This window comes from Tachysurus vachellii, chromosome 10 (assembly GCF_030014155.1).
Source record: "Tachysurus vachellii isolate PV-2020 chromosome 10, HZAU_Pvac_v1, whole genome shotgun sequence".
Lineage (NCBI taxonomy): Eukaryota > Metazoa > Chordata > Actinopteri > Siluriformes > Bagridae > Tachysurus > Tachysurus vachellii.
Window position 1 is genome coordinate 6,946,615 of NC_083469.1, and position 64,113 is coordinate 7,010,727.

General features: G+C 36.7%; 6 protein-coding genes across 8 annotated transcripts; all 6 read left to right on the forward strand.

The window, feature by feature from the left end:
- The first annotated feature begins 561 nt into the window (after positions 1 to 561).
- vgll2b (vestigial-like family member 2b) lies at positions 562 to 6,462 on the forward strand. Its single transcript, XM_060879285.1, has 4 exons — positions 562 to 851; positions 1,115 to 1,409; positions 3,315 to 3,731; positions 5,136 to 6,462. Exons 1-4 carry the CDS (start codon positions 765 to 767, stop codon positions 5,177 to 5,179), a joined length of 843 nt encoding a protein of 280 aa, XP_060735268.1. The 5' UTR covers positions 562 to 764; the 3' UTR covers positions 5,180 to 6,462.
- Positions 6,463 to 15,437: 8,975 nt separating this feature from the next.
- LOC132852398 (uncharacterized) lies at positions 15,438 to 19,645 on the forward strand. The gene is made up of 9 exons (XM_060879596.1): positions 15,438 to 15,541; positions 15,950 to 16,009; positions 16,233 to 16,390; positions 16,696 to 16,832; positions 16,966 to 17,053; positions 17,371 to 17,702; positions 17,943 to 18,117; positions 18,417 to 18,538; positions 19,360 to 19,645. The coding sequence occupies exons 1-6, from the start codon at positions 15,457 to 15,459 to the stop codon at positions 17,602 to 17,604; spliced, it is 762 nt and encodes a 253-aa protein (XP_060735579.1). The 5' UTR covers positions 15,438 to 15,456; the 3' UTR covers positions 17,605 to 17,702; positions 17,943 to 18,117; positions 18,417 to 18,538; positions 19,360 to 19,645.
- Positions 19,646 to 23,934: 4,289 nt separating this feature from the next.
- On the forward strand, positions 23,935 to 29,759 carry LOC132852057 (procathepsin L-like). Of its 3 annotated transcripts, none has more exons than XM_060879082.1 (7): positions 23,935 to 24,118; positions 24,940 to 25,082; positions 26,799 to 26,975; positions 27,182 to 27,375; positions 27,791 to 27,942; positions 28,067 to 28,172; positions 28,314 to 29,759. In XM_060879082.1, exons 1-7 carry the CDS (start codon positions 24,025 to 24,027, stop codon positions 28,492 to 28,494), a joined length of 1,047 nt encoding a protein of 348 aa, XP_060735065.1. In that variant the 5' UTR covers positions 23,935 to 24,024; the 3' UTR covers positions 28,495 to 29,759. The 3 variants fall into 3 exon arrangements, with proteins under 3 accessions (XP_060735065.1, XP_060735064.1, XP_060735066.1); XM_060879081.1 differs by having other exon boundaries at positions 23,936 to 24,118; positions 27,182 to 27,367; positions 27,777 to 27,942; XM_060879083.1 differs by lacking the exon at positions 26,799 to 26,975 and having other exon boundaries at positions 23,936 to 24,118; positions 27,182 to 27,367; positions 27,777 to 27,942.
- An 805-nt stretch (positions 29,760 to 30,564) lies between these two features.
- Positions 30,565 to 33,064, forward strand: LOC132852097 (procathepsin L-like). Its single transcript, XM_060879135.1, has 7 exons — positions 30,565 to 30,750; positions 31,247 to 31,389; positions 31,523 to 31,720; positions 32,013 to 32,204; positions 32,362 to 32,527; positions 32,742 to 32,847; positions 32,934 to 33,064. The coding sequence occupies exons 1-7, from the start codon at positions 30,651 to 30,653 to the stop codon at positions 33,031 to 33,033; spliced, it is 1,005 nt and encodes a 334-aa protein (XP_060735118.1). The 5' UTR covers positions 30,565 to 30,650; the 3' UTR covers positions 33,034 to 33,064.
- Positions 33,065 to 35,598: 2,534 nt separating this feature from the next.
- LOC132852062 (procathepsin L-like) lies at positions 35,599 to 38,990 on the forward strand. The gene is made up of 9 exons (XM_060879089.1): positions 35,599 to 35,639; positions 35,836 to 35,962; positions 36,165 to 36,307; positions 36,421 to 36,618; positions 36,766 to 36,957; positions 37,150 to 37,315; positions 37,467 to 37,572; positions 38,224 to 38,325; positions 38,472 to 38,990. Exons 2-8 carry the CDS (start codon positions 35,863 to 35,865, stop codon positions 38,321 to 38,323), a joined length of 1,005 nt encoding a protein of 334 aa, XP_060735072.1. The 5' UTR covers positions 35,599 to 35,639; positions 35,836 to 35,862; the 3' UTR covers positions 38,324 to 38,325; positions 38,472 to 38,990.
- Positions 38,991 to 43,381: 4,391 nt separating this feature from the next.
- Positions 43,382 to 49,013, forward strand: LOC132852059 (heat shock factor protein 5-like). Its single transcript, XM_060879085.1, has 7 exons — positions 43,382 to 44,067; positions 44,901 to 45,374; positions 46,068 to 46,412; positions 47,390 to 47,481; positions 47,640 to 47,762; positions 47,859 to 47,979; positions 48,830 to 49,013. The coding sequence occupies exons 1-6, from the start codon at positions 43,569 to 43,571 to the stop codon at positions 47,970 to 47,972; spliced, it is 1,647 nt and encodes a 548-aa protein (XP_060735068.1). The 5' UTR covers positions 43,382 to 43,568; the 3' UTR covers positions 47,973 to 47,979; positions 48,830 to 49,013.
- The last annotated feature ends 15,100 nt before the right edge of the window (positions 49,014 to 64,113 follow it).

Here is a 64,113-nt window from a genome sequence, read left to right on the forward strand (position 1 = left end):
CTAAATCCAAATAATTAACTAAAGTACAACTTTGTAACAGATGAGTTAATGCTGTTTATGCATGCTTTCTTTAGTAAATTCATGATCCGATAAAGGTTTAACTTGAACAAGAGAGGTAACACACGTGAATGAAAATTATGAGTGAATGTATGAGTAATTGAACATTATGTGTTTTTGGACAGTTTTACTCCGGATTTTGAGGGTGGGGGGTGATGGTTAGGGTCGTCCAGTTTTATTTTTGGAGCTGGGCAATGACCTAGTGACCCTTTAACATTCCAAATACCACAGTCCATGTGTAGACAACTGACTTTAAAATGAGAGGTTGGTAGCTATAGCCTCTCATCCGTGTTAATCAGCCGAATGACCCACCTTTCACTTCACCAGCAGCCTGAATAATCTTTCAAATAATTTTTGTTCCAGACGCACATGAAACCCCGTTTGAATCCCCACCTCTTTTTCGTGCACACCCCTATATGGCTGTGATTGGCCAGAAGTAAATTACCGACGAGCCTCAAGAAGGGAGATTGTTTCAGAATCTGTATCTCCACGCCGAACTGTAACACCTGGAAGCCTGGGCAAAAAAAAAAAAAAGCCCGGCACACAGAGAGCTAAAAAGGGGTCTACAGGAAGGCTGCATCTACCGATCTACCCGGGTTCCTCTGTTGGTTCTGCTTTCCTTTTTTTTAACCGGAGATAACGCGAGGACAGGAGAGCAGCGCGCGCTTTGGTTGCGGACGCTGGAGCGGCGCGCGGCGGCGTTTATCATGAGTTGCCCGGACGTGATGCGCCCGCTTTACGGCCATTTCGCCCCTCACGCGCCTGGAAGCGCTGCGTTCGTCGGCAGTTTTCCGGTGAGTTATTGACTCGAATCTAATCAGAAATTCAGTATACAGTTTTTTTCTTAATTTCCTTAATTGTTTTTTCTTGGCCAAATGCGCACCATAGAAACCTCTCCAAAAAGGCGCATGGATGTGAATTCTCTGTGTAAAGTTTTAGATGTTAAGAACAATCATGCACTCTGCTTAGTTGTCAGTAATGCACACATGCACATGGATAGGTATGGCAATTACGACACTGTTTGGCAAACGCTCTCTCCGATTCAACCCTGTCCCAGACTTGTGTCAGCAGTCCATCGTCTCGGCACAGGAACCTAATGGACGCCTCTGGATCAGAGGAGGTCCCAGTTTTAGGAGGGAACCCAGTGTCAGGAAGCCTGTCTTCATCCACGTACTCTTCAGGTGGACAGAAAGAGAAGCAGGTGGGGGAAGCTGAGTACCTGAGCTCTCGATGCGTACTTTTTACCTACTACCAAGGGGACATCAGCAGTGTGGTGGACGAGCACTTCTCCAGAGCACTTAGCTCCTGCACAGGGATGAATGGCAAGAGAAGAGCCAGTCAGGCCAACACAGGTGAGCCCTGAGAAGACACAAATATAGTGCATTCTATTAGGGAAGTCTCCTTTACATACACATCTCTCATATTTAGTTCCAAATAACATAGCGGTGTTTATTAGACCCTGGAATTTACCCTCAATCATTTTAGATGTGGATGAAGCAGGTTAAAATAATATTAGCAGATATTAGAAAATGTTTAAAAGTGTTTTTTTTTTTTTAATTCTAAAATTAATAACATTGATAACATGACAGGCTGGTGCCAGTCATGTTGTTTAAGTTTATTTGTCAACTGCAACCTGCCCTAGCAACTGAGAGGATCTCAAAAATTTACAAATGTCCTCAACCATTTGTGTGCTCATAGGCGGAGGACAATCACTGATCGTTTTGTCCCCTAAGAGCCTGCGTATTGGCCTCAGTAACAATACAGTTGCCCTTGTTCCCCTCTCTAATTATTTCACTCTCTTTGCCATCTATATTCTACTCCTCCAATGTGGCTTCCTGCCTCACAACAGATACTATGTTTAAATATGGTGGTAAGCTCTGAGGCTCGAGGCTGTATCGCCTTCAAACAGCTCAGGCAGCCTAGCTATCCCCACACCAAGATTTATGTCTGCTGCCCCCTCCTCTGATTCAGACTACATCACCGGTGTCTTTTTTCAGAAGAATTCTAAATATAAATGTAATGGCTAAAAACATAAAATGCCCCCTGACATTCTACAAGGGCTGACGAGGCTAGTGAAAACAACTGGTGGGGTGAGAAGGCGGTAGACAGGAATAGGGGAGGGTAGCAGAAGAAGATCAGGAGAGGTGCTATGTGGTAATAGGGGGTTAGGAGGGGTTTGTTGGGTTGTACTCTTTCAGAGTGAGAGATGTCATCACAGGAGGTGATTTAAAGTGGCAAAGTCCTTGTGCTGTGTTGCAAGCAGCATGAAATTGCTACCTTATATAGTTTAAGCTTATGCTCTATGGAAAGAAGGGACAAGCTTTTCTCTGGCCTTTACTCCATGGACTACCTTAAGTCCTCTTCCCTCTCGTTACGGTTTCTTATTTAACAAGTCATTCATATTCTGTCTGACAGTGTCATGTTCCATCTCTCACTGTCATCTCTCCCTGTCATGAGGCTCTGTTTATTTATGTGATCTATTATAAGATCATTTGAGGTACATGAAACACCATATGATCCAATCTGAAAGAAATGAGGTACAATCATGTGACATGCATGACTTCACTTAGAAGCAGGGGTCCTAATGTGGACACAATTTGCTACTGACAGTCAGCTGCCTTTGGACCAAGCCTGTTGTTTCCCTTATGAAATCCTATATTAGCATGCCATACCATACTGATAAAGTGATTTATTTAGTTACTAGTTGAGCAAGTAACTGACTTTTTTTCTACAGATGTCTGTGCAATCACAAAATGAGGCTATAAGAAAATGGGACATTTTACAATTTATTTATACCAATTTATACTGTTGCCACGTGACACCAGATTAGTGTATGTACGTGAATTTTTTAAATCACAGAATATAAATTGAGAGCAAACTAGTAAAATGATCAATATGTAGCCATTATACAAAGGTGCATTAAATGACAACCTTAAAGTGGGACATAAATTTGAATTGAATTGAATATCTTAAAACATTTGGACAGTTGTTAAATGTAATGCTTACACTGAACAAAATGGAGATTCTATGGAAACATTATATGCTTTTCTTCACCTATTTGCAAAAAACAATGGAATTTTACTCAGCAAATTACACTTGTGCCAGAATACATTTTTTTTTAATATAAAATCCTTTTTTAATCCTGCTTGTGGTCTGACTTTCTCTCTCTCTCTCTCTCTCTCTCTCTCTCTCTCTCTCTCTCTCTCTCTCTCTCTCTCTCTCTCTCTCTCTCTTTTTCTCTCTCTACCTTTCTCTAGAACCAACATCTCCAAACAGTCGTAGAAATTTCCCTCCATCCTTCTGGGACAGTAATTACCCGTCACCCCCCAGTCGACCTCATTGTGACCCAACAGGGACCCCCGCATACTCTGTGGACCCTTATGCTCAAGCTTTTCATGCAGGTTTATCTCATGCCCATCCTCATGCACATCCTTCTGACTCCTGGGGATACACCCAAAGTCAGGTGTATGGACCCCCACGGTCCCTCCATGAACTCTACTCTGCACCTGGACTGGAGGCACACTATAGTCCCCTGCTCATGCCTGCTGTCAGGCCACCCCACCTGCCCCCCACCCTGCCTGGCCATTATGATGTAGCAAAACTGGAACCTACACCCACATGGCCAGGACTGCTCCCACCAGGAGACATGGCGCTCGCACTAAACATGGACTCAGGTAGGAGGAGTTCAATTTGAGCTTCTAATTCCCAGATCAGGGAACACCAAGTGAAAAAACACCAAGTTCTTGAATGTCTTAAAGTTTAAAAGATTATCACTGAAGTTCATAATAGTAGACATAATAGTGGTCTCAAAATAGTAGCCAAATTTGCAACCAAATGCAACCCTGACCAGGCAGCTACTAAGGATGTTCTAATTGCACAGTGTGTCTTTCTTTATGTAAGCTTAATATCTCTAAGAGAGAGTACTGTACCTCCATGGAGTCCAGTCTTGTCATGTCTCTAGTCTTACACCTTATACCTCTAGTCTGAAATTGTAAAATTTTCAAATACAGATCTAACAGTGCATTGAACCATGCAAAAACTTAAGAATTTGAGATTTTGAGAACAATTTGCTATGCAACTATAATGTATAGTGTGCTAGCTTGCATATAGACATTAGATTTTTCTGGATAATATACTAAAATGACAAAAACGACTAAAGATATACTTCTCTTAGTAAAACTACTATTAGCGTTTGCTTCAAACTGAACTTTATTGGGCTCCTCCAGACAACAATAAGCTAGAATTAATAAATTGGATGTTATAAGAATCTTTACCTCTTGAAGCTGTGAATAACAAAAGAGAAATGATCAAGAACCAGGTATTAATTTTGTCTGAGTTTAATTTTGTCTGAGTTATTTTTTCTTAAAATTCTCAAATCTGATTGGTCAGATAATGTTCAGTAGTGTTCTATAACATCAGGTTTACTGAATATTAATTTGCTTGTTTCTGTACGATATTTCTGTAGTATTAAATTACAGGCACTGGTATGTCAGAATCTAAGCTTTAAGAAAATGAATTGCTTTCCGGTTTCTTTACAATATGACAAGCCAGTTATAAAATTAACAAGTCAGACAACTAAGACAGGAAGTAACTAGCTTCATGGATGGTTCACAACATTAAGCTCAACTCATAAACAGACAAAAGTATGATGTGTCGTTGATGAATAAACTAAAAACTGTTATTGTTGGCAAATTGTCATGGTTTATGTTGAGTAAAACACTAAACCATGCTTTTATAGGAAAGTACTTACCTTTGTGGTGTAACAGTAACAGTCATGTTGTTTTGTATCACACCACCAACAGACATGAGTCTTAGAGCAAAAATACTTAACTTTACCTGATGTTTGGTGTAATGGTACACATCACTAACTCCTATTTGCTCCAATCAGCCTGACTCAAACTTTTACTCTGCTGTAAAATCTCTGATAAAGATGACATACAGAGAGTATATAACAAAGAACAGGTACAAACCAGTACAAGAAACTGTTGGTGCTCATTGTCGTCAAGCATCCATGGAGACCTGTCTTCCTGCATCCTTATTGACTTGTCTTTTGTGCCCATGTCTGCTTTGCACTCTAGGGCTGCAGCCGCATAAGAAAGGAAAGGAGCTCTACTGGTTTTAACGACCATTTTGATTATCAACTCGTCCAATTAAAGCTCTGGAGAGCTGGAGACCGACCCATTGTAACCGAGCTCCTCTCTATCAGACCCCTTCGGCCTTGCCAGGTTTATCTGTGCACCATGGAGATAAAAAGAGGATGGAGAGAGAACAGCAGAAAAATTAGACGGGCCCAGCTTTGTGCATCTGCCTTTCTCTGTAATCCTTCCACTCTCTGTCTTTTTTAATCTCTCCTGTGTATTTTATTGTGTGGTGTAACAAAAAGCCTATCCAGGCTTCCAGGCCAGTCAGTTGACTTGAGAGACTTGAGTGAACAATGGAGATGCTGGATGGGAAATAAAGAAATGACAAATAATAATTAACAAGCATGAAATAAATAAAGGTTATAGTGAATATTTCATGATATATATTACAGCTCTGAGATGGGATTTTCATATTTATCACACTTTGTATTTATATTTGTGGGATATGGAGAAAATATAAGTTGCCAAAAGGATATTTATGGTTGTTTTTTTTTAATTATTAATGAAGTGCGTTATTCGTTTCATTTTAAATATGAAAGCATATCGAATGAATTTGACTACATTTGAAGGCCAGTGATTTGTGGAAGTGTACTACTGAGAAACCTTTCACACTAAAGTAGCTTCAGTTAGGAAATTATGTATATAAAATCTTTATGTATTCATGTATGTCTTCATGTATGCCATGTATCTGTAATTTTTCATGTATAATTAGTACAAAACCCTGCCAATGAAATCACATATTTTATTTCATTTGTTTGACTTGTTTTCAGTTATAGAAAGCATTTGTAATATTTGACATCAACACAGTTTTCATTTGTCTAGAATATTTTTTTAATAACATAAGTCAATGGAGGAAAAAATAAAAGCAAAGGCATATTGATAGTTAATGAATGTCTATTGATGTTAGTTTTATTCTACATTATTCCTGAATACTACACTCACTGTTGTTTGTTCAGGGGCCTGCATGCTTATTATCATTTTTCAAACCATTAAATTAATTCTATAATTAGTTTAGGTCAAAAAAATAATGTGAATTCATTACGCACTATTTTACCGTCATGTGACATCAGGAAAAATTGTGTTAACTTCAAGGAAAAATGAACAGCAAAACAATTAACTTGTCATGAAAAACAACACAAAAGATGTGAAATATGGGAATCAGTCAAAGTTATGTTTCAGATATGATCTTTGTTCTTTGAATTTTGCTAAAGCCGTTGAATATAAGATAAATATTTGTGTTGTATTTTGCTTCTATTTATTTAAATTCACATAAATAAATTCTTTGTCAGTCTGCTTTAATTGAATAAATGATCATTTTTCTCAGATAAACTGGGATTAACTTTAACAAGTGTTTTGACATACTCTAAATCAAACATGACTGAATGTGTTGGGTTGCCAAGTTATAGAGTGTCTGAATGCCGGTGAAGGATTGGCATGTAGTGAGAAGCTGTCAGTGGTGTTGAACAAGGTGTGTGTGTGCATGTGCGCGTGTTTATTGGCTCCACAGGGACAATCCATGTGCCTGAATTCAGACTACTCTAATCTGAATGTATATTGTGTGGTTTATTTATATTATTATTTATATATTTAGTTAATAGCATACATTTTTAGAAGAAAATTGTTTTTAATCCCACTATCCGGTGTCACCCAAATGAGGATGGATTCCCTATGGAGTCTGGTTCTTCATTCATTCATCTTCTACCGCCTATCCGAACTACCTCGGGTCACGGGGAGCCTGTGCCTATCTCAGGCGTCATCGGGCATCAAGGCAGGATACACCCTGGACAGAGTGCCAACCCATCGCAGGGCACACACACACTCTTATTCACTCACGCACTCACACACTAGGAACAATTTTTCCAGAGATGCCAATCAACCTACCATGCATGTCTTTGGACCGGGGGAGGAAACCGGAGTACCCGGAGGAAACCCCCGAGACACGGGGAGAACATGCAAACTCCACACACACAAGGTGGAGGCGGGAATCGAACCCCGACCCTGAAGGTGTGAGGCGAACGTGCTAACCACTAAGCCACCGTGCCCCCGAGTCTGGTTCTTCTCAAGCTTTATTCCTCTTATCACTTTATGGAGATTTTCCTTGCTACCAGCTTGCTCATTGGGGATAAATTTAAATGTTTATAAATATTTCAAAATGTAAATTTAAATAGAGACTTTCTCTAAAACTGCTTGGGAACAATGTCTATTGTTAAAAACGTTATATAAATAAAACTGATCTTTGAAATATGTTTATGAAGACACAGCTCCTACATCCTGATTTAATAAGTGAAAATAATATTTCTTTATTATTATTGAAAGTTGCCAGTGCCACAAGAAATCATACATCAGCTCACTCACACACACACACACACACACACACACACACACACACACACGTACGTTAAAATGGTAGAGCCATGCAAAAGGGACATTTCATATTAAAAGCTTTAATCACTATTTTTTTTCTGGACAGAATTAAGGTATAACTACTGCAGATGTTTAAGCGGCACAGGAAAGAATTTAAGAGAAGACACTGCCCTCTGTTGGTAATGATGTCTATTGCTTCCTCATTGCAGATCTACAACAGCTCCAAAAGGGATGGATTTTTTTTTTTTAAACTTTGTTGATTTATAGTTTTTCTTCTCAACTGTAATAATAACTTTATTAGGTAGTGTAGGTTAGTCACTGCTGTTGATTTGTGATTTTTATAAGAAGGTGTACATCATATGCAAAAACTATTTTTTTTAAAGCTAGGCATGTGTTACCACTGTGACCTGTTGGTGTCTCTCATGTTCTATAATGAACAGAAGAAGAAGAAGAAGAAAAAGGTAGCACTTTGTACTTTGTCAACTCACTTCCCATAAACCATTAGTTAAAATTAGTAACACATGCTTGTTTTTTTTTATGTTAGTTGAAAATTTTTCTACAGTTTCAGTTTTAGTTTTTTAGTTTAGTAGTTGTGATACAGCACTCTGTCTATTAAAGCACAACTAACACTTTTAACATACTTAAAATCTTTGCTCATTGCTCAAGGTATAAGCTCAAATAATAATTATATAGAAACAAATTCTGATAAAGTTATGAAGATAAATAAATGAACGAGGAAACTAAAACCAGATTCCATACTAAACACATGTGCTTTAGTATTAACATGTAACATGTAACTAACACAAGACGTATTCATTCTGCTACATTATTCTGCTTCTTACTACAAAAAAACATAGCATTTTTACTAATATAGCAAAACCTGTTCAGTTCTGTTTAGTTGTTTTAATTATTGTTGACTACAACAATCCCAACACACACACACACACACACACACACACACACACACACACACACACACACACACACACACTGTAACACAATCATAATACCTGAAATAACAGTCACATGATTAAACCTTACCAAAGATCACAGGTTGAGCATAATTGTAAAGATATAATATAACATCAGAATTGTAATGATTCACAGCTCAGTACTGTATTTCCTCATAATTCAGCTTATTTCACAAGAAATACTCCTGCACACAGTTCAGAGTGATGACCCAGCGTTTCCCACACATTACCACAAGCGTGTGTGAGACTATGAAAAAACAGTAAGATGACAGCAAGAGTGTTTATTTGTGAATTTCTCTAGGATTTGATTGGCCAGATAAAAGCACTTGCTCTCTATGAGCTGATAAAGCAGAACACCACACTATGACTATAAAAAAGCTGAAGTTCTAAATAGTATAAATAAATAAAAAAAATAAATAGTAAAACAACAATAACAAAAACAACAACAACAACACAGTGTGTATTAGTATTTCTACAGTTATGTGAAAGAGTGGTTTCCCTGTGAGATGTTGTGGTGGTCTCAAACCCACTCTCTGGGTCTGTCAGTCTGAGAGTAGTTTCAGTCACATGCACTGAGACTTGTGTTATTGTACATGTGTCTGTCTCAAAAACAGAAATTCTGATGGAGTTTCAGAAGAGCTAGTCTCATGCTAAATAACTTTAGGAACAACGTTGTTGTTTATTCGTTTTAACTTATTTCTAATCTCTCTAATAGCTAGTATTATCATTCAGCTGTATTAGGTTGTATCATAGGAGTTTTTATTAGGTTAGCTAACATTTATGAGACAATTGTTGTTGCCAGTTAGCCTTGGCTAATTCCTAATTTGTTTGTATTATCAAAGATTTTATCATTCTAGCTGTTACTTAACCTTTGTTACCTTAACCGTTTTCACATTGTTCATTGCTAATTCCACGAAAGAGACACTAATTTGCTATCAGTATTTAAAACCAGTGTGGTTTTTGTGGCTGATGTTTTTGAGTTTGTATTGTTTTGTTAATCTTTCTTATAATTTCAATTTACTTAAATAAATGTAGGAGGCTTTTCCGACTTGGGGAAATAGATTAATATCAGTTTGGATACTTTTAACACTTCAGGACACTAATGTGTAAAACAAATAATCTGTTCATTTGACTCTCAGAGAGAATCAGAAACAAACAGGATGTCTGATGTAGTTAAAACCTATTCCAAGAAACAGAGAGAGAAGACGTAGGCGTCTTACCAGTATTGCTTGTCACAGAAAACTGAAACCATTGGTACAAACAATATGACAGTGTTTTATTATGTAGATCTTCTTTCTCCATTAATAAATGTGTTAGTAGGTTTTAGGAGCTGATATTTAACAAATCATGAATGAGCGTGAGACAGGAATCCCTGCATTATAATGATGATGCATCAGCATAATACATAATTACCTTCAGCCACAGCATGCTAAAACAAACCTTTAGAGAACACATTAAATTCACAAAACAAACACTAACACTTATCACTTAAGTAAATCACTATATACTAACTACTTTGGTCACAACTGTAATGTCATTAAAAATAACTCATATCTATACATTACTGATCAATTTCTTGTACTGATGTGCAAATTTAAGATTTAAAAAATATAAATTTATTTATAATTTCCCACATAACATCACCATATGTCTTAGACATATAGTGCCCATACTGTCAGCACATTTTCACTGAAACAAAAAAGTCCCATGTTTCATAATTGTTGACTTTACCAGACATACTTGAACTTGATCCTTGAATGTAGGGTTGGGAGTCTAACACATTTATTTTGTGTCTTAGATATTTTACAGGTATGTAATTTTTCTTACACCAAAGCAGAACATATGGCCTAGGGCTCATGTGAATGTATAATGCCCTTTGGTCCTGTTATTTTATGAGAGGCGCTGAAACCACTGCTATGCTGAATTGCATAAACATATAATGATGTACACAATTTTTTTTTCTGTGAGATACTGTGGTGGTGTGCTCTCTCTCTCTCTCTCTCTCTCTCTCTCTCTCTCTCTCTCTAACTCTCTCTCTCATGGTTGTGCTTTGAAGCATACTTCACGTGATTATATAGGGGAAAGCTGGCACAGCTGTAGCATTTCTCAATAGTCACATGCTTGTTTTCTCTAAACGCATGTACACAACTTTGTCTTTTTCCATTATTGAAAAAGTTCATCACGTTTCTATAATTTTGAAACATAACCAACAACAGTGAAATTCCACTCTTGAAAGATATTTGTTAAAAAATATCTAAATAGAATAAAAGAATAAAATAAATAACATTTTGTGACAGATTATGTTCAGATTGTTAGCAAGATTATGAGAATAATGGGCAAAAATTTGGCAAATTGTAACAAACCAGCATCTTTCTTCAGAGGAGCTTCAGTCTGTTGAGATGTAGTGTAAGGTGGCAGCACTGAGACAGGAAAGAATTCCCTTACTGATATATGAATAAGAATTAATGGTAACTGATGCTCATGAATCATAGAAATATATATTTTAAATAATAGAATTGTGGTAGAATCATAGTAACAGTAATGGATGTCCATTGGACATTTTTAATGACTTAATATTTTCCAGTCTACAATCAAAGATATTTCAAAGAGTAATGAATGCATGACAGCTTCATATTTTTCATGAAGTACATCTAAGTTTTGTGAGTTCTGATTATGCAGGTTTGCAGATAAAATTATAAAATTGGCTATCTTGGTTCCATTGAAAATCTCCAGCCCTCACAGACCATATGAGTAAATGAGGAAAATTGTGGATTCATGAAGCAATATAAAAATAATGTTCGAATTGTGCAGGCTTTCATATATAACAGTTTCCTCTCATACTCTCGCGATCAAGGCTATGTATCACATGGAAATGCTCATGACTTATTCAATTCTCCAGTCTTTCTAGAGTATGATGAGTCACCTGTTGTGTCCAGGAATGATGCAAGACAGGCATTTTGTCATTGTCACACTCATCAAATGGCCACATGACTCCACACCAACAGAAATGAAAACAAATAACTTCCTTGTACAGATTGTTGGAAAACAAACATTTGTGTCCGTCATAATCTAACTTTTCATAGCCCTTTGATTCTACACATGATATGAAAATCTGCTAAACTGTCATTTAGCCTGTGAGAAAAAGACTGCTAAATCATTCCCAGGTTGTATCATGGCACCATAAAAGCCTCTTGACTTGACTTCACTTGACCATGTTCAGTGCCAAGTTTATTACGGACTGGATAGGTATAGTTAATAAAAAGGCATCTACTTGAACCCTGCATCATAAGACACATAACTGTGTCAATACACTGTCATGTGTCATGTGACATTACTTTCTGAACATTTCCAGTTCCGAAGGTAAACTTTATTATAGCTGCCATAAACATGTCACGCTGAATAAGCTCTAGCTCAGACGTTCTTATATATTTTGCAGGTAAGAACCCATTTACAAACAAATCACACACAGCCCAGAGCCACATATCTTTAATAAACCTGTTCATTATAATCAATTAATTATTATAATTTAAATCTATGTAACTATTAGTCTTATTACATATTGTTTTGCCCTGTGCACTCGGATAATATCTTCTGACACTGCAGAAGCAATCATGATAACAATATTTGGATAACCACTTTGTAGATTGCAAGAGGAAGAAAAACAGGAAGTACGAATATGTTCAAAACTCTTTCTAAGAAAGTGAAACACAGGCTGTTTGAAAGTAAAGCTCCATCATCTACAACGTCAGAAAGTCTCTTAGAAAGAAACTTTATCTTACAGCAGGCTACAGTACAACAATTCAAAATCCACCCATCTGAGAAATTTGACTGAACACATGCCATAGTTGGCTTTGAAATGAATGTATTAATTAAAACAAATTTTGAATAAAGCTACATTTATATACAATATTTGACATGGGTGCTACATGTAATCTCTCTCTTTTTAAAAAAATAAATAAATCAAAATGTACTAAATAGTCTGTCCTGGTCTTGGATTCTCCTGCTTAAAGTGTTTGTCCTGCTAAAAAGTTTTTTCTTGAACATTTTTAAACACCTTCAACTCACACACTTACTTGGAAAATCTTTACAGCCTAGTGCACTTGTGTTCTGCCATCTGTAATGACTCCATAGTCCCTCCTTTTCTACCCTGTCACAGTGGTTAATTTTAGGTACACATATACTTAAAATCTTCACCTAGATATAAACTGTTGTGATTTGTTCACCTGGATGTGCTCATGGCTGCAGGAATCCTAAAGGTTTTTCTACTTTTAGATTTCAAAGACCTTAATATGACCTATTTGTTTATCTGTTAATGCAATTATACAGTAGTTACATTTAATCACTGTGTTTTGCAGAAGGCTAAGGAAAGACTTACATTAGGTTATGTAGGTTAGACAATGTCACTTCAGAAGAAAGGTTAATTACACACACATGGTTTTATGAAATTTCATATTACTCCAGTGTTTAAAGCTAAATGTTTGGATATAATCTGATTAATCTTGTTGTGATGGACATTGTGCAGTCTAGGCAAGATGTTTGGTTCCAGTTACCAACCACAAATAAACTCATCATATGATGAAAGACTGATTTTCAGACAAAATTATACAATATCTATTAAACAGGAAGGTTAATTACCTGCCAGTGGTTTTATGAAAACTCATAATCCTCCAGTGTTGAAAATAATTTACTGATATAAATTGAGGTAAAAATGTCATGATTTGTAGTCCTGTGTCACAAAGACTCAAAAAGTGTTATAATTCCCCCCAAAAGTTTTTGGTGTCCTAAGTCTGTAACCTAGTGAACCAGTGTTGATGTATTCAGTGATGGAGATTTCACAGTACTTTTGTATGTCGCTCTGGATTAAGGCATCTGCCAAATGACAAACCTAAATGTAACCTACATGTACACAGCAAAATCTGTAGTGTTCATTTGAGTTAAATTCCCAGTGTAAATTATTCCGAGTGAATGGGTGTTGATTTGTGTGTTATTTTAACACTTGCAGTGCTGAAAAAGCTCTGTGGGGGACGTCATTTCAAGGAGTAAGGAGCATACACTAAGTTTGAGTTACTTTTTTTCGTGCTCAATGACGAGCGGGAAATTGTCTTCACGACACCTACCGAGGCAGTGAACTTAACGCCCAGAAGAAAACTGTGTGGTATTGGGATATTCGGTTTAAAAGGTAAGAAACACTTTTATCAATTTTATAAAGGTTGTTAGTCATTATTAAACCAAGTTTTAACGTTAAATGGGGTGTGATGCAATCGTCGCTTTTTATTTTTTAAATTTTTATTTTTTAAACTTAGACTGTTAAAGACTAACATTCTTTATAAATTGGTAAATGTGGTTGGTTCTCAACCTTTAAACCAAATATTCCTGACAGAAATGTTCTCTCTCACACACCTTAACCGTCTGGGAGAGAACATTTCTGTCAGGAATATTTGGTTTAAAGGTTGAGAACCACATTTACCAATTTATAAAGAATGTTAGTCTTTAACAGTCTAAGTTAGTGCAGCAACTGTAAAACGGTAAAATGACGTTAGCGTGTTTTAATATAACATGTGTTTAACGGTGTTAGTACATTTAAGAAAATCACTGTCTAGTCATTGTTTTACACTAACGTTTAATGAAAGCCATTTTATGTGGTGTCGTCGTCAGTTTCAAAATGCTTGGTGCACGTCCGCGAACAGTGACGCAGGGAAAATACTAATTTTTCGTCGGTGATGATGGCCTAAACAAGGCTTTTGGCGTCTTCACACTGGCCATTTTCGCTTCGCGCCGTTCGCGGCCTTCATGTTTAATCCCGCTAACTTTACTCGCGTTTAACGTTACCCGATGGCATGGGCGTAAATCGCGGACATGTCCCCCCCATCCGAGGATTGTCTCTCCAAGCGCCCCCTCCCCCCCCTGGAATTATTATTTTTTTAAATATCGCATCCTCTATTGTGAAAAAATATATGTATGTATACCTAAATAATTGTGTAAGTAGAAAAAAAACGCAAAAATGCATTTATAAACAGTTGAGTTCCCCCTCCCCTTTCTCACAGTGGTTTGACCCACTGCCTGCTTTCCCAGTTCATGACCTACACTGCACACACGAGTCAGGTGTGTGGCTGCGGCTCAATTAATGTTCAACTCTATTAAGTAGGGGATTTTATTCACTTTAAATAAAGCGATTCTCTTTAATGTAGTTGATACAGACTCATTCATAAATTAGTTGCGGCAAAAATGCTGATTACCGATGTAATTTTCCATTAATCTGCTATATTAGCGATTAAAATGTCTTATCTAGTTAACGTTAGCTTGACCCAGGTTGGGCAATCAAATGTCTGAATTATTAACATTATCTGGTGGAACGAACCAGCCTTCTCGTCTGCTGCGTCCAGCGCCAACGTTACTTGAGGTTCAGATTTAACTGTTTTTTAATAACAATAAACTGGTTAAAACTAAGAAGGAATACAAACATCGTGATGAAGATTTGAAAAACGTACATACTACAGTATATCAGTTCCCTCCGCAAGACAAGCAAACAACTTTTAAACTTTTATTCGTTCTCTAAATAGTTTGGTCTATGGTGGATGCATACAAGTGGTATGAACCCAAAATAAACTAATTCTGCTGTGATTTACTTGCTTAAATGGTTAAAAAGTATGCCGGAACAGCAACATCATGATACAGATTAAAAAGATAAAAAGTATGAAAAATGACAAGTTTTCAACTTTTAATAATGCTTTTTTTCTCAATGAAGTTTAAAAAAATTGCTTGAGCATCATGTTGCAAAACAGAATTTTTAAAAAAAATTTTCCTGCATATGATAAGCAATCTTCACTGTTTGTTTGCCACTTAAACAAGCTAACATCTCCTTGCAGTTAAGATTGAACCACTTATTGCTTTTTCTTCACTAGGTGCAGTATTAGGATGTTACCATGTTGCTGAAGGTGAAATACCGTAGTATCAAGAAGTACATCAAATTGCACTCAGGCTTCACCTATTCAGAATTCATCAGGGAAGGTAAATAGCCTTCCTTTAAAGGCCAAACAAAATATGTAGCCACTTTAGCGACAAATCACAGCACAAGATTGTGTGTATTTAAATACTTTTGGCTGTATTTAACAGTTTATTCAAATGTTGTCATAATATTTTATTTTAATTGCAGAGCTTTACTTTTAATGACAGTTAGTGGAATCATCAACATTAGTTAGTACATGGCAGTATACTTTTGCTGCAGATTCCTTTAGTTTAACATTTACAAGACAACGAAATAGAGTTAAGCGGAATGATTTAAAACTTGCTCCAGGTGACTTTATCTGGTTACATTACCTCTTTTGATAGTCAAAAACAAGTTTGGGCTTCCTGATGCAACTCAACTTGACATTTTTGATGAAACTGACACAGCAGTAGAGGAAGACATTCTTCTAGAGCTGTTGGAGGCCAATCCAGACATGTGCCTGACAGTATGTGACAGCATTTCAGATGAAGGTAGGTGTCATTAGAAAACCTATGCTCTTTGATGCAGCTGACATTGACCTTTCTTTATGGAACGAACATGGCAGTGGGCAAGGTTGGGTCAAGTTTGTTACTGATTACTAAGAATATATTCTGAATACTTTAGGGTTACTTAAAATGTTTATACTAAAATGGATAAAGCCACAAAAGGTTAAGTTAATCAAATTCTCTCTTTTTAAAGAGCTTTCTCCTTTAGATCATTCAACACCATCTTCCCTCACGGATACCATATCACTTTCTTCAAGTGACAGTGAGCTTAGAGAACTGGGTATTCCCACAGGCAGAAATAGATCCAGCAAAGAAGACACGAGCAGTTCTGCAACAAAGGCTTCCATGTCAGAGGCAGCAAAGGAGGTAATTGAGAGCTGAAAGCAACTTATTATTTTGATTTACCATCAATTATAAGGTGTCACACTAAATTGAGATTATCACCAATCGAATCATCTGGTTCCAAACTCACTTTTTTATCAAAGAAAATGTAATTAATTTGCCCCTTCATAGAATTTTACCTTTGACAACACTGCTGTTTTTTGAGATTCATCTGAACTTTCAGCCTTAGTTTATACAGACATGTTGTGGTATGTTTTTTCTAAAGATTTTATCTAATAGAAAGAATTGAACGCTAAAACTTATTTTTCCTTTTTCTGTTATGAGAATAGATGGTAGAAAAGGCCTTGCTTAAGAAGCCTGGAGGAGAGTATATTCTTGAAGAGTACAAGTCAGAAAATTCACTAATGCACCGCACTCGGAGACAGCTTGTCAACATATTGGCGAGTGATATTACTGAGAAACATGGGTAAGATTTAAAAAGGTTTTTATTACAAGGGAATGTAAAAAAAAAAGCTGTAATCTTGTAATGATATTACTAATGTTTCTTGTACTATATAAAGAAAAATTATTAAAGATTGACTTTCTTCACTCTATAGTAGGATTCCTTCCCGTCAGCAGAAGAAGTATGCCCTGGGAATTATTACTCTCTTTCCCTCCCTGAAGGATCCTTTTTCTCCAAAGGGCTATGTAAGTTTTACAACCTTATTAAGAAAACAGCACCAGATTTACAGAAAAGGGCTTTGGCATTGTAGTTTTCATTATAAAATAATTACAGTTGCTTATAAAAGTGAAACGATTTCAAAATTCAACAATAATCAACAATAATATTGATGAGAGTGCCCTTATTTTTAAAATTACTTGGGTTATAGGGATATTGCACATTAATTTGAAAAAAGAAAATCTATTAAATAATTAATTGTTCTTTTGTTTCACAATGCTGCATCTGCACTTTCTGTTTCTGATAATTTTGTGAGTATTTGTGTTTATTCATTTAAATGGAACAGGAGCATTTCTATGATGGGGAAAAGGGCACTGGATATTTAGCGTGGCGCCTCAAAACCATTTCCAGGACTTCAGGAAAACGGCCAGTCAGGAAGCCTCAGTGCATCAAGCACAAGGACCAAAGCGCCGAAGATCAGCAAACACACTGCCTCAGCAGCTTGATGGAGATGCCTGCAGGGAGGCCATTTCATTTCTTGTTCACTCTCCTGATGAAGCAAGTGTATTTCAGAAGATGAAGATGACGTTTCAACACCGTCAGGACCTAGTGCATGACCCACAAAGAAGCACAGATGTCTTCAAAACATTTCCACGTTTTTTAGATGTCAAAGGACTGGTGAGTTGTATATTTCTTTTATTAAAATGAAGTCTTTAATATCCAGTGTTTTGCTGGATGTTAGCCATGAATACACCTAATCATTTATATTCCTGTCTAATTGACTGTATTCTTTTTTCCAAAATCTTTATTCTGATTTACACTGGTTTAATATACCACACGCTGATAAAAATCATTAAGCGCACCATTAACAATGCACTTATATATATATATATATATATGCTTGTGTATAATCAACAGGTGAATCAAGACTTCCTGCTTCTGTTTGGTGCTGAAACAGCCTCCAAGATGCTTGAGAAGTGGGACACCTCATTCAAGCCCAAGGTCATCAAAGAGGCCAAAAAACTGACTCAGACAACTGAGCTGTGCCGACTTCTAAAATCTGCTGAGAAACTCGCAGAGAACTATGAAACGGGTAAGCTACACAGCATGCATGGTTCACAGTGTTGTGAAAGGAATATGATTTAGAAAGCACAATAAACTCCAGCAAGAATGTTTTTTATGCTTTTAGTGGGGCTTAAACATACAGTAACACAATAGAATGCACAATATCGGACCTCACTTTGAAGCTGCAGCTGTGGCGTTATGATTTTTGGTGTGGCGGACCACCACGGCAGAATGAATGTAGCGGAAACACTGGTTCATAATACAAATTAGTTAGCTAGTTTTATCTTTTCCTATTAGACATTAATGCCTTGTTTTTCCTCCTGATAGACTGGGACAGTGACATCGCTTCTTTGCTGCTTCTTCTCTATCTCTTGCCACCCACAGCTGGACGGAAGAGGACCAAAATAAGTCCAAGTGATGCAGTGGACAAAATGGTGCACTTTCATAAGGTACACTATTATGCCTCATTTGTAAATTCCACGAGACAATTTTTTAGTTATATGCACTTGCTAGATTTACTAGAAAGTAAAATGAGCATGGCCGCATGGGCATTCATAACAGTGCCCATATAAGAATGAAGAGCCTGATCTCATGAAAGTGCGTATCAATAGCACGATTTTCTGTTTCTATGTGGCGTTCTATTGATCTTCAGAAATTACTTTTCTTGCACTTCTGAATGCACTTTTGCATATGCACTTGTGGCGTACATATAATACGTCCCTACCCCACACCCCTACCCATTGCGTATCATATGCTTGAATGTTGGGTTAATTATTTTTCTTAAAGTATAAAGACAAACTCGCTTAAATATGCGCTTTAATGTTTTGCTTTGAAACCAAATCTTCCACCATCGTCTTGTCAGACTGTGAGGTGAAATCTGACTCCTGCTGTTGATCTGTGCTGTAACTCTCGTTCATCTTACACTGTATGGAGCAGACACGTACAGTTTTTTTAATTGTAGTGTAAGTTCTAACTGAACTAAATGATTTTTATTACTATACAAAATAAAAACGGGGGCCGCGGTGGTCAAGTGCACGTAACCGGTGTTGCGGCTGAACACCGGTAACACAGACTAAGTCTAGTTCCTTTCAAATGAATGGGTAATACTGACCAGTATGTCCCAATTATTTGGGAGGAATGTTTTATCCAGTGAAGCAAATCTCAAATCACAGGGTCAGTTTACAAAGTCTATTACATTAACATGGACCAGCAAGTACCAGATTCACTTGAAGGTGTACACATTTATAAATTTTTTTTTTTCTTCTTTTAGTCATGCTGCAGCATCACTGAATATGTGCAGGAAAGAGAGGGTAAACAACCATACATCCTTGCAGTTGGCCGAACCCAGAAGACGATTGATACCTTCTACATCGCCGTTGACAGCTCATCCTCTGCCAAGCCACCAGCTCATTGGGTGCTTTTGATGAACTGTTTAAATCCCACTACGTGTTCAACATGTCTTATGATGAGTCCCTGGTCCATTTCTACACTTTTCTGCAGACAACTGTCTACAACATTGATGTTACCACAACAGATGAGTCTCCAAGAGTTCGTGAGTTGCGGGCAAAACTTTTGAATGACACATGAATATGTCCACAGTTTCTATCCAGGCACCAAGTTTAAGTTAGTTTGTGCACAAGATCATTGTAGGCGTCAGTTTTCAACATTTTCAGGTTTAAAAAACCATTTAGTTAGTTTGCATGATAAGGGTTATTGTCAAAGTGGTGATGCAGAAACCTCAGAGTCATTTCAGGCTGATTTTCACAGTTTACGAAATAGTACAGAAGTTGCAGGAACAAGTGTTGTGCAGAGCCCTGATGCTGGGTATTTTGACAACAATGGATCTGGTCAAAGTATCACAGAAAACACCAAAAGATATCTGTGCTACAATTATTGCCAAACTCCATGGTAGTGGTATGGCAAATAGTGTAGTTACATCAATTGTTAGTGATTTGGAAGAACTTGCTGGTGGACTGCACTCCCAAGTAAAGCAAGAAATACTGTGCCAAAAGATAACCCTGTAAGATCTACATTGGAAAAGGGTTTTGAGAATTTTGAAAACCCATTTGTGAGTTTTAATACTGAAACTAAAAGAATTAAGTATTTCAACAAGAAATGGGGGATTGTGGAGCCAGTGGAAAAAAATTTAGGAGTTCGATTTGATACAAGGAAAAATAAAAATACAGGTACTTATGATCAGGTCCCAGTGAAAGACACTTTTGTTTACATTCCAATTTTGGAAACCATTAAATTTATCTGCCGCAATTCTTATATTTGTGAACTACTTGCCAAACCATGTGTATCAAAAGACAGATATGAAGACTTTTGTGATGGAAGTTATTTTAAGTCACATCCATTGTTCTCAAAAACACAGACTTCTTTACAAATTCAGCTTTACTATGATGACTTTGAGACTGCTAACCCACTGGGTTCAAAACGTGGTGTTCACAAAGTTGGTGCTCTCTATTTTGTCCTCCGAAATCTGCCTCCAAAGTTAAACTCTGTATTGATGAACATTCATTTGGTTGCATTGTTTCACACAGAAGATGTGAAAAAATATGGCTTTGATCCTATTTTACAGCCTCTGATTGATGACATCAAAATATTGGAGAGTCATGGCATTGATTTGCCTTTTTCATCTGAAAAGGTCTATGGCACTATATGTCAGATAACTGGGGACAACTTGGGGATGCATGGAATAATGGGTTTTGCAGAGTCTTTCAGTGGACGTCACTTCTGTCGTTTGTGTTTGATTGAAAAAGATGATTCTCAGAATGTTTACAAAGAGGATGACCCAAAGATAATTTTGCGTGGAAAAGAGCTTTTTGAAATGCACTGCAGTGAGTTGCAATTAAATCCACAAAAGCTATGTGTGTTTGGTCTAAAGAAGAATTCAACTCTTAACAGCCTACAGTACTTTCATGTTTGCTACAACTTTTCTTTGGACATAATGCATGACATACTTGAAGGGGTGGCTCAGTATGAGATAGTTACTGTTAGAATATCTCTCTGAAAATGTTTTGTCAAAACCTGGTCTTTTGTCACGAATCTATGCTTTTGACTATGGCTACTTGGAGCGCAAAAATCGTCCGACAAGGGTCAACTTGGACAGTATAGGCAATAATATAGGACTCAACTCTATTCAGACTCTTTGTCTGGTAAGAAACATACCTTTGATTTTTGGTGACATTGTGCCAGAAGGAAACCAGAACTGGACTTTGCTGTTGCTCTTACTGCAGATAATTAACATCATATTCTCTCCATCTGTTACACTAGGCATGACTGTGCATTTGAAGCATTTAATAATGGAACATCATGACTTGTTCAAACACTTGTATCCAGGTAGAAACCTGATTCCTAAACATCATTTTATGTTACATTACCCGTCTTGTATTCGAAAAATTGGACCGTTAATACATATGTGGAGTATGCGATTTGAGGCAAAACACAGGGTTTTCAAAAGCACACTTAAAAACTTCAAGAACATCACAGTATCACTTGCCAAAAAACATCAAATGTCCATAGCATCCAATTGGGAAACATCTCCTTTGAACCATGTTGAGTATGGACCTTTGAAAACATTTAATGTGGACAATGAGGAAAATGGTGAAATGTTTGCCCAAGCCCTGCCCGATGTCGCAAAAGACATCTTCTCTACTAACTGGGTAAAGATCAGTGGGGTAGAGTACAGAGCCGGGTTAGTGATTTGCAGTGGCACAGAACAGGAAATGCCTGTGTTTTGCAGAATAAAAAAAATGCTTTTAGTCAACAGTGTGATCTACTTCATAGTGAACAAGCTTATGGTTGACCATTTCAGTGAGCATTTTCATGCCTACAACGTGTTTGAAAGTGATGAAAAAGATGTGATAAAAGCAGATTGTCTTCAAATTTACAAGCCTTTTGACTTACAAAGTGCTTATGGTGGAGATGACAGCCTTTATATTGTACCATTATTTTCTCTGTAAATGTGCAAGTTGTATGGTGCTTGGATATTTTTGTCTTTATTAAAAAAGTTGAATTCTTCGTATGTTTCTTTTTTCTTGTAGTGAAAAAGTATTTTCAGAACATTGAATGTAACACAACTGTCATGAATACACTGTAAAGTGTTAATAACACTGAATGATCTAAATTAACACTTTAAGAGTAAGGGAGTAACACGATATAGAGTTTAAAATACACTTTAAAGTGTCATAAAATAACACTGTGAATGTTAGGAATTAACACCCCCAGTGAACAGGAATAACACATGTTTAGTGTAAAAAATACTCTTAAATGTGTTAAGAAACAACACTCTGAGTGTTACATTTTTAACACTATTATGGAGTTAAAATATTGACACTATCCAAAGTGTTAATTTAACTCTGAACTGGTGTCGATTATATAAACTCTGGGAAAGTGTTAAATTTAACACTATGGGAGTTGAAATAACACTGACGTTTTTGCTGTGTAAAATGTAAACCTAAAATGTAATACAATGTTATGTGGTATATAAAGACCTAAAGAACACAGATATTTACATATTTACCACAGACTGACATACATATATATTATGTGGATGCCTTTTGGTACAGAGAAATCAGATTTTTACAATGATTAGTAGCATGTTCATTTCACTTTTACCTCCAGATTAAGAACACCTGTAATAAAGGAATAAAGGAGAAAGATGGCAGTAATAGTAAAGAAGCCAGGCAGTAGTACTTAGCAAAAGGAATGAAGAAAATATTTTTTGTACCACACACATAAGAACCATTCTTTTTTCCAAGACTCTCAGCTGGGAGCACTGGAAAATCGAATATTCAGGAAAACTGAAAAACTGGTGTCACTCAGTGAGCAGCTGGGGGACTGCTTTGAAAATTTAGGACCACAAGCTACCAGGAGGCTGGATAGACCTAGTCTTTGAATATGTTAAAGAATAAGAAGGACTGGAGAGAGGACTCATACCCTTATGAAGCCATAGAGAGTGAAGAATTGATACACATAACAGCAGTCATGTGGGCCCATAATGATCTAATGCTTTAACAAGTCTGTAGCCCTTCATTTAAATTTTCAGTCTTAGCAGACATCATGTGTATATCAAGTTTAACATTTTATCTTGGTGCAGAGGAAGATGATCAAAGTTCTTTTTTCCCCCCTCCCACTCAGTGAGTCTACTCATCCACAGACTTCTACTGTACATGTGGTACAAAAACCTGCTTATCAAGGACATGTTGATCAAAGCTGTGAAAAGACACTAGTGAATCATTCTGTAGTTGTCCCATTGCACTAAGAAATTAACTGTATATAATAAACATAAACTTTACAAGAACCCTGCATCAAAAACATTTCATCATGTGACATAACAGATAATATATATACATTTAGAAGATATATGCAGATTTTTCCTATTGGAAATAGGACTGGTCCCACCATCTCTCAGGGTAAGAGGGAGGTATAAAACTCTATTCTGTCAAGACTCTTTTCTGTTCTGGCACCAAGGTGGTGGAAAGAAATTTCCCTGGATATCTGAACAGCTGAGACTTGAAACTTGAAGTGAAGATGCACCTCTTCCTGAAACAATTAAACTAGCACTTTTCCCCCTGTTTGAATTATGTGTATATTTAAACAAAAAAAAAAAATAAAAAAAAAATTAACTTGAACAGCGTTTTAGGTTGGTTGTATCCTAAGACTGTAACCTAGACTGTCATTTTGGATTTGTCTGCCAGTACCTTTCAAATAAAAAGCTAAAATGCATTTGCACCCACTTCAACCTATCTGACATAACACAGACAATTGGTTGCAGTTTTCGATTTCATACTTGTGGCTTTCTGAAAAAGAAAAAGATATAAACAGGATGTGTGGATTGGTAACACCTAAGAGAACAGCAAAAGCAATCTGTAATCGGTTCACACTGTCTTTTCGACACAAAGAATGACAGATTAACATTTAATCTTTCAGAATGAAGGTTTTGTTTGTTGTCACTTTTCTCATTGCTCTGTGCAATGCAGATAATGTGTCTGAAGAAGAGTTTAAGAAATGGAAAATGAAGTTTGGTGAGAAATCATCTTGCATTCACTTTTTAAATCATTTATTTTATTAGTTTGATAAATCCATAGTAATAAATACAGAGTGCACCTTTAAAAATAGTTATAGACATTGCTATAGAAATGACAGAAACAGTAGCAATAAAAACTTATATTATACTTATATATAAAATGTGAGTGACAAAAAAGACATAGCTTTTTGCTTGCTTAGTTCAGACTTTCTATGCATTGCTATGACTCACTTTGGTGTTTGTTGATGCTGCAAACTTGCGTGTGTGTCTTTAATAAAAATGTAATTAATAAATGATTGCCATTCTTATTTATTATGCTTCAAAACATTGCAAGTTAAATGAACTCTATTTTATTTCTTTAAACAATGTTACTATAATTATTTGGAGCACATACATTGGAGCACATTGTAGTGTAAATGTATCATTGTGCTGTAGGCAGAACTACACAACATTACAAGGTCAATTTCAAATAATATATTGCTAATGTGTGATCATCTTCATCATCTTCTTCCAGCACCCTTGTACCAGACATATAGGGTTACAGGATGCTTTATTTAGTACTTTGAAAAATGAATATATACAGTATATATATATATATATATATATATATATATATATATATATATATATATATATATATATTATTATTATATATATATATATTATTATATATATATATATATAATTTTTAAAACTCATTTTATAATGGAAGAATTTTCCTTTTTACATGCAAAACATGCAGAATGTTTAACTCCTGTCGATCAGACACCTTTCTAATTCTTGTGTTTTTTATATGTCTTGTTTTTTGTTTTCTCTTAGATAAGAGCTATACGTCTGTAGAGGAGGAGAATAAGCATAAGGAAAACTGGTTTGACAATCTCAAACTCGTCCGAGATCACAACAGGCTGGCGGACCAGGGCATTAAGAGCTACAGACTTGACATGAACTACTTTGCAGATATGGTAATAAAAGAAAACCTTAAAAAGTTTAAAAAAATACTCTAAAAATATCTGGTTTATAAGCAAGCATTGTGTTGAGATGATTTTCAGTTGGGGGCACGGTGGCTTAGTGGTTAGCACGTTCGTCTCACACCTAAAGGGTTGGGGGTTCGATTCCATATATATGTATGTATATATATGTAAACCACTGGCCACAAAAGTGAATACACCCCTAAGTGAAAAAGCCCAAATTGGGCCAAAAGTGTCAATATTTTGTGTGGCCACCATTATTTTCCAGTACTGAATTAACTCTCTTGAGCATGGAGTTCACCAGAGTGTCTCAGAGTTGTCACTGGATTCCCCTTCCACTCCTCCATGATGACATCATGGAGCTGGTGGATGTTAGAGAGCTTGTGCTCCTCCACCTTCCGTTTGAGGATGCCCCACAGATGCTCAATAGGGTTTAGGTCTGGAGACATGCATGGCCATTCCATCACCTTTACCCTCAGCTTCTTTAGCAAGGCAGTGGTCATCTTTGAGGTGTGCTTGGGGTCGTTATCATGTTAGAATACTGCCCTTTAGACCAATCTCCAAAGGGAGGGGATCATGCTCTATTTCAGTATGTCACAGTACATGTTGGCATTCAAGGTTCCCTAAATGAACTGTAGCTCCTTTGTGCCGGCAGCACTCATGCAGCCCCAGACCATGACAATCCCACCACCATGCTTGACTGTGTGCAAGACACACTTGTCTTTGCACTCCTCACCTGGTTGCTGCAACACACGCTTGACACCATCTGAACCAAATGTTTATCTTGGTCTCATCAGACCACACTACATGGTTCCAGTAATCCATGTCCATAGTCTGCTTGTCTTTAACAAACTGTTTGTGGGCTTTCCTGCGCATCATCTTTAGAAGAGGCTTCCTTCTGGGACAACAGCCATGCAGACCAATTTGATGCAGTGTGCAGCATATGGCCTGAGCACTGACAGGCTGACCACCCACTCCTTCAACCTCTGCAGCAATGCTGGCAGCATTCATACGTCTACATATTTCCCAAACACAACATCTGGATATCAAGCTGACCACATGCACTCAACTTCTTTGGTCGACCATTGCGAGTATTGGAACCTGTCCTGTAAAACCACAATCTTTGTATAGCCCACACCAGCTTTATGTAGAGCAAAAATGATTTTTTTCAGATCCTCAGAGAGTTCTTTGCCATGAGGTGCCATGTTGAACTTCCAGTGACCAGTATGAGAGAGTGAGAGCGATAAAACCAAATTTAACACACCTGCACCGCATTCACACCTGAGACCTTGTACCACTAATGAGTCACATGACACCGGGGAGAGAAAATGGCTAATTGGGCCCAATTTGGACATTTTTCATTAGGGGTGTACTTACTTTTGTGACCAGCGGTTTAGACATTAATGGCTGCGTGTTGAGTTATTTTTAGAGGACAGCAAATCTACACTGTTATATGAGCAGTACACTCACTACTCTAAACTGTAGCAAAGTCTCATTTCTTCGGTGACAACACTGAAGAAATGACACTTTGCACTTTGTGTGTGTGTACATATATTTAATTTAATAATATCACTTTTGTAAGGAAAGAATTTATTTAGATTGTGCTACATTTGAGAGGGCTGAAGGTAAACATGCACACTTCACTCCAACTGTAAAATCAGTTCTCACAGGTTCTTCATCCATACCGTCAACCATCTTTCTGTCACACAGGGTAAGCAGGATTATGCAGAGACTGCATATAAGGGCTGCCTTATCTCTAACAGCACCAAGAAACACAATGGTGCAACATTCTCTGGACACCCAGAAACAGTGGACTGGAGGAAGAAGGGCTATGTGACTCCTGTTGAAGACCAGAAGGAGTGCTTTGCTTGCTGGGCCTTTAGTGCGGTAATGAGAAACAGGACGATTATGTTGCAAGCAATTTTATTTCCATGACCCTCTATTCAGCCTTTTAATCCTGAGAGCCAATCAGATTATGCTCCTTGACCCCATTTATATCGCTCCAGCTTTCACCATTCCCTAAATTTCTGCTGCTTTTAACAAGACATTAATTTGTTCTCATCTCTATACTGCTTTAATATATAATCTTTCAGACTGGAGCACTGGAAGGTCAAACATACAAGAAAACTGGGAAACTGGTGCCACTTAGCAAGCAGCAGCTGGTAGACTGCTCTACAAAAAACAGTGGCTGCAACGGTGGCTTGATGAACTTGGCCTTTGAATATGTGAAAGAAAATAAAGGAATAAACACAGAGGAATCCTACCCCTATGAAGCCAAGGTTACTAGGTTAATTGCTTATTATATTAACACTTGATGGAATCCTACAAACTATAGTTGTCATGTTTGTTAATGTATATTTTGTCAAAAAAATACAACACTGGGGGAATGTTTTTAAAGGAAAACAATGTATGATAGGGTGGTGTGATGTGATGTGGTGGCTGTCACCTCACCACCACAGAAAAACTATGAATTGCAGTCATGGGTCTAAAAACTGGAATAGAAATTGTAGTTATTGAATAAATCTGAGTGCATTTTTCTCTCACTTTCTCACTGCAGAAAGTATCTTGAGGATATAATTCATCCATTGAAAAGAAAAAAAAAAAGAAATGTCAGAAATGTTGATTTCTGTTACCCTTGTTGTATATCTTTAATAAAAGGTGAATTCTCACTTCCCTTTCTAACTGCAGAATGGATCTTGCAGATATAATCCAAACACTGTTGGAGCCACCTGCGATGGCTATATGGACATAAACAGTGGAGATGAGTATGCTTTGAAGGAAGCTGTGGCCACCATCGGACCCATTTCTGTCGCCATAGATGCAAGCAACAAATCCTTCAAACTCTATGCATCAGGTGAGTCTCACATAATCGCTGATTAACCACATATAAATATAAGTATGAATGCAGAGTTTAGGATTCAATAATTACAGAAAATATTAATGTTATTTTAAATAAAGTGTCGCTTCGATGGATTTAGGCATATATGATGAACCTTATTGTAGCAGCTCTAAACTGAATCATGGTGTCCTGGTTGTTGGTTATGGCACTGATGATGGAAAGGATTACTGGCTGGTTAAGAACAGGTAAAGAAATAAATTAAATATTCATATTCATTTCTAGAGTATTACCTTGCTACTGGGAAGTAGCCATGAACAATTATATTTCTTCAGTAAACCATGTAAATAAAATGTAATTTAAGATTGACTTTTTATTTTATTTCACAGCTGGGGTCTCAATTGGGGAGATAAAGGCTACATCAAGATGTACAGGAACAAGGACAACCAGTGTGGTATTGCTTCACAAGCCAGCTATCCACTGGTTTACAATAAAACTCAGCGTGTTCATTGTGAAGCTTGCTCTGTCATCTTTATCCTGGGATGTTTATTGTTGGGTTTCTTTTACTGATTGATTGGAAAGCATTGTGGAAATATAATAATTGACACAAATTGTCTTGGCTGTTAATTAATTTTTGATCCCGCTAGGCTAAAATATTGAGCATTACATTTACATTTCTTGCATTTAGCTGACACGAGGTTGGACAAAGGCGAGTGAGGATCCAAGTGCAGATTTTAGACTTTTACTAAACCAAGACACACAAACAGGCAGGCAAAACAGAGCAGAATACAGAGCACACAGGAGACAGGAACATTAACACCAACATACAATATCTAACAAGCACAATGAAATAACGACCAACAAAAGGGAAGTGAACACACAGAGTATAAATAACAGACAAGAACCAATCACAGAGCAGAACTAATTAGAGACAAAGACAAGACACCTGAAGGAGAGAAGGAGTACAATTAATGTCCATGGAAACCAAAGAGTGGGCGGAGCAAACAATTAACCACAGGAAAAGACAGCAGACAGAAACAGGACAGAAACACAGACAGACTCATTACATTAGCAGAAAAAAACATTTTAATGGTCTATTTAAAGCTGCTTGTAATGAAACATGAAGTTCCTTGGCATACTAACAAAGAAACATATGTGATAAGTTAATTCAGCTTTTATAAGGATTTTGATCATTATCTATTTTTACAGTTTGCTAGTGTTGTGGGACATGAGAATACAAAGCAGTAGTCTCGGTCCTGTGAAAAACTCAAGTAAAATTTTAATCAGCCTCTTCAATGTCAATGTCAAAATATTCTTTTTTTCAACAAAGCCCATAATATCTTTTTTAGTGTGTCTCATAAAGAGTGTCTCTCATGAAATTTCATGTCCATTTGTAAGTACTTTGTAATGTTACTGTTATACTGTATTACAAAATATAAATGTTCAAAATAATACAACACAAGTATTTTCACAACTGTATTTGGTTTCAGAAATTTGTATGAGAAAAAAAATTCTAGTTTTTAGTAATTACATTTTTATTTACCTGCTCTGTGCTTAAATCTAAGGAAATGTGTTTTGCAAATCTTTAATGTACTGTTCCATGTCTTTGGAAAAAAAAAAGTTTATCATGTCCTGCATATATACTGTGCTTGAATTATATATCTTTTTGGCAACAATTTGGGGAAGAACTCATGTGTGTGTCATGGTCAAGTGTCTACATACTTTTAACCATATAGTGCATTTTGAATGTTCCAGAAATCACATGTTTAAAAGGAAGTGAATACATGACATGATGTTATGACTTGTTATGAATTAATAAAATAGTATAGAACATACTTTCTGTGTTTTAAGTATTTAAAAAAAATTGTAAAATTTAGTTAAACATTACTGTATTACTGTATTCTAATACAACCTACGTTATTTATAAAAAAAAAATAAATGATTGACTTTAAAGTTAAAACAACATATTTCTTTAAATTATCCATTTTTGTTATTTCAAGAACTTATATTTTCTAATATACCACACTTTTTTTTATTGTAGTCATGTGTATTCTATAAGTTATTTATAATACATTTATAAATAATTGACTTAAAGTTAAAACTAAACATATTTGGCTTCGTTTACAGTAAATGTCCATTTTTTTATTGCAAGAATTCATATTTTCTAACACACAGTTCCCAGCTTTTGGTAGCTATGATCTCAGCTATTCTTAAGGTTGTATTATTGTTATTGTAGTTCCTGTGAAAAAGTCATCTGTAAAGGCCTTTTTTGTGGAATTTCCTTTAAACAAATATGATATATAACTTTCCAGTAAAAATGAGTTGTGGTTGTGTGTGACAAGCACCTGATCAGGCCAGTAACACAGCATTATATAAACTCAGGAACAATGTGGCAGCTCTCTATTCAGTGAAGAACTCCATTCAGGTATTTATAACACACACACACACACACACACACACACACACACACATTTGTATATTATTGTATATTATCTTAATTATATTATAATTAATCAAGATTGATAGACTCTAATGTAGGCAGCTGGTTACACTTTTGTATTTCCTGTTTGCAACTATCTTAAACAAAGTGAAACCAGTGAACGAGTGGAACAGTTGTGAGTAATAGAGAAGAGGTGTGATATTTAGGAGAATGGAAAAAGCTAATCTTATTTAGTTCACATTGTCTTTTCACTACAGACACAGTCTAATTATATTGTCTCGGCAGAATGAAGGTTTTGCTTGTTGTCAGCGCTCTTGTGGCTCTGGCCACTGCGGCCAGAATCTCTTTGGAGGACCTGGAGTTTCATGCCTGGAAACTGGAATTTGGTGAGAAATTTTCCTAAACTGTCAATGGAGCATTTCATAAAAGCATTTCTAGTAATATACACAGTGTACGTCTTAAAAATGGTAATAATAATAATAATAATAATAATAATAATAATAATAATAATAATAATAATAATAAAGATAAATTAATTTCAAATACATTTAACAGATTTTTTTATTTTAATGTAAAAATGAACTAATTATATAATAGATTTAAGAAATAAATTAAAGACATACTGGAGCATTTCATTCCTAGATTCTGGTAAGGATAAATGTATACTTTTACTGATATGTCATGATGTCTTAGTTCTTTCAGTGTGGCTTTTCCAGAGTAAATGCATGTTCCATTTGATCTATAAACTACTAGTTCTAGTATATAAACTACTAGTGTATTAGTATAGTACAATATAGATGTTTGTTTTCATGGTTACTTTGTTTAGGCATGTTAGGCTTTGGCAATTATGCACATTTTCAAATACTGTGTTGTTTCTCCTAGGTAAGATCTATAAGTCTGCAGAGGAGGAGTCTCAACGTAAGAATACATGGCTAGAAAATCGCAAGCTGGTTTTGGTACACAACATGCTGGCTGACCAGGGCATTATGAGCTACAGACTTGGCATGACCTACTTTGCAGACATGGTAATTAAAAAAATAATAAATTCTTTTGTATAACTTATGTGTAAGCCTTGTTTGGTCTGAGGCATAACCTTTGTCTATGGTGAGCCTTACAAGTAAAGTGCTGTAATTTTTTCCCACCATTTCTGTATAACAGAACAACCAGGAATACAGACAGTCTGCTTTTAAGGGCTGCCTGGGAGCCTTCAACAAGACCAAGAAACACAGTGCAGTAACATTCCTCCGACAGGCAGGAGGAGCTGTTCTGCCAGATACTGTTGACTGGAGGAACTATGGCTATGTGACTGAGGTTAAAAACCAGTTGCAGTGTGGTTCTTGCTGGGCCTTCAGTGCGGTAAGGAGAAATAGGAGACTTTTAACTGATTATTATATATCAAAGGATTTAAATTCAGTATATATTCAGAATTCATTATATTTTATATTTATATATTTAATTCAGAATATACTTACATACTTGCCCTAGCCTTGCCCACTGCCATTTAGACTTTAATTCCCTTGAATACAAAATTTCATGATGCTCCACATTAGTGGCCTACCTTTGTCCGCATTTGTCATCTTTTAATGTATGGTGTCTAGCACAAGACAATATTCTTTTCTCTATTCTGCTTCCATTAATCCTCTCTCAGACGGGGGCACTGGAGGGTCAGACAGTCAGGAAAACTGCAAAACTGGTGTCACTCAGCGAGCAGCAGCTAGTAGACTGCTCTTGGAAATTTGGTAACATGGGCTGTAATGGAGGCTGGATGGACTGGGCCTTTGAATATGTAACTGAAAATGGTGGATTGGACACAGAAGACTCCTACACCTATGAAGCTCATGTGAGTGGAAAACTGAAACAAACTTTATTAAAAGTTTGTTTAAAATAAAATGTCATAAAATAAAAATGTCAAATAAATGTCGGAAATGTTGGTTTATTTTGCCTTTGTTGTATATCTTTAATAAAAGGTGAATTCTCACCTCTCTTTCTAACTGCAGGATGGATCTTGCAGATATAATCCAGACACTGTTGGAGCCACCTGTACTGGCTTTGTGGACATAAACAGTGGAGATGAGAATGCTTTGCAGGAAGCCGTGGCCACCATCGGACCCATTTCTGTTGCCATAGATGCAGGCCACATGTCCTTCCAGCTCTATGAATCAGGTGAGTCCCACACATTTACCGATTAAGCAATGTACTATGAAAGCATGCTATCATCATATTTATTTATATAACTTGAGAAAGTTCTATGAATATTCTGAGACATTAGAGTTTCCTTTACTCATTTAATTAACTATATACAAAATAACTGCGTGATCTTAGAATAAAAATAATTACGATTTTATCTAAAAATAAATGATTGCTTCAATGGATTTAGGTGTCTATGATGAACCTGACTGTAGCAGCACCGAGCTGGATCATGGCGTCCTGGCTGTTGGTTATGGGACTGATAATGGACAAGATTACTGGCTGGTCAAGAACAGGTAAAGAAAAACAAAACACAACCAATCACATATTACAATTATGGGTCTAACTTTATATACACTAACTTTAAAATTGTATTTCACAGCTGGGGCCTTCAGTGGGGACATAACGGCTATATCAAGATGTCAAGGAACAAGAATAACCAATGTGGCATTGCCACAAAATCCAGCTATCCTCTGGTTTAAAGGTGTGAACAATAAAGGTTACTAACTATGAGACATGTATCAGAAATTTTGATTTCCCCTGTCATTACCTCATTGTTAAAGATGTCTTTTATATCAAAGGACATCTTTAATAAGAAAATTATCAGAAATGATGATAAAGTTCTTATCGTGTTTAATATGACTGAGTGTGATTTAATGTGATTTGAAATGATCAACGTTCCCGCAACCATTTTACCTGAATATATTCATTACTATGAAATATTTGATATTTCAAATATTTGAAATATACTACACTGCTTAGCTGACAGACAAACACAATCTACTTAAATTAAACATCGGAAGTAAATTATTAATTAAACAAATGCATTACGATAAATCATTACAATGTCTTTAATGTGTTTATGGCATTATCATGGATGCTAGTTCTGTGTATATACCACATTTTGTATTTGCTCATTATTTTCCAAAAAAATGTATACACTCAATCCTCCTTGTTACTTAAGAGCAAAATGTATTCGTAATCTGCAATAAAGATTGTATAAATTTGATGTTAAATGCATTAACATGCACATAAATGATTGATTAAAGTACATTAAGACAGTTTTGGGGTGGGCACGGTGGCTTAGTGGTTAGCACGTTCGCCTCACACCTCCAGTGTGGTTCGATTCCCGCCTCAGCCTTGTGTGTGTGGAGTTTGCATTTTCTCCTCGTGCCTCGGGGGTTTCCTCTGGGTACTCCGGTTTCCTCCCCCGGTCCAAAGACATGCATGGAAGGTTGATTGGCATCTCTGGAAAATTGTCCCTAGTGTGTGATTGCGTGAGTGAATGAGAGTGTGTGTGTGCCCTGCGATGGGTTGGCACTCCGTCCAGGGTGTATCTTGCCTTGATGCCCGATGACGCCTGAGATAGGCACAGGCTCCCCGTGACCCGAGGTAGTTCGGATAAGCGGTAGAAGATGAATGAATGAATGAAGACAGTTTTGGTTAAATATTTTTTTATCTCATGAAAAGGCAAAATTAAAGGATTAAAATGGCTAAATATAACCTCAATCGTGACTCAATTCTGCGGGTCAAACTAAAACTAAAAACTAAAGTTTCCATTAATGACTGTGGTTACAGTACATGAGAGTTACTGTGGCCAGCCTAAGACACACCTGTGCAATAATCATGCTGTCTAATCAGCATCTTGATATGCCACACTTATGAGGTGGATGGATTATCTCGGCAAAGGGCAAGTGCTCACTAACACAGATTTAGGCAGATTTGTGAACAATATTTGAGAGAAATAGGTCTTTGTGTACACAGAAAAAGTCTTAGATCTTTGGGTTCAGCTCATGAAAAATGGTGGATAAACAAATGGTGGATAAACAAAAAATAATATAACATACAGTATATACAAAAACCAAAAATGTATAAAAAGAGTAGTGGTTACACTGAAGACATATTGCACATAGGTAATATTGCACATTTTAAAAAATTTATGTTATTGCACATGATTAAAATACTTTGTTATTGTTTAGTATTGCAGTGAAACAGTAATAACAGTGTGTGTTATTGTGACTGGTTCACTGGGAGCAGCTCTGATTTTGATCAGTATTTAAGTCCATTGCCTTAGTTTCATGTAACCAGACCTTCAGACTAATGGCAGAAGGTCTGTACTAAACAGCAGCTTTTTATTGGACAAGAACCTCCTGAGGGGGTATCTGACTGACATGTAGAGTTTCCTGGCAGTTGGTTAGTGCACTGATTTTGGGCAGGATTACTGTCTGGAAAGAAAAAAAAAAACACAACAAAGTACATACAAAGAAGCAGTTTCTATTTGCTAGATTTTTAGGGAAATAGAATTTCTAGATGTTGATTAGACATCAATGATTAGATTTATTAGATAAAGTATATAAAAGCTGTAAAGGTTAATAGATTTAATTCGTTTTTTCCACTTACAATTGACCCTAGATCTGCGCATGGCCTTATCTGACCAGCAAAGCCATGGTTTCTTCTGTGACCTTATTGTGGTACTATTGTAGGGAATGCACAGATGAATTGCTCATTACTGTCACAGATGACAGCGACAGCAAGTATGGCATCCCAGGATGGACTATCTGAGCCTGTGGATTTGATTCCATGACAAGTTGATGTCTGCAATGTTGCGGTCCAAGAAACAAACTTTGTTCACAGGCTTAGTACACTGTCAGATAGAAGTGGTGTGCACCCGGCTTAGTAGACTTTATGAGCTGCTAAGTACCTACAGTGTTAGCCTTTTAAAGAACTACTGGATACCTGTCATGTCAGGAATACAGCAGTCAGCTCAAACATTTTCTAAGGCATTATAACTAGAACAGTTTCAAACTACTAACTCTGTCTTGCATGTTTTTTTCTTTTGTTTCCTTTTCTTCACCTGCTTCAACTATACCCAAGGAGGAAATAGTTAATTTAATGGTCATGTCCACCTGACTTTGCGATCATCTCATGTAAAGTTATGTAATTACTGCAATAAATGTGTATATGTTTAACTACTAGGTGTGTTGCCTTGTCTGTGTGACAAGCACCTGATTTGAGCCATGACATAGTGGCATATAAAGTCAGGAAACCCATTACTACTCTGCATCTGTAGAGAGCACAACAGAATCAGGTACGTACCACATACACCTAGATACACATTTTGTGAACTGGCTTTGCGCAGATTAATTATGTTTTTATTTTAAAGAACCAGCCACTCTGGTGAAACAGACAATCGAATTTCATGCAATTCAGAGACAAAGGATGCAAGTGTGATTGAATGAAAACAGAATGTGAATCTTTTATTCTGCTCTCTTCCTTCTACTTAGCACAGAGAACATCTCAATATTTGCAAAATGAGGGTTTTGATAGCTATCACTGCTCTCATGGCTCTGGCCAGTGCAGCCAGCATCTCTCTGGAAGACCTAGAGTTTCATTCCTGGAAATTAAAATTTGGTGAGAAATATTCTCATGCATAATCAAACTTTTTGTAAACATTAAAAAAGAATAGTAAGAACAAGAGTTAATAATCATTATACAGCAACAAAAATAGTTCAAATCAAAGTGCTTCACAAATATGAAACCAATTAAAAAGATTAAGGTATGCACTAATTTAATGTTTTTCATGTTGAGATGTCTTTTGCTTTTTTTCTCATAGGTAAGAGCTATAAATCTGTGGAGGAGGAGGCTCGGCGTAAGATGACTTGGCTAGAAAATCGCAAGCTGGTTCTGGTACACAACATGCTGGCTGACCAGGGCATTATGAGCTACAGACTTGGCATGACCTACTTTGCAGACATGGTGAGAAAAGAAAATATGTATATGGTCTGGGACTACTATTGAAAATGATGTCTGTCTGTTTGTCTGACTGTTTGTCTGTCTGTCTAATTTCACTGTATCTTTTTCTCTAACAGGATAACCAGGAGTACAGACAGTCTGTGTTTAAGGGCTGCCTGGGATCCTTCAACAAGACCAAGAAACACAATGCAGCTACATTTCTCCGACAGGCAGGAGGAGCTGTTTTGCCAGATTCTGTGGACTGGAGGGACAAGGGCTATGTGACTGAGGTTAAAGACCAGAAGCAGTGTGGTTCTTGCTGGGCCTTCAGTGCGGTAAGGGCAGGCTTGACATTTGGTTATGGTTAATCTGTGCTAGATCTAACAATTTACTGCTTTTCCAGGTCCTGCTGTGAATAACCTGTCTGTTTTCTTTGTTTGCCCTGTTCTCCATCTCTTTCTTTATCATCTGTCCTCTCTTAGACAGGGTCACTGGAAGGTCAGACATTTAGGAAGACAGGGAAGCTGGTGTCACTGAGTGAGCAACAATTGGTGGACTGCTCCTGGAAATATGGGAACATGGGATGCGGTGGTGGCTTGATGGACCAGGCTTTTGACTATATTAAGGACAACAAGGGAATTGACACAGAAGACTCCTACCCTTATGAAGCCACTGTGAGTGGAACATAAAAACACTCAGATGAACCCAATTTGATGGGCATTTTATACGTTTTTATAATTGTTTAAAACCCGTACTTGCTTTTGGTAGGATGAAATATTTTTACCAAAGCAATTATTTATTTTAGCCATCAAGCCTACTTTTTTTGTCCAATATTCATAAAGCACCCTATATCTCACTCTCCACAGGATGGGGACTGCAGGTTTAATCCAGACACTGTGGGAGCCACCTGCACAGGCTACGTGGATATAACCAGTGAAGATGAGAATGCTCTACAGGAAGCTGTGGCAACCATTGGACCCGTTTCCGTCGCTATAGATGCAGGCCACATATCCTTCCAGCTCTATGTATCTGGTGAGTCTTACACATACATTATAAACCAATCCTGTGTATAAACCAATCCTGTGCTTCCAGAATAATATGAATGCTATGATTTAGTGGTTTACATTTATTTAGCATAAATTAAAATGAATAATTGATTGTATAATGTTGGAATGGATGAAAGGAATCTACAATGAGCCTGAATGTAGCAGCATGGACTTGGATCATGGTGTCTTGGCTGTTGGTTATGGCAAGGATAATGGAAAAGACTACTGGCTGGTCAAGAACAGGTAAAAAATCTCATGAATACATTTAAGAAGAGTTTTTATGTGCTACTACAAACAATTACAGTGCCGTGAAAAAATATTTGCCTCCACCCTCAAGCACACTTTGATTAAGCAGTAGGCCGATGATCCCAAACACACCAGCATTTATTATTATTATTGAAAAACTTTGTGTAATATTAAACTTTGCTCTATAATCTGAATCATTAAGTGTGACAAATATGAACAATATTATACAAAGAAAAATAACTAATACTTTTTCACAGCACTGTATGATTTAGCTCACTTCACATTTTGCTAAATGTCTTCTGGACAGTTACATAAAATGAGTATAACATCCCTGATCTACACTAATAAAACATTTCCTGATATATGTTATACATTATACTTTGAAATTAAAGTTCACCTCCTGCATTAAAAATGTCAGTACTCAACTTGAGGATAGTCTTTGGACAATTGGAGTTAACAAGAAGAAAATGGTTACATAACTCACTCACGTTTTACAGTGTAAAGGCACAGAGGGAATATTTGATTTTTTTTTTTTTTTCAGTATTCCTATTCCTATTTTAAACAACTTTCTTAGTTAAGAAACTATCGAGCAAATTGAAGCCACTGGTCCACATTAACCACTAAATTTCTCATTGCTTTTTTTAACAGCTGGGGTCTCGATTGGGGTGATAACGGCTATATCAAGATGTCCAAGAATAAGAAAAACCAGTGTGGCATTGCCACAGCAGCCAGCTATCCTCTGGTTTAAAGGTCTGTACAAGAAAAATAAATTTATTTTAAATAATAGTAACTGACATTAATAGCTTTCAATTTATCAGTGTGTGTCAATATCTACTACGTTAATAAATCTTTCACATTAACTGTGTAAATTCTTACTCGATGATACTTTTCTGTAGGTGACTGAAAAACGTCCATTGCAGCATCTACATGATCTGATTATGTAACACTACGTAATGGAATCTGTGTAAAAATGAAGTAATTCTTTTTTTTTTTTTGGTGTAATATTGCTCTGTAAAACTGAATATTATAGCTGAACCTTATTTTCTACTCTTTCATTAAGTGGGCAGAAAGCATGGTTTGAAGACATACATGAGTATGAATGGAATAAATGGAATACAAAATAATAGAAATGTATGAAAAATATTAAAACACCGGACATTTTTAATACAATACTTTCTTAATACAGGGAAAATATTAAAAAATGAAAGAAGTAGAAGATGTGTCATGTGTGTGATGTGTCAGCATATTCTGACATTATTGGTACTGGTGCTTTTAAATTCAGCTTTACATGTGTGATCCTTTTGCTCTTTGTTCTATCTTTTACAATGACTAACTACCATGATATATATAAAATATCAGAAAACACAATTACTTTCTAGCTTTCTAAATTAAATTAAATAATATTGTGGCAACTATACTGACTAGAGATGCCTGCTGTGTTTTTGGTTCTGATACACTTTGGGGTGATACACTTTGGGGGTGTCTTTTTACAAAAAGTGGACCTCTTTTGCAGTTTTTCTCCTTTTGTATTTAATTATGAGGTTCAAATACTTCATTTTGGTGACCTTTTATGCACTAATCTGTGCTGGATTAGCTTGTCTGCTGGTATATCTTAACGAGCACGCTTTTTGATGCACCTAAATTATTTACTGCATTGTTGTCAAATTACTTCCTCATGTACCACCTTTGTCAGTCCATACACAGTTCATAAGTTTAAAGACCACACTAACAACAGAATAGATTTAATGAACTTTACTGAAGTATTAATAATAATTATTTTCATCATCATTTCTTGACTCTCTGTCAATGCCTCTTTGCTTGTTGCTGTATTTGTCTTGACACATGGATTTAGTACACTGGTCAGTTCCAATATTCTTGGGTGCAATTTGGAGAATGACCGGTCCTGTCAGATGCCGTTCTGCTGTGCACGCGCGGTCGCGCGCTCTGATCGAGTTCAGCTGAACGGCAACTCGCATGGTGTGTTTAATCTATTTTGACTTATTTAAGGGAAACTTTGAGACTGAAAAGTTTTAACAAGCTAACCTAAATAGAAAAGGAAATGAATGTTTATATAATTGTAATAGTAATGAAATTACCTCGCTGGGACGTAACAGTTACGTTGCCAGTAAGTTATGAAAATACCAAAATAGTACGTAACTGGATCGTACTTGGTTATCTCGCGAAGTTAGGAGACCGTAGTGGCGACGTAGTGATTTGGTACTGTAATGGTAATGAAATTAGGACGTAACAGTTACGTTGCCATCTGGTAAGTCATGAAATTACCAAAAATGACCAATAAATTACGTAACTAGTACGTCGTGTGTTAGCTGGGTAGGCATCGTAAATCAATTAATATACTAATCATTCCAGATAATTTACCCCACGCGGTCCGCTTTGAAGTTCTCAGAGGAACAAAGACGCGCACCGAAGGAGAGAAGCATTTCCATTGGCTCCAGTCTGCCGGTATTGGCCAATCACAAAAGTCGATATTGCACAGCCAATATCACTGAATATCCCACTATGTTTTATTGTTATAATTACGCTACGTTTATATGGATATTATATTGTAGACTATTGAGTGGATAAAATAAAGAAATCCTTTTAATTATATATATATAATTTATATATTAATATATTATTTATATAGTTATATATTATAACCCCTCCCCCATCATTCAGAGGCGATGCTTCACCGTGTATTGGAGAACTCTCTCTGAACTGCACGCGCGGCACACACACACACACACACACACACGTCCAGCTACAATAATGTATCATATTAATTTGAAACAGCAATTGATTAAAACAATGATGACAATAATCACATGAAAAAAACGACTTAAATTCTGGACCCCCTGCCTACGGGCTTGATAACTATTGTTGTTTGAACAGGAAAATTTTTGCATATTTCATCACATTCTATCTTGCCATCAGTAGTGTCAAATCTGCAATAAAATGCATTCAAATAATAAATAAAATAAATAAAAGTTTGACTATTACTTTCAGAACTATCATCCCTTTTATTAGACCTGCCCTTTAGTGTATTAAGTCCGTCCCATGCCTGTCTTGCCCTCCAGTTAGAAAATTACCCTCAATCTTATACCCCCCCCCCCCCCACTGTACTGTAAAATCTTACAATACTGTGTGGCCCAGCTGTTGTCGCCAAACACACACAGTCCTTCGCATATGGATTTAAATGAGCCGCACTGGAAAATGGCGCACATGCAGAGATCATATAGTTCATTAATACGGAAAAACTATTGATGTAATCGATTATAATAGTTTGTGCAATCCTTTTCGTACTGTGTCTATAACTGGCCATGAGGCCATCCTTAAAAATATTCTTGTTTGCCGTAACCCGACCGACCCTGTCAATTTAGGACCGACTCAATTTATTTTTTTTTTTGCTACAAGTCCGACTTGCCGGTTGTAAATTTGCGTTAAGACCGACCTTTTTTTTTACTCTTCAAACAACTAATAAAAAAGCAATTAAATAATATTAACGGGTTCGGGCACATTAATACATCTAAAAATTTCATTAAAACAGCTCAACACCGCTTTAACTTGGCACGAAGTTCTGGGGGCCGTTTCAGAAAGGAGGTTCAACCAACTCTGAATTTAAACTTGAACTCTGAGTTGACAAACCCCGAGATGGGAAACTGAGTTTTCGGTTACAGAACAGCTGAAAAGAGTTAGTTTTATTAACTCTAAGTTGACTGACTCTGAGTTAAGCGCGTGCACTACAACTAAAAAAAGCCATTATCAATGGAGCGCAGATATAACGAGTCACCATGGCAACAGCGTCAGACAAAAGAAAAGTCTGCATATTTCTCGCCAGCAGAGAATTTTAACACGTATTTAAACACTGCTGTATAAAACTATAGTGGAGTTAACATCAAATTTTAAAAGGTGTATTTTAAAAATGTATTATAATATATATATATATATACTATTGTGTATATATGTACCTTTAAAAGTTTTTTAAAAAATATTTTTTATGTAAACTTCTCCCTCTAGTTACACACTTTGTTCAATTCAAGGATAATTCATGCAATTGTATATTGTTTATTTCTTGTCTCTCCTTATTGTTCAAGTGGTTGATGTTGATTTGGGATTTATAAAGTAATTAATTAATAAGTAGACCAATACTTTCTAGAGATAGTAATTATTACATTAATCTAATTAGACTGGTTGAAGATGTAATTTGTAGTTAGTAATTAAGAACTATTTTAGAGTAAATTCCCAACTGTTATAATATCAGAGGTGAAACCGGAAGAACAGTATTTTATTTTATCAGGAAACAACACAAAAATTGTCAGAAAGCGCTTAAGAGCGAGGCACACTTTCCTGACCGCTCTGCCATCAGTAGCCTTACTAATATGTTCTGCATCGCCGATGTTATACACAAATCTGCCATTTGCAATGAAACGTAAGGCAACGCAAAGCATCTGCTCGGATGTAAGAGCATGGCCGCGATGGCTGATGTAAGGATGGATGAGATTATGGATCTTATTGACTGTAAAGAAAAACGGTACCGCTCAAATAAAAATGCATAGGGATGCCACTCTGGGCTCAAAAGAATTAATACAGACTCTTCATCAACAGGATTGTCCATAAAAGGACACGTCATTTCATTCATTTTACATTTACGGCATTTAGCAGACCCCCTTACCCCTTTATACAACTGAGTAATTGTGTCCACAAAAACCTTAGTGCACCTGGGATTTGAACCCCTGACCTTCTGAGCAGTAGGCCAACACCTTAACCACTGAGCTACCCCATCCCAAATTCGCTTTGCTGCGAACTGCGTAACTGAAATGTGGGCAATGAATGAGGTGTTTAAACGTCGCTTCCTCTTTAAAAATGGGAGGAGACCGAAAGAAACTCTGGGTTTACCGAAGAAAACCTGGGGCCTGTTTTAGAAAGCGGGTTAAGTGAAAACTCTGAGTAAGTTAACCCTGAAATGAGGGAAACTCTGGGTTTTCCGTTTCAGAAAGGGAGGTAAGTTAAACCCGAGAAAGCAGGTTAAGTTAAGCCCGTTTCTGAAAGAGAGGTAACTTATACTCAGAGTCAGTTACCATAGTAACTTACTCTGTGAACCTAACCTGGTCGGGAGCAGGTCTCGTTTTCTCTACTGCAGATTATTTAACTCAGCACGTCGTAGCGTCACCAATAGCGCAGCCAATAGGAAGCGCGCTCACATTAATGCAGGATTTAACTTAAACAACCCTCGAACTTTAATACTTAAAAGTTTAAATTGACAGATTGAGCTTAACTTTAATTGTTGATCGATTTACTTTAATTGACCTGCTGTTGTGGTCCCTTAATGTTTTAATTGCATTTTTTGGTCGCTTGTTTTACTCTGATTGGACAGATCCAAGCACGCGCTTATTAAATATTCACGAATTTGACACGAACGTTCTAGAATTACGGCGCCTCCACTTGTTTATGTTTGTACTGTATTTAAACGCTCGAGGTCCGCGCGTGCTTAAGTGTTTCAAAATAGTTTAAACGCTTCTGATTACAGGTTGAAACGAGGAATCTGCAGAAGGAGCCGAGATAATATCAGGTATTTGTGTAGGATATAATCATATATCAGAAATAATCTGATCGTGTAAGTTATATAGGCTATTCGTATAGACCTTTTAAATTATTTTACACTCAGGAGGCGAGATAATTCTGGATAGCTGTTGTTAATGGGAATTTTTTTACTTCTTTCTTTCTTTCTTTCTTTCTTTCTTTCTTTCTTTCTTTCTTTCTTTCTTATTTTAATTTTTTTAATTTATTGATTCATTAGTTTATTTAACTTTTTTTTTTTATTTTTTTTATTTATTTTCCACTCAGGAGGCGAGCTAATTCCGGATAGCTTGTTGTTAATGGCATTTTTTTTACTTCTTAATCAATCAATCTTTCTTTCTTTCTTTCTTTCTTTCTTTCTTTCTTTCTTTCTTTCTTTCTATTTATTCATTTAGCAATTGTTTAGATGGATAAACATGTATAGTTCAATAACACTGAGCTCTTATCTGTTGATTACAAATCATTTAGCTAGGATGGACGTCAACCGCAGAAACTTTCCCAGCAAGTTGTGGCATTTGGTGAATGATCCTCAGATTTGCTCAATCTGCTGGGATGACAGTGGGGAAGGAATACTGATCTGTCAGGAGGCCTTCAAAGCTGAAGTCCTATCTACAGCCAACAAGCGGATGAACAAGTACTTCGAAACGAAAGACTTCATCAGTTTTATTCGCCAGCTAAACCTGTACGGCTTCAGAAAAGTGCGCCCAGACTATGAGATCTCAGAGTGGCCAGTCAGCACCATGCATCACTTTTCCAACCCCAACTTCAAACGGGCTAACCCAGAGCTTCTGGTCAATTTAAAGCGACTGACGCCTTCCAACAAGGCCAAGCTTGTCGCTGGGCCAGAAGTGTCCGACCAGTCAAGACATTCCCATTCTCCGATGCGGAATTCCCCTGAGAACTCTGCTGTGGTCGGTCAGTATATGGGTATATCAGAACAAACTATATATGGATATATATCAGAACAAACTATATATGGATATATATCAGAACAAACTATAAGTCAATATACTTTAATTGACTTGCTGTTGTGTTCCCTTAATGTTTTATTGCATTTTTTTTATTGGTGGGGTGTTTGAAATCTCAAAACAAAATATTCTCAAATAGCACCTTTTCTACGTTGACCTACAATTTATTAAACAGCAGGATTTCATTTTGCGATTGAATGAAGTCGCAGTCACTTGTTTTACTCTGATTGGATAGATCCAAGCCCGCGCTTATTGTATATTCATGTATTTTAACAGAACATTCTAGAATTACCACACGTCTACCTTAGTTTTGAATTTAAAGGCACAAGGTCCAAGCGTGCTTAAGTGTTTGCAAATAGTTTAAACGCTTCTGATCATGGATGAAAACGAGGATTCTCCAGAAGGAGCTGAGATTCCAGGTATTTGTATATGATCTAGTCATTTATCAGTAATAATCCGATCGTGTAAGTCATGTAGGCTATTCGTATAGACCTTTTTTTTAATTTATTTTTTATTTATTTTACACTCATGAGGCCAGCCAACTCTGCACAGCTGTTGCTAGCTTGTTGTTGATTTAAATTTTTTTGATGTCTTAATCATTATTTATTTATTGATCAAATCATTTGTTAATGAAAATGGATGAATGTGTTAGATAGCTGCCTTGCTAACTAGTTAGCTCTTCAGTTCAACTGTCACAATCTAGTTAGCAATTGTCTAGATGGATAAACATCTATAGTTTAATAACACTGAGCTCTTATCTTTTGGTTACAAATCATTTAGCTGGCATGGAAGTCAATGAAATACTTCACTCCGTCCGGATCAACCGCAGAAACTTTCCCAGCAAGTTGTGGCATTTGGTAAATGATCCTCGGATTTGCTCAATCTGCTGGGATGACAGTGGGGAAGGAATACTGATCTGCCAGGAGGCCTTCGAAGCTGAAGTGCTATCTACATCCAACAAGCGGATGAACAAGTACTTTGAAACAAAAGATTTCATCAGTTTTGTTCGTCAGCTAAACCTGTACGGCTTCAGAAAAGTGCGCCCAGACTCTGAGATCTCAGAGAGGCGAGACAGCACCATGCATCACTTTTCCAACCCCAACTTCAAACGGGCTAACCCAGAGCTTCTGGTCAAGCTAAAGCGACTGACGCCTTCCAACAAAGCCAAGCTTGCCGCTGGGCCAGAAGTGTCCGACCAGTCAAGACGTTCCTATTATCCGATGTGGAATTCACCTGAGAACTCTGCTGTGGTCGGTCAGTATATGGGCAGAACAAACTATAATTTATTCTTTTATTTATACATACATTTATCTTTAGTAAATACTTTACCCTGGTCAGTTTCAAGGTGGATCCAGAGCCTGTCAAAATAAAACTGGTTGCTCTGAATGGGACGCCAGCCCATCACATACATTCATAACTATGTGCTATTTATTAGCATAACCCATCTATTTTGTGGCATGTAAGGGGGAGGATGTAGGAGTTATGAAATCTAAGTACATTAAGCAGCAGAAAGTACATTATGACAGTAATGGGAGCTCAGGATTGAAGCAGGGTTCTTTGGATCTATACTGTGAAAACACGACCCACTACCCCATAACTGTAGTAGCTGAGCTAGCTCTAGTACTCGAAAAAACGTTTTTTGGAAAGGTCAGTTTTGCATCAAGTAAGTAATATATGAAGGATTGGAATTTATAGAAAACTGCATGTAAGAATGATTTCTGGGCCCCGTGTGCATATTCAGACATCTTGGTCCTTTCCACCTTCCTTCTCATTCTCCTAACCGTTTTAGACCAGGTCCTTTGAAAAGAATTTGTAAGAATATGAAGGAATTTGTAAAGAAAACAAACAAAGAAAAAGTTCTAGCTATCTAACCTTGTTGCCTTGGCATTCATCTATACTTTTATTACTTTTTTTTCATTAATGTATGATTTGTCTCTATCTGTTCAGGCACAGATTTAGTTGAGCATCAAGGAACTCCTTATCACCTGTACTCTCAGCAGGGGAAGGGGTCCAACACAACACCCCAAACCCCCCAGGCATTTGTAACAGCTCATGGTGATTCACGCCCTGAGTTCTGTCACTTCCAGATGGATTTTTCGTGGGCACATCCATCCAGTCGAATGCTACAGGGCTCACATGGTGATTCAAGGTCTGAGTTCTGTCACTTCCAGACGGATTTTCCTTGGGCACATCCATCCAGTCGAATGCAACAGGGCTTACGTTGTGCAGTGCCTGATGGGAATTTAGGTGCCTTCATACCTCGCTACTCACAATGCAGACCTGATGCACCAGGTAATTAATAGTTAATAGTTTAATTACCCCAAGACTAATAACCAGCCCAGTTGCATGCTGCTGTAGCAAACACAATAGTATTGGGCATTAGTATGACGTATGCTTGCATGCAATATTGGATGTAGCCAGGTGCAATTTTTCACAATTTCAGTGTTGTGTCTTAAGAAGCAACAGATATTTGTTTAACCTCCACGAGTATCACTTTATCTATCCAACCTTTTTCCCAAATATAGATTTCTAGGAAATATAAATTAATATGACATATATTATATTATCAGTCAATATAATTCTATTATTGTACACAAATTGTGCTTGCCTGATCTATCTAGCCTCTAATAATGAGTGTAGTATAAAGCACAAAGAATGTAAAAATATTACAGTAATAAATGTATACATTTATTTATAATATAACATTTAACATGTTATTTAAAATAAAATCTTCATAACATGGCTTTCCTTTATGTCTTTAGTTCCACAAGCAGGCACTATAACCAGCAAGTCCCACAATGCCTTGCATATACTGCTTGTTATCAAAATGCAAGTGATTACAGCACTTGGCAGTGCATTTGGTTTTGTTTGAAAGCCTTCATATATGGTTTTTAACCTTATGTTTAATAACATATTTAAAGTGTTATTTGTGGTGCTTTATGCACATGATTTCTGTTGATTTAATGGTCCCTTAATTTGGCCAACCAGTATATTAGTCAGGCTTTACATTGCACATGATCTATTTCTGTGTACATTGAGTGTTTATAATCAGAATCAGAATACTTTATTAATCCCCAGGGGGAAATTGGGTAATACAGTTATTTTAAAACCTGATATTTCACCTTGCCGTTTAGTCCAGTAGATGGACACTAGGAGCTGCATTGTATTGTAATGTTGTTCCAGAATAACGGATTAGTGAGATGTCTGTAACATGTTACACAACAACGAGCCGTTTGTCAGATTTCATTGTTTTGTTTGTTTTATTGCAGAGTATCAGTGCTATATGCCAGGCTCCTTGGATTCAAACATGCGCTGCTCCCAACAAGAAGTTGCCTCCTACACTCATTGTGGCTTTGATCCTGTGAGAACTGAGAAACTTTTTTTTTAGTTTACGTACTAATCAAAAGGAATTGTCAGTGCAATAATTTTAGAATGTGTAGCTACAATAAGGTTTGATAGGAATGTAAACGAAAACCTTAATGTGTGCTGTAACACAGAATTTTACCACTTATTGTCCAGGACTACTCATTTAGCCACCGCCAGTACACTGTCCAGAATCCAAACTGGCAATCAGCTGATGCTCCAGATCCCAGGAAAAGTTACATGAACCTGGATACTGATGAAGTGGAAGTTGAAGTGCAGGTAAGTTTAGGCATTGCAGCATTGCAGGTCAGATGAAATGTAAAAATAAAACCTTAATATGTGCTGTAACACAGAATTTTACCACTCATTTTCCAGGACCTCTCAGTCAGCCATGTCCGTTGCACTGTTCAGGATCCCAACTGGCAAACAGCTGATGATCCGGATCCCAGGAAAAGTTACATGAACCCAGATTTTCAAAGTGGAAAATGAAATGCAGGTCAGATTATACAGAAAGTTTTATTATGCAGTTAAGTCACATTAGATGATCCCCATCAAGAACACCCCCTGTGCTAATAATAGACTTTGTGTAATATATATATTGTATGTACTATAAGGACCAAAACTCTGTATTGATTACCAGGTTTATCACTTAAATCTGATAGTTCAAGGCAATATACTGTGCTTCATTTTTAAATGGACAATTCAAGGCCATATTTCATGTAAACACTAACATGTCTGCTCCTAAAATGCACTGATAATTGTAGTTTTACCAAACAGCAGTGATGCACCTTGATACAATTTTTATTTTGACTTTGTGAGATTGATTTTTTTTTTTTTAATTAATGTATTTTTTTAACAAAAGTGCAAGGTAATAAAAAAACACTAAAACCATAACCTAACCATAAATTGTTTACAATGTAAATCAGCATGTGCAACTATTCAGCTGGTAAAATGCTGTTAATCTATACTACTGTATTTACTAAGAAACCTGATTAATTCTGTTCTTTGCACCTGCTTTAACATGAACACACAGTTACAAATTTGTTAATGTTTTTAGTCACTGCATGTCTCTTTCAATAAGTACACATGGGATGTACTGAGTCGGAATATCTCAGACAAGAATTTACAAAAGATCATATATCAGACCAACATTTCTAAGTAGTGCAAGTAGAGATTTCTTGCATTGGAAGTGATCAAGAAGAGAACATCTCTGCGAGTGGTATCCAAATGTCATAGTGTGACCATCATGACTCCAAAACACTGTTTATAAGGTGATAGGTTTGAGGTTATGCTATATGATGCAAAGCATTAGTGTGTGAATGTGTGTTTGTTTTCTCTTCATTCAGGCTGCTGCTTTCATCTCTATTTAGACCACCAATGAGAAGTCACCTGGGAAGACAGTTGATTATCAAAGCCATCTTTATTATTTCCTGAATAATTTATTTAATAAAAATATAAATCCAAGATGTATGGAAAACATTAATATACCAATAGCTCTTATATTGTATAGTTTTACTGCTGGTTGACTGAGGAGGCATTTTGTTTTATATCGCTGAAATTAAACAAATGTATTATTGCAAGTATTCATACTGTAATTATTTGGGAACAAAAGGACAAATTTAAACACAACTGCATAACTAATAATACAATAAAATAAAACATAGAACGTGTACAAAATAAGATATTGCATGGTCAGTGCAAAAATGTGAGACACTAAACTAGATACTGCCTAAAGTTTAAAGCCGTTAGATGTTTGTCTAAAGGATAGAGACACATGATGGCTAGAAGCAAGATACTGTTCCACCAATAAGGAGTTAGGATGCTCAAGCAGCAAAATGTTGTACTATCAGCATGTTTAGACCTTAGAAATAAATGTTTTGTGAACTTTGGTAAATTTAGACTTGACCTGGCCTGAGGAGGTGTGCAGTTCTAAACTGCATGGGCACTGTTGTGTAATTCCCTGTGATACCTGGAAAGGCAGGAACAAAATCTGCTTATAAACCATGGAGGCACCAGCAGAGAAGACTACAAAAATCAGCAAGAAAAGAAGGTGGTTGCAGTGTGTTGCAGACTTTTCTGCAGTCAAAAAAATTCAGGAAGAATTATGACCAGCATTCCACTTTCACATACACACAAAACAAATATAGTAGCTGCTCAGGTTGTGAATGCATCCGTGTATTAGCTGTTTTTTGTGTGTGCATAGTTAGAAGGACACATGGCCTGGTAATACTGTAGGAATATAAACAATGGCTCCATTCGCAAGATAAGATTCAAATTTCAAATGTGCTCCATCTCCACTCAGAACTTAGCAAGTAGCATTGCACATAATACACGAGGCAGTAAACATTACTGGATGGCTTCCTTTGGCTTGGTTTATTCATATACTATATAACATGGATAGACAGATCATGTAACAAGGATAGATTCCATGTTCTTAAATCTAATCAGCTTTTAAAAACAGAACTTGATACTGAAAATCTGAGGTTTTTGATGCCAGATAATCAGAATAGTTTATTAAAATATTTTATATACACAAATATTTTTGAATAATTTTATATTCATTACTTGTTTAATTTTCCCTTCACCTCCCCTCCCAGGCCATGAAGCCTGTCCCAGGAATAATGTGAGCAGGTCTTGAAATTCATGGTGTATCAGTCATCAGTCCACTTCAGGGCATCACACACAAACACTCCATACAAAGAACTTCTATACAGTTGTGTTCTTCCACCTTGTAGGAACAAATGGGGAAGGCTCACATGAGTTTGCTGGTCAGGTGTCTATTCATCTATTTTACATTTGTATACATATATAGTAGATTTATATATAGTATATAGAATAAAGTACAGAAATCCAAATAGAACATGACAAACTCTACACAGACAGTAACTCTGGATTAAGCTCTGGAGTTGTGAAGTGCCCTCAGTACACACTGAGGCAATGTGTTGTCAATTCAAGACATTTAAATACTTAAATATAATATCCTGTACTCTGCAGCAAAATCAGTGAATGAATATTTATTGAAATATGACCTCATGGAGAATTAAAAAAAGCCCAGATTTTGCCCAAAACTGACAGACCTTTTAACAATCTTATTAATAAAAGAATAAGAAATAATGAGGAAATGTCTGAATTATGTCCATGTCCAGACAGTGTAATGAGAAAAACATTGTATATAATACTACTACTACTACTACTATTAATAATAATAATAAAAAATACATTAGAACAATGCATTCAGTTTATTTAAATATATATATATATATATTTTTTAGTTGCATGTAGCAAACAAGATAAAATATTCCATTATTGATACACAAAGACATCAGACTGTTTTCTGGTCTGTTGTTAATCATGTTACTGACTACTGTTCTGACAATAAATCTACCTTCTATTCAACTTTCTAATATAACATAATATAGCTGCTTTCTCCTCCCTCTGGCCCACACTTGTCACCCTCTTCATCTGATACACCACTTCTTCTGCCTCATCTGACAAAAAAAAGCAGAAAAGCAAGAAAGAAAATCTGCTGCACCAAACAGCAGTGAGCATGAAAGACAGATAGAGAGAGAAGTACTGTACTTAACCTTCCAGAACGTACTGTGGAAAGTGTTCGTGTAGCACAAATGGTGGTGCTGCTTCTGTTGGCCTGAAGAAAGTAAGGAAAGGGATATTTCACTATCACCACCACAATGACCTGATAGCAATGCACCAACAGATTTTCATCTCATGTGCATGAGCAGACTGTCACAGGCATACATCTGGTGTTACAGTGGAAATCTGTACAATGACACTAATCAATGGATTTTTTTTCATTGAATTTGAGTTCAGTAGTAAAATGAAATTTGAAAAAGGTTGTTGGATGATTTGCTAAAATAATTATTGATCAAGCTGCTTGTACACTTACACATGCACACTTATTTCTGCTACACTACTGAATAGTTTGCACTTCATGTAGTCTTATGTACTGTTATATATTACACTATAATCATGGAGAAACAACATTTCATTCCAGTGTATACAAGCTATAGAGAGGAACAACAATAAAAATCTTTTTACTTATAAAATATAAATATGTGTAACTGTTTGAGAGGAACTTTGTTCGGATCATTGTATCAGGGTTCAGGTCTTCACAGATCATACACATGGTACTGATCCAGTTTCTATAGATATTATCTTCTTTAGGACTTGGCTTCTGTTCACTGTTTGACAAATTAAATAAGAGTTAAAAGTCTACAATCAAGTTAAACACACTTACACATACAGTGACACTGATTCAGATTTAAGATTGCAATAAAAAATTTTCATTAATATTAAGCACATCTTATGCCGAGCCTCCTCCTCCACAGATTTATAGCTCTTACCTATGAGAAAAAAGCAAAAGTCATCTCAACAGTTCATTTTTACATTAAAATAAAAAAAATCTTTTAAATGTATTTGAAATTAGGTTATCCTTTTCTCATAAAATTAATAATCTTTCTTCTTATTATTACCATTTCTAAGATGTACACTGTGTATATTACTAGAAATCCTTTTATGAAATGCTCCATTGACAGTTTAAGAAGATTTCTCACCAAATTCCAGTTTCCAGGCATGAAACTCCAGGTCCTCCAAGGAGATTCTGGCCGCAGTGGCCAGTGCCACAAGAGCGCTGACAAGCAGCAAAACCTTCATTCTGATGAGACAATATAATTAGACTGTGTCTGTAATGAAAAGACAATGTGAACTAAATAAGATATTCTCATTCAACATGTGAATACAGTAATACAGTAATGTTTAATTTTGAAAGTAAACTAAATTTTACAATTTTTTTAAAATACTTAAAACACAGAAAGTATGTTCTATACTATTTTATTAATTTTTAAGATTCTGAACAATGTCTAGATCTTTATTTTAATCTAAGCTGATACTGACCCTGTAAACTGCTACGTGCTAAAGGTCAGATTTCATTAATATCTTCTACTGAAGCATGTGTTCAGGCAACACTTTAATGGATTTGATCTAAAATGGATTATAAGGGTTTGTGGAGTCCATGCCAGCTCAAGTGCACACTATCATAAAAGCAAGCCAAATACTATCTCTGAAATTCATCAGTGTTGAAATATTCTACTTTTCTCTACATCTGTATAATCATCCTTTCTATTTGAAGAATGTTGATCAGTTTGTGTACCAAATTAGACTTATAATTATAGTATGATTGTCAATGTCAAACAAGTTTGTGTTTATTTTCTAACTGAAATCAGTATAGATGAGCTCATTCTCAGCTGTCATAACATCATATCATGTATTCACTTCCTTTTAAACATGTGATTTCTGGAACATTCAAAATGCACTATATGGTTAAAAGAAAAAAAAAAACTAGAACTTCTTTTCATCTCATACAAATTTCTGAAAACAAATACAGTTGTGCAAATACTTGTGTTACAATATTTTGAACATTTAGATTTTGTAATATAACAGTAACATTACAAAGTACTTACAAATGGACATGAAATTTCATGAGACACACTGAGACACCGATGGTGGCCACAGCTTCGTTCAAAGCATACTCATCTCCACTGTTTATGGGTACAGGGCCATTGCAGGTGGCTCCAACAGTGTCTGGATTATATCTGCAAGATATATTCTGCAGTTAGAAAGAGAAGTGAGAATTCACCTTTTATTAAAAGATATACAACAAAGGCAAAAGAAATCAACATTTCTGACATTTCTTTCTTTTCAATGGATGAATTATATCCTCAAGATCCTTTCTGCAGTGAGAAAGTGAGAGAAAGATTTATTCAGATTTATTCAAAAACTACAATTTCTATTCCAGTTTTTAGACCCATGACTGCAATTCATAGATTTCTCTGTGGTGGTGGTGGTGGTGAGGTGACAGCCACCACATAAAAGCATTCCCCCAGTGTTTTATTTTTTTGACAATATAAACATTAACAAACATGACAACTATAGTTTGTAGGATTGCACCAAGTGTTAATATAACAAGCAATTAACCTAGTAACCTTGGCTTCAGAGGGGTAGGATTCCTCTGTGTTTATTCCATTTTCAGCCACCGTTGCAGCCCCTGTTTTTTGTAGAGCAGTCTACCAGCTGCTGCTTGCTAAGTGGCACCAGTTTCCCAGTTTTCTTGTATGTTTGACCTTCCAGTGCTCCAGTCTGAAAGATTATATATTAAAGCAGTATAGAGATGAGAACAAATTAATGTCTTGTTAAAAGCAGCATAAATTTAGGGAATGGTGAAAGATGGAGGAATATATTTATATATAGGAATATATATAGGAATATATATAGGAATGGTGATAGCGACGCCTCCCTCCCAGACGCGTTGAAAGATTTCTACGCTCAGTTCGAGGTACATAACAACGTAACGCCATGGAATTCCATCCCTCCCCCCGACGACCAGGTACTCTGTCTATCCACGGCCGACGTGAGGAGATCTCTATGCAGAGTTAACCCACGGAAGGCTGCTGGACCAGACAACATTCCTGGCAGGGTGCTCAGAGAATGTGCAGAACAGCTAGTGGATGTCTTTACGGACATCTTCAACATTTCCCTGAGCAGCGCCGTTGTTCCTACGTGCCTCAAAACTACCACCATTGTTCCTGTCCCAAAGAAGTCTACAGTGTCCTGCCTCAATGACTATCGTCCCGTTGCACTCACACCCATAGTTATGAAGTGCTTCGAGAAGCTCGTCATGAGGCACATCAAGACCCAGCTACCACCCTCACTGGACCCCTTACAGTTCGCGTATCGTCCAAACCGCTCCACAGACGATGCCATTGCCACAGCCCTCCACTTAGCCCTCACCCACATGGACAATAAAGACACTTATGTACGAATGCTGTTCATAGACTTTAGTTCATAGACTTTAGTTCAAATTTAATTAAATATAATTCAATACAATCATCCCTCAGCACCTGATTGGGAAGCTGAGTCTGCTGGGACTAAACACCTCCCTCTGCAACTGGATCCTGGACTTCCTGACTGGGAGACCTCAGTCAGTCCGGATCGGGAACAGCATCTCCAGCACCACCACACTGAACACTGGAGCTCCTCAAGGCTGCGTGCTCAGTCCACTGCTGTTCACTCTGCTGACTCACGACTGTGCAGCAACGCACAGATCGAATCATATTATCAAGTTCGCCGATGACACGACTGTGGTGGGTCTCATCAACAAGAACGACGAGTCAGCATACAGGGAGGAGGTGCAACAACTAACTGCCTGGTGTAGAGCCAACAACCTTTCTCTGAATGTGGATAAAACTAAAGAGATGGTTGTGGACTTCAGGAGAGCAAAGAGTGACCACTCTCCGCTGAACATCGACGGATCATCTGTAGAGATCGTCAAGAGCACCAAATTTCTTGGTGTTCTTCTAGCGGAGAACCTCACCTGGTCACTCAACACCAGCGCCATCACCAGGAAAGCCCAGCAGCGTCTCTACTTCCTACAAAGGCTGAGAAAGGCACATCTCCCTCCCCCCATCCTGACCATGTTCTACAGAGGGACCATTGAGAGCATCCTGAGCAGCTGCATCACTGTCTGGTTCGGGAACTGCACCATCTCAGATCGCAAGACCCTGCAGCGGATTGTGAGGACAGCGGAGAAGATCATTGGGGTCTCTCTTCCCTCTATCACAGACACTTACACCACACGCTGCATCCGCAAAGCCAACAGCATTGTAGATGACCCCACACACTCTTCACCCTCCTGCCATCTGGAAAAAGGTACCGAAGCATTCGGGCCCTCACGACCAGACTATGTAACAGTTTCTTCCCACAAGCCATCAGACTTCTCAATAACTGAACTGTACTGCACTGAGCACAACATACACACACATCATCTGTATGGACTGCATAGACCCTCACAAAACACACACACTGACACATTACACTGTTTACATGCTGCTTACAATCCAGCAAACTGTTTACATGCTGTTTTGCACACCTTTTCTGCTGTTTTTGCACAAACTGTCCCAACATTTCAGCCGCTTTTGCACATATTGTACAATATCTCAGCCATTTCGCACATACTATACAATATTTCAGTCATTTGCTGTTTTTTGCACAATTCTATATACTGTATTATCCCAAGGACCTGCTGCTAAGAAACTGTGTTCATTCTAATGTTACTGCACGAATATTGTTTGAACATTCAGTATTCACATACAGTATTAACACTTGTCGGTCGGCGCTGTTTCTGTTACTGTTTACTATTTATTGTCTTTTGTGTATTGCATTTTTTTGTACTTTTTGTATTGTCTTGTAACTTTGTCTGCACTGTCTCTTGTCCTGCACTGTCTTTTGTCCGGCACTGTCTTGTCTGTCTTGTTTGTCTTGTCCTGCACTGCTTGCACCAGGTTGCACAGTTGCACTTTATGTGGCTAAGACTACTTACAAGTCTTTAGCCCTGTCTTTGTTTTATGTAGCACCTTGATCCTGGAGAAACGTTGTCTCATTTCACTATGTACTGCAACAGCTATATATGGTTGAAATGACAATAAAAGCCTCTTGACTTGACTTGACTTGATAACTTTGTATATTTGATTTACAGCTTGTGTCTTCACAAGGTGCAGCAGCCAACCATTCTGAGAGACCTGTATACAGCGTGGAACTGGGTACGCAGTCACAGACTTATTCTGTGGGGAGGTGACAGAGCCTGCTTTTCTGCAAATGAGCAATGATGACCAACAAAATGCCCTCAAAAGGGTCATGTGTGATGAATTCCCTGAGTCAAAGGATGACTGTTTGTTTCTTTGTTTTTTACTTTGTTTTATTTTTATGTCAAGAGGACATGGAAACATTTTTGTCCTACTGCACTGATGAAAAAGGCTTGAAGGTCAATGCCATGTTCCGTGAGGGAGGGAGGCAACAAATTAATTTATGAATAAATCAGTTGAATAAATCAGTTTTTGTAATCCATTTTGCTTCAATTCAGACACTTGTAAAAATATGCTGCAATAAGAACAGTTAAGCAGAACATATCTTTAGAAAATATTAAACACACATCTGTATTTCCCAAATTATGTGTAACATGTAAACTATAGTTTAATTTTACTACATTTTCTCATGTTTTATTTTGTCACGTATTAATCTTAACAATTTTGTATATTATTTTAGTGATTGCTTAGGACAACAATACCATAAATACAAGTTAGAGTAAGCAAACTTGCACACAAAACAGACATTAAACGAGCAATATTATTAATGGTTGAAAGGCAGACAAATAATAGTTGCAAATAAGACTTGCAAATAAAGTGTTATGACAACGGTAAGGATAGTGTTAATATCCGAAACTGCCATAAATCGTTTTGACATACTTTCGACAGGAAGTGGGAGGCGGTGCTAAGATGGTGGGTTGAGCAGTCGTGTTTTCCGAGGCTCGTGATTGTTGTTCCTAAAGGTTTGACTAAAGAGAGTAATTCCAACAGCTTTTGTCAAGATGTCTGCACAAAAACTGATTAAACCTGCCAAGTTAAAATTAGACTCCAAGGGAAAAGTTCTGATGCCTAATATCGAAAAGAAACATGAGGCCAGAGAAACTGAGCATGACTACACGATGGAGGTTACTGTGATAAATAAAAGAGAACGAGGTGCTGGCTTGCCTCCTTCAACGACATGTAAAACTCCGGCGGAAAAAAGGGTTAAGCCAAAAGCCAAAAGAGGAAAGAATGAGATTTGTAACGAAACATTCTGGAGGCAATTTTAAATCTGGAAAAAAGGGGTGGACGAGAAGTTGGCGGATTTGAGTGAACAAGCCAAGCAGAGTAGCGCCATGATTGCAAGCTTAGCGAAGGCGATTCAGTTCAACTCGGAAGAGGTAAATGAGTGCAAGAAAAGAGTAAAGGACTTGGAGACACAAAATGAACATCTGCGCAAGGACAATTGTGATCTTAAGGAGAGCGTGAGAGAACAAGAAAGATATAGAATGAGGTGGTGTCTCCGTATCAAAGGCATAGAAGATAAAAAAGACGAAGATATCAGATCACATGTCATCCAGTTACTCAGTAAAATTGCACCTGAGATGAACGCAAAAATGGATAAAGCTGTTGACATCGTCCATAGGCTGGGCAGAAGCATGGACCTTAAAAACCAAAATGTCATCATGCTGTTCACTCAAAGGCAGGTGAAAGACTTCTCTTATCTGCAAGACGGAAGGAGTTTGATTCGCCGAGATGCTTCCAAAGGAGGATTTGGAAGACCGTCGAAAGCTGTGGCCTCAAATCGATCAAGCAAGGCGGGCAGGAAAACTTGCTTTTTTCGCGGTCCATACGGTTTCATAGATGGACGACGGATCGAAGTTGACGGATGAAGTGATACCTTTTGAATTGTCAGGTAGTTGGTAACTTTTCAATGGGGCACGGGAGCTCTATCTAAGGCCACGGTTCACTGAGTTACTAGTAGTAGTTCAATTTGTGTTTTACTAGTTCTCTTCGTCTGTGTTTTTTTGTTTTGTTTTGATGTTGATGATTAAGGACAAAATTATTTTTAGTTCACTAAATGTTTGGGGCTTAAAGGACATTGTTAAAAGGAAAGCTGTTTTTTTTTGTAATGGGCAAAAGGCTAACTGTGTGTTTCTACAAGAGACTCATTCTTCAGATTTGGATGCTTCTTTTTGGACTAATCAATGGGGTGACAAGATACTTTTTTTCAGTCATAAAGTTGATGACGGCGGTCACTGGTTGATGGAGGTACTTAAAATTTATGTTCTTTTTTTATTTTAATTAATATTTATGGCTTCAACAATGCAGCCCAAAACCAAAAATTAGTTGAAGATTATCATTATCAATTATCATTGATATTTCAATGATAATTTCAGAAACCAAAGTTTTGTACCCATATGATAATGTTTTAGTTGGAGGGGATTGGAATATGGTTACAGATGAATGGAAATATAGGTGGCCTCTTAGACTTGACAAGGGGCGGTTCAATATAAGTGTGGATTTTTTGAAAACAGAAAATACTTTGAATGATGTTTGGAGATATTTAAATCCGGAAGTTGAAGGTTTTTCATGGTTTAAGCCTAATGGGGAGAACAAGTCTAGAATTGATTATTGGATGGTCAGTGACAACATTTTAAAGTATACTTCTCAATCTACAATGTCTAAAGCTCCACTAACAGATCATTGCTTTATAGATCTTGTTTTAGAAACTAAATTTAAGCAGTTTAGAAACAATGGTTACTGGAAGTTCAATGCCTTTCTTTTACATAATGAAGAATTTTGCAATAAAATCAAAGAATTGATAAGGGCTATAGAGAGAGAGATGATTCTTTTGATTGTAATCAATCTTTTGATTGTTTGAAGTAAATGGGAATTTCTTAAATTTAAAATTAGGGAATTTTCTATTACTTTCTCTAAGAAACTAAACAAAGAAAAAGCAATATGAAAGGAATTTAATTTGTGAAATTCAGTGTTGTAACAAACCAATTTTGAATAATTATGAAAAGGAGAAGCTGATGGAGCTTCAATGTAAATTAGATCATTTGTATCTCTATAAGATCCCGCGCTAAGTGGATTGAGGAAGGCGAAAAGAACTCTTCATATTTTAGTAATTTAGAAAAAGCAGACAACAAAGAAATTCTATAAGTACTGTAGTTTACTGATCCAAGAAGATGAATGCAAAGATTTTAGAAGAATTGAAAAAGAAGTGTTCCAGTTCTATTCAAAACTTTATTCTTCAGATTTCTCCTCGGATGAGTCAGATCTCTTTTTTGCTAAAATTCAAAACAATATTCCATAGAGAGCTCATTTATAGTCTTGTGTGATTTAGATCTTAAGATTGAGGAATTGGATTCAGTGGTGGAGAGGATGTCTTTAAATAAATCCCCAGGGACAGATTGGCTCTCTAACAATTTTTTTAATTTTTCTGGGGAGATCTAAGACAATTATTATTTAACTCCCTATTAGAATGTATTGAAAGAAAAGAACTGATAGAAAGTATGAAACAAGGCTTAATTACATTGATTCCCAAAAGTGGGAAGGATAAAAGATTTTTAGACAATTTGAGGCCTATCACTTTGCTTAACACAGATTATAAAATTTTTTTCTGGGGCTATTGCTGCGAGGCTAAAAAAGGGTATTTCTACTATAATTAGTGAAACACAATCTGGGTTTATGGGAGGAAGGTCAATCCATAATAATATTAGATTGGTGTTAGATCTAATTGACTATAGTGATGTGGTTCAAGGCAGTGGGTTTCTTATTTTCTTAGATTTTTACAAAGCATTTGATGTGGTTGAACATCCATTTATTTTGAAAACTTTGCAGCATTTTGGTTTTGGAGTAAGATTTATAAATTTAATTGAAATGTTATACAACGGAATAAATAGCTCTGTAGCTCTTGGTCATGGAACCTGCACAAGATTCCCAGTTAAAAGGGGGATTCGTCAATGTTACGATCCCAGCAGGTGTTTAGGGGTATGGATGGGATGCAACAACATGAAATGATAAGGTTGGATTTTCTTTGGTGTGTATGTGGCAATCAACGACCAGGACAACAAATCGTGGGCAAAACCTGTATGTATTAATAATTAATATACAAGTGGACAAGTGGTGGTGACAAACGAAATGACAGCTAATATTTACAATACTTACAAAAAACAAAAAAAACAAACAAAAAACAAGCAGGTAACAAGACACAAAGGTGGAAAGGGACACGAGCTGTGCCAAAACAAAGAAATAAGCAAAACAAAACCGCTCTACCTTGAATTTAACCCTCTAACCTAAACTACAAAGGAAAAGTAATGAGACAGATCTTCAGCGTCAAACGACGCCCTAAGTAACCTACACTACCTACCCAAACAAAACGTACAGGGGGTGGCACATGCTCCTAACCTAATGTGTCTAATACAGAAGTGATTACCTACGTGTTGCACAATGTACTTTCCCCAATATACACAAAGTCACACAAAGGGCGAATGAACACTAATATACAGACGCAGAATGAGTGACTAACGAGTTGGGTTACATGAACAGTCTGACATACAACGGAAAAGCAACGCAACGCAACGCAACAAACAAATCAGCGCACGTTATCAAGCAGGGTCAAGTTCAACAGCAACACGAGTGAGCAAACACCATGAATGAATGCTGGCGGGTTTAAATAGGTGGGATCAGGTGTTGATTGGTGGGTCGACGAGTGACGTCACACAGGCTAATCAGGATTGACAGGAAAAGTGTCCAATGGCAGGGATCTGAGGAGACAAATAGCAGAGCAAAGAGAGAGCGGGAAAGAACAACAAAAAAACAAAGAACCGACAAACACAGCACGTAACAGTCAAGGATGTGGTAGCTCACCATTGCTATTCATTATGGTTGCAGAGCTTTTATCTATATTGATAAAAAAAATAGCGGTATTGAAGGTTTAACAGTGTTGAATAGACAAATAATTATAAGTCAGTTTGCTGCTGAAACAACGTTGTTTTTAAAAGATGAACACCAAATTCCACTAGCCTTACATGCTGTTAGTCAGTTTGCTAAAGCCTCAGGGTTACATTTGAATCTTAAAAAAGGTGAAATGTTAACATTACATGACTTCCCGTTACAGTCATTATTTGATATACAAATCAAGAGGGAAGTTAAATATTTAGGGATAATTATTTCTAAAGATAGAGAAACAACAGAGAGTAAAAATGTGTTGAATAACGTAGATAAATGTAGATCTATACTAAATAGATGGCTACAGAGGGATCTTGGAAGATCTTTGGAAGAGTTCTTTTGTCTAAAATGGATAGTTTGTCCAGATTAATCTACCCAGCCTTCTCCTTGCCCATATCAACACGAATGATTAAATTAATAAATAGAATGAATTTTAATTTTATTTGGAGGAATGTCATTATATAAGAAAGGAAGATATGATTAAAGATTATGAAGAAGGTGGTGTGAATGCGATTGATTTTGACATTATGAATGGGGTTTTGAAATTGAAGTGGTTAAAATCCTTTATTCAAAATAGTCACTCCTTTTGGTTTATTGTCCCAATGCAATGTTTAGCAAATTGGGTGGAATACAATTTTTTTTACGCTTTGTACTTTGAGTGTACCTCGCTACCAGTTAAACTTTCAACCTTTCATCAGCAAACGCTGCAGTATTGGAGACTATTGTTTAAACATAACTTCACTCCTCACTCCACTCCAAAAAAATCATAAACACTTCCGTTTCCGGTTATACCTGTAGCCAGAATGGGCGGAGTTCCGGTTTTGCTCTTTCGTGTCTCCATAATAACCAGCCGCCATTAAAGCTGCTTCCGAATATATGCTTCTACATTTATTATATATATTATCTTCTTTATTTTTTACAGAAGCGATACCACCTCATAAACCACCTGCCAAATACCGTAAATAAATTGTGTCACCGTGACGTCGCTTTTTGACAGTAAATAGTTAACAAACAGTGTAGTTACTTTAAGAATTGGACTAATGATTTTTTTTTAAATAATAAAGGTCATGTAAGTTTTCTTTTCCAACATATGCAGTAGGTGGCAGCAAAAGACCTTGTTGAGATCCATAAAGGCATCTTGCTTCCTCGCGGCGCCATCTTGCTTCCTCGCGGCGCCATCTTGCTTCCTCGCGGCGCCATCTTGCTTCCTCGCGGCGCCATCTTGCTTCCTCGCGGCGCCATCTTGCTTCCTCGCGGCGCCATCTTGCTTCCTCGCGGCGCCATCTTGTATCTTGGCATCTTGCAGAAAGAAGGTTTTGTTTGTTGTCACTTTCCTCATTGCTTTGTCCAATGCAGATAATGTGTCTGAAGAAGAGTTTCAGAACTGGAAATTGAAGTTTGGTGAGAAATCATCTTGCATTCACTTTTTAAATAATTAATTTTATTAGTAAAATATTATAGACATTGCTATAGAAATGACAGAAATAGTAGCAATAAATACTTTTCTATAAATTTTCTATAATGTGTGTGACAAAAAAACAGCTTTTTGCATGCGTTAGTTCAGACTTTCTATGCATTGCTATGACTCACTTTTGTGTTTGTTGATGCTGCAAACCTGTATGTGTGTGTGTGTGTGTGTGTGTGTGTGTCTTTAATAAAAATGTATATTAATAAATTATTGCCATTCTTATTATGCTTCAAATAATTGCAAGTTAAATTAACTATTTTATTTCTTTAAACAATGTTACTATAATTATTTGGAGCACATACATTGGAGCACATTGTAGTGTAAATGTATCATTGTGCTGTAGGCAGAACTACACAACATTACAAGGTTTTGTTACATTAATTAATATTTCAAATAATATATTGCTAATTTGTGATCATCTTCTTCCAGCACCCTTGTACCAGACATACAGGGTTACAGGATGCTTTATTTAGTACTTTGAAAAATGAATATAGATAACTCCTGTCGATCAGACATCTTTCTAATTCTTCTGTTTTTTATATGTCTTGTTTTTTGTTTTCTCTTAGATAAGAGCTATACATCTATAGAGGAGGAGAATAAGCAGAAGGAAAACTGGTTTGAAAATCTCAAACTCGTCCGAGATCACAACAAGTTGGCAGACCAGGGAATTAAGAGCTACAGACTTGACATGAACTACTTTGTCGACATGGTAATAAAAGAAAACCTTTAAAAGTTCAGAATCAGAATCAGCTTTGTGGACATAAACAGTGGAGATGAGAATGCTTTGCAGGAAGCCGTGGCCACCATCGGACCCATTTCTGTCGCCATAGATTCAAGCCACACGTCCTTCCAGCTCTATGAATCAGGTGAGTCTCACACAATCACCGATTAAGCAATGTACTATGAAAGCATGCTATCATCATATTTATTTATATAACTTGAGAAAGTTCTATGAATATTCTGAGACATTAGAGTTTCCTTTACTTATTTAATTAACTATATACAAAATAACTGCGTGGTCTTAGAATAAAAACAATTAAAATTTTATCTAAAAATAAATGATTGCTTCAATGGATTTAGGTGTCTATGATGAACCTGGCTGTTGGTTATGGGACTGATAATGGACAAGATTACTGGCTGGTCAAGAACAGGTAAAGAAAAACAAAACACAACCAATCACAAATTACAATTATGGGTCTAACTTTATATACACTAACTTTAAAATTGTATTTCACAGCTGGGGCCTTCAGTGGGGACATAACGGCTATATCAAGATGTCAAGGAACAAGAATAACCAATGTGGCATTGTCACAAAATCCAGCTATCCTCTGGTTTAAAGGTGTGAACAATAAAGGTTACTAACTATGAGACATGTATCAGAAACTTTGATTTCCCCTGTCATTACCTCATTGTTAAAGATGTCTTTTATATCAAAGGACATCTTTAATAAGAAAATTATCAGAAATTGTGATAAAGTTCTTATCGTGTTTAATATGACTGAGTGTGCTGGAGGAATCCTAAAGGTTTTCCTTCTTTTAGATTTCAAGGACCTTAATATGACTTATTTGTTTATCTGTTAATTCAATGATGCAGTAGTTACATTTAATCACTATGTGTTGTAGAAGGCTAAGTTTATGTACTTTTATGACTTAAATGTAGGTTAGATGATGTCACTTTAATTACACGGTTTTATGAAATTTCATATTCCTCCAGTGTTTAAAGCTTCATGCTTGTGTACCAGCAATATCATATGATTAATCGTGCTACATTTACAGCATTTGGATGACTT

What these genes read in the sequence shown, in the direction of transcription:
- LOC132852062 (XM_060879089.1), top strand. Translation starts at nt 35,863, where the DNA reads ATGAGGGTTTTGATAGCTATCACTGCTCTCATGGCTCTGGCCAGTGCA. An exon ending in TTCCTGGAAATTAAAATTTG is followed by an intron (nt 35,963 to 36,164) that starts GTGAGAAATATT and finishes TTTTTCTCATAG; the next exon opens with GTAAGAGCTATAAATCTGTG. An exon ending in CCTACCCTTATGAAGCCACT is followed by an intron (nt 36,958 to 37,149) that starts GTGAGTGGAACA and finishes CACTCTCCACAG; the next exon opens with GATGGGGACTGCAGGTTTAA.
- LOC132852057 (XM_060879081.1), top strand. Translation starts at nt 24,025, where the DNA reads ATGAAGGTTTTGTTTGTTGTCACTTTTCTCATTGCTCTGTGCAATGCA. An exon ending in CTTGCTGGGCCTTTAGTGCG is followed by an intron (nt 26,976 to 27,181) that starts GTAATGAGAAAC and finishes ATAATCTTTCAG; the next exon opens with ACTGGAGCACTGGAAGGTCA. An exon ending in CCTACCCCTATGAAGCCAAG is followed by an intron (nt 27,368 to 27,776) that starts GTTACTAGGTTA and finishes TTCTAACTGCAG; the next exon opens with AATGGATCTTGCAGATATAA.
- LOC132852059 (XM_060879085.1), top strand. Translation starts at nt 43,569, where the DNA reads ATGTATAGTTCAATAACACTGAGCTCTTATCTGTTGATTACAAATCAT. An exon ending in TGAGAACTCTGCTGTGGTCG is followed by an intron (nt 45,375 to 46,067) that starts GTCAGTATATGG and finishes CTATCTGTTCAG; the next exon opens with GCACAGATTTAGTTGAGCAT. An exon ending in CTCATTGTGGCTTTGATCCT is followed by an intron (nt 47,482 to 47,639) that starts GTGAGAACTGAG and finishes CTTATTGTCCAG; the next exon opens with GACTACTCATTTAGCCACCG.
- vgll2b (XM_060879285.1), top strand. Translation starts at nt 765, where the DNA reads ATGAGTTGCCCGGACGTGATGCGCCCGCTTTACGGCCATTTCGCCCCT. An exon ending in CGTTCGTCGGCAGTTTTCCG is followed by an intron (nt 852 to 1,114) that starts GTGAGTTATTGA and finishes ACCCTGTCCCAG; the next exon opens with ACTTGTGTCAGCAGTCCATC. An exon ending in CGCACTAAACATGGACTCAG is followed by an intron (nt 3,732 to 5,135) that starts GTAGGAGGAGTT and finishes TTTGCACTCTAG; the next exon opens with GGCTGCAGCCGCATAAGAAA.
- LOC132852398 (XM_060879596.1), top strand. Translation starts at nt 15,457, where the DNA reads ATGTTGCTGAAGGTGAAATACCGTAGTATCAAGAAGTACATCAAATTG. An exon ending in TTCAGAATTCATCAGGGAAG is followed by an intron (nt 15,542 to 15,949) that starts GTAAATAGCCTT and finishes ACATTCTTCTAG; the next exon opens with AGCTGTTGGAGGCCAATCCA. An exon ending in GATATTACTGAGAAACATGG is followed by an intron (nt 16,833 to 16,965) that starts GTAAGATTTAAA and finishes ACTCTATAGTAG; the next exon opens with GATTCCTTCCCGTCAGCAGA.
- LOC132852097 (XM_060879135.1), top strand. Translation starts at nt 30,651, where the DNA reads ATGAAGGTTTTGCTTGTTGTCAGCGCTCTTGTGGCTCTGGCCACTGCG. An exon ending in TGACCTACTTTGCAGACATG is followed by an intron (nt 31,390 to 31,522) that starts GTAATTAAAAAA and finishes TCTGTATAACAG; the next exon opens with AACAACCAGGAATACAGACA. An exon ending in CTTGCTGGGCCTTCAGTGCG is followed by an intron (nt 31,721 to 32,012) that starts GTAAGGAGAAAT and finishes ATCCTCTCTCAG; the next exon opens with ACGGGGGCACTGGAGGGTCA.